Source organism: Silene latifolia, chromosome Y, assembly GCF_048544455.1.
Source record: "Silene latifolia isolate original U9 population chromosome Y, ASM4854445v1, whole genome shotgun sequence".
NCBI lineage: Eukaryota > Viridiplantae > Streptophyta > Magnoliopsida > Caryophyllales > Caryophyllaceae > Silene > Silene latifolia.
Window position 1 is genome coordinate 3,360,493 of NC_133538.1, and position 72,089 is coordinate 3,432,581.

At 36.6% G+C, this 72,089-nt stretch overlaps 1 protein-coding gene and 1 non-coding gene across 2 annotated transcripts; one reads left to right on the forward strand and one right to left on the reverse strand.

The window, feature by feature from the left end:
• Positions 1-10,018: 10,018 nt before the first annotated feature.
• LOC141635418 (small nucleolar RNA R71) lies at positions 10,019-10,125 on the reverse strand. The gene has a single exon (XR_012540110.1). It is a non-coding gene; the product is annotated as a small nucleolar RNA R71 (small nucleolar RNA).
• Positions 10,126-36,510: 26,385 nt separating this feature from the next.
• Positions 36,511-50,826, forward strand: LOC141633967 (protein FREE1-like). The gene is made up of 10 exons (XM_074446313.1): positions 36,511-37,439; positions 42,842-42,928; positions 43,061-43,192; positions 44,309-44,434; positions 45,030-45,095; positions 45,181-45,291; positions 45,692-45,784; positions 47,329-47,362; positions 50,477-50,547; positions 50,648-50,826. Exons 1-10 carry the CDS (start codon positions 36,660-36,662, stop codon positions 50,720-50,722), a joined length of 1,575 nt encoding a protein of 524 aa, XP_074302414.1. The 5' UTR covers positions 36,511-36,659; the 3' UTR covers positions 50,723-50,826.
• The last annotated feature ends 21,263 nt before the right edge of the window (positions 50,827-72,089 follow it).

Here is a 72,089-nt window from a genome sequence, read left to right on the forward strand (position 1 = left end):
ACCCGGACTTCACAGTGACGGTGGAGGACGTGACAGAGAAGGCTGATGAGTAGCTACTGGTCTACTCACTTCCCCAGTTTTCAGGCTGGTTTGGGGAAGTTCGTATTTTGTATGTATATTCTCGCTCTGTTATTTTCTTTTGTCTCCTTTTTCATTTATTGTTTTCATTCATTTATTGGTTGTATATTCCCGTTCCCCCGTATATATCTGCTGGTGTATGCTGGAGGACAACGAGGGCGTTGTCCGTTTTGGTTTGGGGAGGGTAATGCATCCTTTTGAGTCTGCATTTGCATTTGTTTAGCATTCACGTTTCTATTTTTACCTTGCATTGTGATTATTTATTTCATAAAATCCAAAAAAAAAAGTCGAAAATTCAAAAATTTAATAAAATATTCACGTCTATTATTGCATATAGTTTGAGTCTGAACGGTTGATTTCCGTGATGATATTGCACTTTAACTTGTCATTTTACTTGAGCCTTGCACTTTCATTGACGGTTATTAGTTGAGTCTTACGCATAATCTACGAGTTTTTGTTCAAATAAAGCTAACTGTTTAGACTTGACCTGATAAATTGGCAACCTACTTACAATTTCTGAGATTTAGAGCCTTATAACTGGTGACATTCATGACCGGTTTACATAGGAATTGAGAGTAGTACTCCTTGCAACATGTTCATCATTTTTGCACTTTTATGACATTCGATTTCTTGTCAAATGCATGCATTTGGGTTTGTGGTCGGTGGTACATGCAGGGAGGTGCTTGCAAATTTCCCTTTTCTTACATTTTTCACCCATTTGGCCCCACTTAGGCCAAATTTAGCCTTTTTGACCCATTAGCTACATCCAAAACTGAGCCTGCCTAGTCAAGCTAGTTTAGTATGTCTTTTGTGGTATGTCTTTTCGTCCGCGAGTTTGGCCCGTATATATTGATTGGAGTTGGTGGAAATAAATGGAGGAAGGATGAGAATAAAAAAAAAATGAAAAAAAGAGTGAATCACGTGTGATCAGGGAAGAAAAAGAAAAAAGATTGAAAAATTTGTTTGATTGGTATTGATTGTTTAATTAAGACGGTATTAAAAAAGGGAAGTTTGTGACTGTCTCACTCCTCTGTTCTTATTCATATATTTTTGACGAGATAGTGTATTTGGACGGTGAGTTGTGTGCCAAATGAAGGGCACTTGTGTTTATTTTTCAGTTATCTGAGATTCAGACGGTCTTATATAGTCCTGTTTAGGAACTAGCTTGACGCTTTTACCTCCATATTTCCATAATCTGTTTTGCCGTTTCTCACCTGAACCTCACTTTCCTATACTATTTGTAAGCCCTCGGCTGTGACGGACATTGTTGGTTGGAATTTGTGCATTAGTGCTCGAATCGTCTTTCATTTTTGTTGCATGCATGCTATGTAGGTCGCAGTTTAGGTGAGTAACTGTTTTTCTCTCTCTTTTACATATATAATTCACCCTCTGCTTCATGAGAGAAGAGTGACCACGTGAGAGTCCGATTTTGTTGGTCTTGCAAGGTCGATAGGCCAACTTTATTTTTGAACATCTTGTAACTCGTTTGCGTATTGACTGCTGTAGCTGTAACTGTTGATTTCTGTTTCATTAAATTGGTTCAAGTAGACAAGCTATAGCTAGCTCTGATTTTTCATTTCCGTTCCATTAGTTTGCATTTAGTTTACTCGAGGACGAGTAAAGGTTCGGTTTGGGGAGATTTGATACGTGCATTTTATATAGTCTTTTTTACCTATTTTTGCACGTATTTTTATATACTTTTGTACTGTTGTGTATTGCATTATGCCCCGAAATAGCTACTTTGGTTCGTTTTGTCTGTTTTGTAGGAATGAACCTGAAAGTAGTGGAATCGTACTCTTTTCGTCCTGTTTTACATGCATTTTGAGGAGACGGAAACTTTAGAGCGAGAGCACTGCATTGGGATGCGTGAAGGAATGGTCAACGTAGCAGTCGGCAACGAGTTGAAGCTGTTTTTGGAGGAAGAACCCTCGATCGAATGGTTTTATTGGTCGATCGAGTACTTTATTGTACTCAATCGAAATGTTGGATATCAGGTTTCCTCGATCGAGTAACATTTCTGCTCGATCGAGTGTTTTATAAGCTGAAGTCCTCGATCGAAAGGTTCTAGACTACTCGATCGAGAGGATTGGAAGTTTCACGGGCCTTAATTAACCCGTGTTGCTTATTTTAGTTTTGGACTTTGTTATTTTCTATTTAAGCGTGGAATAATTAGGTCATTAGCACTTCTTAATTACGTTTTACACTGCTTAACACTTGTATTACGCCACCTTCCCTTCTCTTAATCTTTCCCTTAAACTCTTCACTGTAAACTTTGCTTTTGGGACTATTTTGCTCGGATCTCGTTGTTCTTTACGACGGAATTCTCGTGATTGTAATCCTTCTCTTTTTCTAATCTTAATCTTGCTTTTATTTACTTTAATTCCTTTGTTCTCTATTTCTTAATTTCTGCCCTAATTTGTTTATGCGTTATTTTTATTGTTTCAACATGTTTATTATTAGTTATTTCATCAATATTAATATTGACAACATTAATACCACGAGGGAGTACGAGATATAGTTTTAATTTGGGAAGATAACATTTAACAGGCTACTCAATGGCATGTTAATTCCCTTCTGAGCCTCAATAGGGTACTATATTATTTCTTTTACGTATAGAATGTTGGTAAAAGTAAGTAAATCAATAGATTTTGATCAGTGACGGAGCCACAATTTTCCGTTAGGGGGTGGAAAATTTTAACACGGGCGAATGAGTAATTTCATAATCTAAATACAAGTTCATGACTTAACAGTTAACACCTTAATGGAAAAGTAGCGCAGCATGGATAATTGAAGCGAAGTTCCAAATTTACTGCAATATGACAAGGATGAAATTATGCTTGAGACGGTATATATGTTGCGATATGAGGAATTACGAAATAAGAATCACTTGCTCATGAATAATCATGATACCCTAATGTAATAATTTTTTTTTTGAGGGCACCCTAATGTAATAATTAAATACGAGGATAACTCTACATGAGAGTCCATATTCCATCATCAAACAATGATTAAGAGTTTAAGACGTAGTATATTATTGGTGTATTCTATCTTTTTAGATTTTTTTTCTTAGCGAAAAGATCATTTTAGAGTTTCGACTTATCCGTATTATTATACGTATGATAATCAACATATGTAATTAAAAATAGTTAAAATTAGAGTAAGTATTTTGTCAAACTATTGACAATAAATCGGAAAATGTAGCTAAAAACTAAAAACCGAACTGAAGCTGATATGCACAATAATAACCAAATAGTTTTATGTTAAAATATGGGATTAGTCATGATCTCGAGAAATATTTGAGATATGGATTATACACGTAAGATAAAGTATCAATTATACGTGGTAAATACAGTGTTAAGGACAACATTCTATGCTAAACTACACAAGTTGTAACGAAAATATGACTATTAATGACGTATTGGAAGGATAAACTACTTAAAATATGACTATTGATGACGTATTAGAAGGGTAAGCTACTTAAAAAGGATTATACATGTTATAAATTGAACTTTCAAGAAGAGGGTCATACGATGATGTCAAGAAGTGAGAAGTCCAAAAAAAGTTAGATTAATGCTTTTTGTTTTATCTATCCACTTGGGTATTACTTGATCCGTATTCAGCTTATGGCGGATATGCTGCCTATCTTTAATGAGAATTTGTGTTCTTTCTTTGTTTTCGGGTGGACATTTTAACAACACTTTCTTCAATTCTTCAATGAATATGGTGGATTTTTCTACTTAAAATTTAGAACTATAGGTCTGTATCTTCATGTTCTTTAACGTCTCAATGTTCAATCTCTAGCTCTCTACGGCTTAGAGAGTTACAGCAGAACACCACACGAACGAAGTAGAACATATTTAGATCATACAAACATTTTCAGTTACTACAGCATATACAATAGAACATTACAAATAGGCTCATGCATCGCACAGACATTAAATCTAGTATATATATATATAAGAGGCTCTTTTGCACTCTAAAGACTCCAAGTTTTTTAAAACACCATTATTATTTTAATTATTAAAATCCATAAAATCCATCTTTTCATAACTACCAAATACAAAATATATATCTACATTTAGAGATAGAATTCTACCATTAATTTTGCTATAAATACTCACAATTCATACACGTTTGATAAACTAAAACCCAATTGACATGCATTAACCTTCCCTTCATTTTCTATTGGCCTTTTAATCTCTCATATACATAATACATGCATAGATATTTATTTAGTTTTTATTCTATTTTATGATCTTTTGCTCACTATGTGCTTAATATAGACGTTGTGTTAGAACACTTTTGTTGATGATGACATGCCTATTTTAACCATGCTTTAAGATGTTCCATTTCAGGTAAGTCCAGCCTCCTAATCAAGAGATTATCAAATACTTATGGTCGAAACGTGTTGATGAAGCTACCCAAGAATTGTGTTGTAATAAGAGTCACTTATGTAAGGGTAAACGAGTATAGTACTAAGGCAACAGTAAGCAAGACTGTTGTTCAACAACGGTCTGCTTACTAAGGCAACAGTCAGCAAGACTGTTGCTTTAGCTCGTGTCACTTGAAGGAAGTCTTCAATTTCAAAAATATTCATATTTCCAAATACAAACTTCTATTTTTGAAATACTCATTTCTGATATTTGAATTTTATGAAAGTTTGTTTTTAAGAAAAAAATATTCCACTGGCATCTTTCAAAAAGTTTTATCTCAAAATGGCAATACATTTTATCATGGCTTTTGGAAAGAAGAACTTGTTTCTTTCCAAAATTGTTTCTCTGAAAATGTCTTCACTTGGTTGTCAACCTTGCCTTGACTGATATTCAAAGGCCTTTTAAAGATAATAACAAAGCTTCTTTTCTTCTTCAACCTTAGGAAGAATGCCCCATTTTATGTAAACTTGGCTAAGTAAAAAATATTTGTTTTCTATCATATGTCTTGACCTCTAAACCCTAGTTTGCTTCCCTATAAAAGGAGCACTCTTCTCCTTCATTTCTCAAGACTTTCCTGAGAATTTCAAAGTGTTTTGCAAAAAATTTCTTAAGATTTCAAAGCTTTTTACTTCCTTTGCAAAATATTTCTAAGTCTTCCAGTGACAACAGTCTTCACTACCATTGCCTTAAGTATTGTATTCTCTTACCTAGAACCGTTTGATCAATAAGTTGTCCTTATCAATTCTTTCATAGAATTAGTTTGAGGAAACTTGATCTTGTAAACATTCTAGTTAGAGTCTTGAGTTTCTAGATAGAGTAGTCTTAGAACTCATGTCGCAACCGGAGTAGGTTGTTGGTCCTTTTATTGTAAGTGCTTAAGTAGTCGGAGTAGATCACTTAACTTATTAATAAAAGAAGATTGGACGTAGGCCCTTAGAGTGTTGGCCGAACCAATTCAAAAACATCTGTTGATCTCTCGTTACTTTTATTTTCGCTGCATTTTTCTTACTTGTTTTTCACTCACGTTTTTATTTAACAACTGTTCCTGATACTGTTACTTTTGGTCAGTAGCCTTATCTCATATGTTAAGACAAACAAGTAATAGTCAGATCAACCGTTGCCTTACAATAATCATTCTTAACAACGTGATACACTCTTAATGAATCAATTTATTTGATGTATCCACTTGTTTTTCATATCATCAATCAACTTGCTTTAATTCAATAAAGATTAAGTTAAAATTTTAAAATAGGCACTAATTCACCCCCTCCCCCTCTTGGGTACTTAGAATCCTAAACTCTTCACGTTGGTTTTAATTGCTGATTATGTTTAACTTTCGATTTTACAGGAAGTAAACTATCAAAAAATTGGAAAATAGTAATGTTGTTCAGGAGGAAAGTCAAACTTAGCTAATCATTGGTTTGTTTCGAACAACAGTGGTTTCACAGGAGGAATATCAAACTTTTTTTAAGGACTAAAATTGTATTCATCATAGCATTATTCATCAATGGTTTGAGTCAAACTGTAACACCCCAATCTCCTGAATAATTGGGGTGTTACACAAACCCTTTTGTCTGTTTCTTATTTTTCATTCAATTCTTGGCATTTTAAAGATGTACTCCCTCTGTTTCAATGAATAGTTTACATTTGCTTGACTTTGTGAGGGGAAATAAGTCAAATGTAAACTATTAACTGGGACAGAGGGAGTAGTTTTCTATATTCTAGATGACATTGTAATTTACGAAACTATTTATTAGTTTCAATTCACCACTTTGTAATTTACGAAGTTATTTAGCAACCTAAAATAGCTAGGACTCTTTCACACTATATATGTTACCATAGTGGATTTTGTGTTGTGATGGATCCAAGAACAAGTGTGCATGCATTAATCAGGCTGTATTATTTACGTAACAACAAGCCGATTATAGTTTTATTGTGTAGTTTTTAGCAAGAAGTCTATAACTACTCATATAATGATAATGATGCAAATAATATTCCTACCATTATTGTACTCCCTATTCGATTCAGATACGTATTAGATATGATAAGCTACCATCGAACTATAAAAATTGTGCTCTCGATTCCAAGATATGAAAAAAGTAATGTAAATATTGACCCTTTACTTGATTCAAGTTTGGAGCTAATTTTATTAATGAGATGAATAAATAATGACAATAGCATAAATAATACGAAGTACATAATACACATGAAAAAAAATCGTTTGTATGTATGGGAGAAGTTGTACCTATATACAACGAAATAAATAGTCATCTTTTCATAAAGATAGAGTTTGTTTTAGCTTAGGAGAGTTTTTTGTACTTATATATATACTTATTTTATTGGAATTTTTTTTTTTCAGTTATGGAGATAACAAGATAATATTATAGAATCATTTTCCTCATAATAATTATCTAAAACAAAACAAGTATATGTTTCCTAATTAACTAAAATTTTGATTTACATTATCCTTCATATGATATGGAACGTACTTTTAGTGTCAAAAGTATATCGTATATATATAGGAAGAGGAAAAGGATTAGTTAGCCGATTAATCTCTAAATCTTTGAAAGCTGTTTTGGTAATAATTTACCGAGTTGTTAATATAATTAGTGGGTGATAATGATCGATCTATGGCCTAAGACGGGATTAATGCAACGAGTATAACGAACGAAAGAACGGCGAATTAAAACATTGACACGCAAAGTTTTGGTGACGCGGAAAATCCGATGTGGGAACAACCGCGGGGGGGAGTCGGAATCCCACCAATTTGGCACTATAATCGAGATGGAAATACGAAAGTAAGGAAATACAATGGTGATTTAGCTAGTATATTATTTATCGATGGAGAAGAGTCTTGTAGTCGATGTGTTGGAGGAGAATGAGATGTCCCTCAATTTGCCTTCGTCTGACTATTTATAGCCTTTGCCTTGCTAGGGTTTGGACTTTGTAACGTCCCCTACTTCTGCTCCTGAGATCTTGCTTCTGTTACCCCGAAAATAGGAGGGAGTTGTTGAATCAGTCAAAGGCTTTTGACGTAAGAAAACAAATACACTTTATGTTTGTTCTTATCTCCAATCCCATGGTTCTCATAATGCCATGTCATTGATCCATCCCACTTTGTTTCTTACAATGAATGCTTGCCACGTCAACGATAATAAAAGGTGATATTTTATCCCCAACAAAAGCCTCTTTTATAGTAGCTTAGTTTTGTTATCTTTAGAATACCTCATGTGAACAAATTCCAATCCATAGCTGATAAGTGCATATTTATATACTTTCATCCCCTATATTAGCTTCATTTTATTTGTTAATTAGCACTTATCATAGTGTCATAAGCTAATATTTGTTGTTCTAGTGTATTTGCTTGTCTTAACATGTTTTTTGTAGGAATCTAAGCATTTAGAGGCTTTTTCCTATCATTTTATACACTAAGTTCATTAAGCTAAACAAGATCAAGTGTTGGACTAAGCATGGAGCATTGGATTGGGTTTTGCATGGAGAAATTGATGGATTAATATGTATAATGCAAATGATGACAACAAATCAAAGTCAAAGCCCAATGTTCAAGTCCAAGTCAATGTGGAAATCATAAGATTCCAACAAGCTTAGGATGCTCATTTGGATGCTCATAGGAGGATTTATGAAGCATTAACCGGGTGCATTAAGGATCATTTATCGCAAACATTGGATTCCTCACGCAATTAAGTGAGGAATTAAGAGAAAATGCCCGGATAACCACGACCCCGATCGGGGCCGCAGTCATCTTGATTGCTTACGTTTCTTCTTCCTCTCCTATAAATAGGAGAGGTGTTCCGAGGTCTTAGCATCCAATTTTTACGTCTCATTTTAGTTCTTCATAGTCTTAAGCATTATATTTCTCTCATATAGTTTTCTCATTTTAGTTTACAATTTAGTTAAGCTTGTAGTTCTTCAAACATTTGGTTCTAAGATATTTCAAGCATTTGGTTTTTATTTGTTCTTCCATACAAGTTCTCTATTATTAAGGTATTTCTATTTCTAGTTTGCAATTTTACATTTCTATTCTAGTTACCACATAGTTCATAATCAAGTATTCCATTTTACATTAGCATTGTTCTTTTCTCATGTTATATCATCTAATTAATATAAATCTTATAACCATGTTTAATACTTCTTACAATATAGTTTGCAATTCACATTTTAACATGAGTAGCTAAATCTCTTAGTCTAAGGGTTAGGGGAGCCATGCATAAATTTAATATATAAACATGATAAAATAAGTTAATAATAATATTGTTCATATTGCTTCTATCACATGTTTGCATCGTCACGTTTAATCGTTGTTTAAGGCCTTATTCGAATGATTAAGTTTGTTCATTCATTCTATAAGTCGAGAGGCACGAAATTGAATTAGACTAAGCATGTATAGTAGGACGACCTAGTCATGGACGAGAGTTTCTCTAGGACCCGGTCTATGGTTGATGCTAATGCCGCAAGGTGGGTATCTTTAAACCTAAGCAATTGACAATGTTATTAGTACCGAATTTATCATAATCATATGTTTACCTTTGCATGTGTGACCTGAACCCCTTAGACTCTCTTTTAATATATAATTTACATCATTATTGTTATTAATCATCAAACAACCAAACCAAATCAAATCGTAATCGACCTAGATAAAAATCTACCCATAGCAATTCACAACGTAATTCCCGTTTCCTTGTGTTCGACCCCTATTGCTACATTAACTTGTTGTTTAGGATAATTATCTTTGCATAGGTACGCGATAAAACCTATCAAATTTTGGCGCCGTTGCCGGGGAAACGGTTTTCTTGCTTTTTGAATTGTCGATTTTTATCTTGTTTTTCTTTGTCTTGGGGAACACTTGTTCCTTGAGACCGTTACTTATCACTTCTCTAGAAATTGTTGTCTTATGCCCAGGTCCTCTCGAAGTGGAGAAATTGCTTTCACCGGATTCCGAGCCCGAGAAAACCTTTAGGAGAAGACGACGTTTTTGGAAGGAAGTGAAAGAAGCCACTTCTCCCATACAAGTTGAAAGTGCTATAAAGTCTTACTTAGACGATCTAGAGGTTCTTGAAGAGGAGGAGGTTTCTTGTTCATCAACTCCACCACCGTCACCATCTACTACCAACAAGATGGTGAGATTTTCCGATCACTCAAAGCCCACCGCGGCCATGCTTCCGGCCGGAATCACAACCACTCAAATCACCGCGCAGGAATTCGAGATCAAACCGGCTTTCATTAGCCTTGTGGAGAGGAAGAAATTTGGGGGAAGTCCTTTGGAGGATCCCAATTTGCATGTGCAAAACTTTTGTGACTATTGCTCCATGATCCGTCAAACGGGCGTCACTCAAGCCCAAATAAGGGAAATACTTTTCCCTTTCTCTTTGAAGGACAAGGCCAAGCTTTGGATCAATAACCTTGACCGCACCACCTTGGGAATCACCAATTAGGAGACATTGGCTCTTGCTTTTTATCAAAAGTTTTTTCCACCGGAGAAAACTCAAACTTTGAAGAGCCAAATCACCGGATTCCGTCAACAAGCTCTTGAGAGCTTATATGGGGCTTGGGAGAGGTACAAAGAGCTTCAAAGGCAATGCCCACATCATGGGCTAGATGATTGGTTTCTAGCAATAACATTCTACAATGGATGTTGTGCCGAGTCCCGAAGGATTCTTGATTCCGCCAATAATGGGCGGTTTGATCAAATTGACACCGATCTTGCTCATTCCACGATCGAATCTATGGCGATTCATGATGCCCAATATGTCAATTCCCGAGTTGTGCCATCTAAAGGTAAAGAATAATCCTCAAACAACTCTGTTTTGCTAGCTCAAATTGCTTTGCTCCAACAACAATTGGCGGAGAGAGATGCTAAAGATTCCATTCAACAACTCAATGCCGTGTCTTCAACAAGCCAAATCATTGTTTGTGATGGTTGCGGAGGTGCGGGTCATTATGCCACTCATTGCCGAGCCCCTATCGAAGAGGTAAATGCTTTTCAAGCTTTTAGACAAAGTTCATATCCACCGGGTACATTTTCCAACACTTATAACCCGAATTCAAAATTCCATCCGAACTTGTCTTACACAAGCAACAATGTGCTTAACCCTCAACCCCCACCACAACAAAATTCCTATGTTCCTCAACAACAAAAGTATATCCCTCCACCGGGTTATCAAAATCAACAAAGGCCCCCACAAAACAATTACCAACAAAATCCACCACAAAATGGCCAACAAAACAATCAAGGAAGTGGTAATCTTGAGGGCATGATAATCCAAATGCAAAGGGAACTATTGGCTCAACTCCAAAAGAATGATCAAGCTCATAGTGCCGCGGTCAAGATGTTGGAACAACAAGTGGCTCAACTAGCCGCTTCTAGCTCTCAAAGGAAGAATGGTCAACTACCTCCCCAAGGTGAGCAACCATATGAAACTGTTAATTCTATTACCTTGAGAAGTGGTTCAAGCTATGATGGGCCATCCATGACTTTGGATGATGAGGTGGTTGTTAAAAGGGCTAAGCTTGGGGGAAATGACAAAAAGAAGGCTAGTGAAGAGCTTATTGTTAAATATCGTGTGCCATTTCCACATCGATTGTTGATGCTAAAGAGGAAGAGCAAGCTTGATGCCAAAGATGTTGGGTCTCCTATGCCAAAAGAAAGTGATGAGGTGGTTGTTGAAGAAATCTCTCCTAATGCTAGGGAGAGTGATGTCGTTTCAAAGAAAGAGGATGCTCCTGATAAGGTTATTTTCAGTCGTTTGCCTTAATCAAAATAAATCCTATACTGCTACTAACAAAATAGTTAGTGGTAAGTTAGGGTCGAATCCACAGGGAGGCGGTGATTATCTAGTTTGTTGATATTTAAATCTGTCTTAAAGGTAACAATTTTATGGGGTTTGATTGAGTTTGATTTCTAAACAACTAATAGCAATTTAAATAAAGATGATAAACAATAATATTAAAGAGTCTAGGGAATTGGGTTCACTAGGTAGTCATCAAAGGGTAGGATTTAATTTATTGATTGAGCAATTTATATTGTCGAAAGTCATATGATCGGTCGATTCTAATATGTCTTTTTAGATCTAACTTAACATGCGATCGCTATCATTAAGTTGGTCTAATTCAATTATCGTTGCCTATACTAGTCTTAACCCGGTCGGTGATAATCCTAGTTTATGCAAGACTAATTAATCAATTCGATCGAGAATCAACTAATTAGAAGTAATACGATAATTGAACAACAATAGAAAGCAATTTAACAATCAATTCATAAGTAACCCCTTTTCTAACAACCTAGATCCCCTTTCACCCTAGATAAGAGATTTAGCTACGCATAATAGAAATAAAAACAACAATAACAATAATAAGAAACATGATTGTAAGCATAAAAGATGAACAATGAAATAAATGATTAATAATAAAGGAAAGATTAAGAACAATACCGTAAATAGCTAGATCCGGAAGTAAGAACAATAAATAAACTAAACTAAGTATTTGAGAGAGTTTTCTAAGGTATCTATATTAAACCTATGTAAAATAAAGCATAATATAACCTAGAGTACGAGTTTAGGTATTTATAGTAGTCATAACCGACTTAAAGAAATTTGCGGAATATTGCGGAAACTAGTGGTTCCTCGATCAAGCCAAGGTTGACTCGATCGAGGCACCAATTCCCAGATACCCCAACTCTAGACATTGCAAATTTTAGTGATTAGGTTGGTTTCTCGATCGAGTCGAGCGTGACTCGATCGAGCATGAAGTTCCTCGATCGAGCCAAGGTTGACTCGATCGAGGCACCAATTTCCTGCTTCACGCACTGAACTTCAAACGGCCGCTATTTCTTCGTTACTTGTCAGAAACAAGCGATTTTTGCGGCGTTGGAAAGCTAAGAAGATAAGCTTTCACCTCCAATTGGAATAACTTGAAAATCTGTTGTAGAACTCGAGATATGACTCTTCAAAGTAGGCACTTGTAATAAGAAGCTGTTTTCTTCGTGTTTTCTTCTTAACTTCTCTTCCTTCATTCTTATGGATTCTCGTGCCACGCTTCGTGTATCCCTTCATGCTCACTTCGCGATGCCCATTTCATTCCTTTGCTCCTCAAATGCATCATTCCTGCATTAAACATCAAAAGGCGGAAGTATCAACATTCTAACATAAAAGGCATATAAATGATATAAACTAGCACGAAAACCGTATCAAAAGTAATTAAGGGGAGGAATAAATATGTATATAATTATGACTCATCAAACTCCCCCAACCCATCTTTTTGCTTGTCCTCAAGCAAAGCAACACACAATACAAAAGGCAATCATACAAATGACGAATAAACAACTCAGAGCTAATGTTTAATGCACATACAAATCCCAAGCTACCCTTATCTGTAACAAAGTAATGATCAAAGTGTACCAATAAAACAAATTCAAAGGTACGGGAAATAGAAAACGTAGCTCAAGTTTCAAGTCACCATACTATAGACAAATGCCAAATACCTTTCGATCTTGCAAGACAAATTAGTCGGATTCTCGCGGATTCACTCATGCACTCATAAGTATGTAAGGGTGAGTTATGTGTGAAGATAGAAAGAAGTAGAAACACTCACTCGACTTATAAAACATGCATGCAATCTAATGTGATAGGGATTTCCCCAACTAATATGCAATCATCATATGTAGACAAAAGTACATGTATCAAGGACAATAAGGGTGGCAAATGGGTTAAAGGGATAGAAATGGTTTGTGCCAAAGCACATTATGGATAAGTGGAGCTAAGACGGTAGTCGCAACAGTAACCAAAACAAAAACCAAATCTTTGTTAATAAATACACCCAACTTAGAGAAATAATCTCAACTTTACAACACACGAGAGTGAATGATGTATTCTCCAAATATGTATTAGACTCTAACAACCATCCTTTTGATCCTTGACAAAACCAAATGAAGCAATCTCTTTTCTTTTTCTTTTCCCTTTTTCAATATTTTTCGATTTTTCCTTTCTTTTTTTTCTTTTATTTTTCTTTTTTTTTTCTTTTTCTTTCGCTTCATATTTTTCTTTTTCCAACACAAGGATACAACACAATCGCTAAAAGTATTTTGCTATACCCACATGACAACAATAAGTCCCAACCCAACCATAATAGCAAAATAAACGTGATAAACAAGCAACTGCGATTATCCCGAAAAGGTAGGCAAATTCTTGGATTGTAGCTCATAGGATGTACTTTAAGATTGGCTACAAGGGTTCAAATGGGCTAACAAAAGGTAATGTAAGGCTTATTTGAACGGTAAGAACCGCATTTCCACATGTACTTAGTCAAATGAAAGCAATAAAAGTATCAAGAAATCAATGTCACACTTATGCAATTTGATATTACACATTCCACAAGGAGAAACCACACTCAAGCCTAATTGACAATGAGACCAGTTTATTGATGTTCCTGGCCTAGGAAGCTCCATAGACCTCAGAATTTTAAGTAGTTTACCAACATAATTTTGTCAAATCTAATCAATATAAGGCATGTCAAATACGGCTAAGACTTGAATTATGAGCTTTGTTTTCATGGCTAATGAGTCAAAACAATGTACATGGACAATTATATAGGATTCAAATGCAAAAACAATGCAATTTAACATCATAGTTATTAAAATTCACCAAGACTCGGCCTAAAACAAAGGAAAAACATGTTTTCGTGTTTTATAAAATTTTTAATTTTTATGGATTTTTTATATAAATGCACACAACAATAAGTAAAGCACACAACATAAATAAAGACTCCTCCCCAAACCTAAATGTCACAAAGGTGCCCTCATTGTGACGCCTACAAAGATAGCAATCACACAAAAATCCAAAGAACCTAAAGGACACAACTAACAAAAGGAATGGAAAAGAAATATATAATACAATCAAAGAAGGTACAAGGGAAGAGAATACCGGGTAAGAGCAAAGAAATTCCCCCAAACCAGCTGCAAAAATAGGGGAAAATAATCAACCACGCAATTCCACATCAAGTCAGCTACGAAATAAACCCAAAACCATTGTGACTCGATCGAACCCCATGCCACTCGATCGAGCATGCACGTTCCTCGATCGAACCTTCTTGCCCTCGATCGAGGCACCTGTTGTCGTCCTCTTCCTTTCTTTATATATCGATTACCCGCAATTGGGCACAATCAAAACAGCTCAAAGCTCTTAATAGTCGATCATAAATCTGCGCATGTGCTACACAAAAGCATAAGTAGCACCAAGATATAACAGAAGCATATAAAATCAATGTTAAAGACCGTCTCAGCATATCAAATTTTTGATGATAATTATAGCAAAACCGCATCAAATTGTTCGTCCAACCAAAAGAGTATGGAGTATCAAAGCACAAAGTAGAAGTCATACGAGGTAATTTATCACTCACTACACCAAGGTAATCCTCGAAATTATCGTCAACAATTACCTCTTGGTCAGGAGGTCTACCACTCTTAATATCGGAATTGGTGGCAAAAGAATATATTACCTCTACCGTGTTAGGAGTATTCACTGACTCGTATACCTTCGCGTTCCCTTTGTTGATAGGCTCTATCCCATATATTTCAGCCTCTAAAGCATCCAGCTCAGCTTTCCAAATGGGAGATTCACCTGCACATGTCTCAAAACATATCAAAGCATCTAAAGGGTCCTTAGTAGGGGGCCCTTGTGCAGAGTATTCATCAATATCATCTTCAACATCAGAAACATCAAAATATGCATTCTGCACAGGTGTAATAAAATGAACCTCACTAGACTCAAAATTAGAATCAAATTCAACAACTGAAGGGGAAGTATCCAAAGAAAGAGTCAACATATCGTCACATGAGTCCCATTTAACTTCAAGATCTTCGAATCGCACATCCTCACTCTCCTGATCCCAAGACTCATCACAAAAGGGGTAATCTAAGGAGTCTGTCAAGTCTTCCTCATGTGACTCACTGTCTGTAAAATCGTCATAGAGGGGTTCTAGATTGTCGTCAAAGAAGGAGTTATCAACTGAGCATATGGTCTCATCCTCTATGTTTCCCTCAATATCTTTTTCATTCTTTAAAACGGTTTTTATGGTCTCACCCACACCCTCATCCATGTATGACTGAAATGAAAAAGTGGGCTTAATGCATTCAATAGCAAGCCATTTAAATAAAGAAAGGACATCTTCAATATTCTTACCACCAAAATCTCCCATACCTATGGAGTCAATGTAGGCTTGGGTTTGTCTATTCATACCTTTTATGATGGTAAGGCACATAGTAAGCCGTGGAATTTTGTCCTCATAATTATGAGAATGAATCCAATAATTCCATCTATGCATGTAATCATGGAAGTTTTCATTTTCACCCTGTAGAAACTCGATGGAAAACATTAGAACGGTCTCAAGGAACTGATGTTACCTGAGACAAAAGACAAACTAAACAAAAACAAACAGAAAAATTTTGCCTCCCCGGCAACGGCGCCAAATTTGATAAGGTTATTTTCAGTCGTTTGCCTTAATCAAAATAAATCCTATACTACTACTAACAAAATAGCTAGTGGTAAGTTAGGGTCGAATCCACGAGGAGGCGGTGATTATCTAGTTTGTTGATATTTAAATCATCTTAAAGGTAACAATTTTATGGGGTTTGATTGAGTTTGATTTCTAAACAACTAATAGCAATTTAAATAAAGATGATAAACAATAATATTAAAGAGTCTAGGGATTTGGGTTCACTAGGTAGTCATCAAAGGGTAGGATTTAATTTATTGATTGAGCAATTTATATTGTCGAAAGTCATATGATCGGTCGATTCTAATATGTCTTTTTAGATCTAACTTAACATGCGATCGCTATCATTAAGTTGGTCTAATTCAATTATCGTGGCCTATACTAGTCTTAACCCGGTCGGTGATAATCCTAGTTTATGCAAGACTAATTAATCAATTCTCGATCGAAGAATCAACTAATTAGAAGTAATACGATAATTAAACAACAATTAAAAGCAATTTAACAATCAATTCATAAGTAACCCCTTTTCTAACAACCTAGATCCCCTTTCACCCTAGATAAGAGATTTAGCTACGCATAATAGAAATAAGAACAACAATAACAATAATAAGAAACATGATTGCAAGCATAAAAGATGAACAATGAAATAAATGATTAATAATAAAGGAAAGATTAAGAACAATACCGTAAATAGCTAGATCCGGAAGTAAGAACAATAAATAAACTAAACTAAGTATTTGAGAGAGTTTTCTAAGGTATCTATATTAAACCTATGTAAAATAAAGCATAATATAACCTAGAGTACGAGTTTAAGTATTTATAGTAGTCATAACCGACTTAAGAAAATTTGCGGAATATTGCGGAAACTAGTGGTTCCTTGATCGAGCCAAGGTTGACTCGATCGAGGCACCAATTCCCAGATACCCCAACTCTCGACATTGCAAATTTTAGTGATTAGGTTGGTTCCTCGATCGAGTCGAGCGTGACTCGATCGAGCATGAAGTTCCTCGATCGAGCCAAGGTTGACTCGATCGAGGCACCAATTTCCTGCTTCGCGCACTGAACTTCAAACGGCCGCTATTTCTTCGTTACTTGTCAGAAACAAGCGATTTTTGCGGCGTTGGAAAGCTAAGAAGATAATCTTTCACCTCCAATTGGAATAACTTGAAAATCTGTTGTAGAACTCGAGATATGACTCTTCAAAGTAGGCACTTGTAATAAGAAGCTGTTTTCTTCGTGTTTTCTTCTTAACTTCTCTTCCTTCATTCTTATGGATTCTCGTGCCATGCTTCGTGTATCCCTTCATGCTCACTCCGCGATGCCCATTTCATTCCTTTGCTCCTCAAATGCATCATTCCTGCATTAAACATCAAAAGGCGGAAGTATCAACATTCTAACATAAAAGGCATATAAATGATATAAACTAGCACGAAAACCGTATCAAAAGTAATTAAGGGGAGGAATAAATATGTATATAATTATGACTCATCAGCTCCCAAGGAGAATGAGAAAGAGATAGTAAAAGATGTGGAGGATGCTCCTCCCAAGGAAGTTGTTCAAGTACCATTTCCCCATCGTCTAGCAAAGCACAAGGAGGAAGGTAAGTTTGCTAAATTTTTGGAAGTTTGTAAGAATTTGCAAGTCACCATCCCGTTTATGGAATTGCTTACCCAAGTCCCTTCTTACGCAAAGTTTATGAAGGAAATCCTCTCGAAGAAGCGATCCTTAAATGAGGTTGAGACCATTACTTTCACCGAAGAGTGAAGTGCACTCTTACAAAACAAGTCTCCCCCGAAACTTAAGGACCCCGGTAGCTATTCTATTTCTTGCACTATAGGCAAATATTGTGGGAAATAAGTCTGTATACTTCCCTTAAACTCGAAGGATTATAACGATTTAATAAAGATGATCAATGGTCATAAAATAAAATACATAAACAAGAGTAAAGGATTCAGAAATAACCTTTGGTCCTAGCAAATATGGCCTAAGAACAATATCAAAATTGATATTCGCCTATTAGTTGCACCCAAGACGATCTGAGATATGCCCTTTGATTATGCTAGAAATCAATCTAAAATTTTCTGTAAAATTTAATTGTCTTTGTGTTCTTGTGATGAGAAAGAGGAGGCAAGGTCAAGAAAAAGCATTTGGTTAGAAATAATTCTCTACCTTTCTCTTATATAGACCGAATAACCAAATTAATTAGGAAAGATATTACTCTCCTAATTTTCGGCCAATGTTGACCGAAATAAGGAATAAAATTTCCTTATTTTTGGTCTTTCCAAAAATATATAAAGTGTGTTAAATTGCCATCTAGTGAGGATCGAACCCATGACCTCTTGGCTTGTGTACCCTCACTATTACCACTATGACACATTCAACTTGTTGATATTAAATACAACTGATTATATTTAATTACGAATTAACAGATTAATTCGTCCAAACTAACCTTATATATATTTAATTAAATATAACTTATTATATTTAATTTACTTAATTGACAGATTAATTAAATGAACTTAATATTATTTAATTTTCATTAAATAATTATCTCATCAACACATTGACTAACTTTTTAGTCATTTTGGGCATCAATGTAATTATATTTCTATAACCACATTTCTCAAATACGTCCTATAGGTGTGACCTTTAGGGACCAAATTGATCACCATCATCTCGTATGATAATAACGTCAAACTTTCTAGCAAGCCAACCGTTATTAGGTAAACGTTAATCAACTGATTAAATATACGAAGTATACCCTTGTGAACCTGTAAGAGATTTACAAATGTTATCACACTAATTTGTGGAGGACACCAGCTCCAACAAACTCCCACTTGTCCTCACAAGTGTATGTGCGATAACCGATTCTCATATCCTATAAAATTTCTCCCACTCAATGTAAAACAATTTGCAAATGCGAATTCACAAAGGTCGTATTTTACAAGCGATCTGCATCAAGAGTGGTTTTCCCGACTAGAGAGTAACTTAACCGATAAACGAATCAACATTCGAGCATGGCCATGCATTTCGATTCAACTCCTCGAGTGGCCCTGAGAAATAACTATACCCGATAAGGGATGGATATTTTCCTCAACTCGAATCCTATGACGTAAAGCACGTATGAAATGACCCGAAAAAATCTACTTAGCCCGATTCACGGTAGACCGTGAGAAAGAAACCAAAGTCACCCAAAAACTGCCTTAATCTCAAGAGACAGTTGATAGTCAAAAGAATCGACTCTAGGAACACAATGGATGTCCTATCCACGACCTGGCACCGAATGTTATAAAACATTTAGGACTCCATTACGTTGTCACAAAAAGTTGTCCTACGAGGTATCGTCATAATCTCGTATCTGTGATCGATTAGTCAACCGTTTAACTTATGGCTCGTTGAACCCACCATCAATCGACTGCACAATATAATAGCCGGAGTTATCAGCTCACATTGGCGATTACAGACCAAAACAAATATAATGTAATTCAGTTCACTTTGTGGCGTTCAATGTTGTCAGTACAATCCACATGAAAAAACAAAATATTATATATAAAACGATAAAATTATAGTATATGAAAAAGATAACGTATCGAATTCATAATCAACTACTATAACTCAGGTACACGTTTAATTCTCATGGAGAAAACGTGCCCTCCTTGCTTATCATATTTCTATGGCTCAGTAGTAGAATCTGCTACAACTTCCTGTTTGGAACTATTCCAGCTGACCGCAGCACTATTAAGTGTAAGAACGAATCTAGAATGAGATTTCTAATCATCTCGGTCCGTTTGGAAGCTAGCCTCTGCGTAACCGATTGCGCATAGCTTAGTATCTCCTCCATAAGTCAATACCCAATCCTTAGTCCTCCGTAGGTACTTGAGGATGTTTTTAACAGCTATCCAAAGTGTTTCACCTGGAATCTTTTGGTACCGACTCGTCATACTCAATGCATATGCCATGTCCGGACGTGTGCATATCATGGCATACATGATTGATCCTATTGCGGATGCATAAGGAACATGACTCATGCGCTCAATCCCTTCAAAGGCGTCGTGGGTGATCGAGACTTGCTCAATCGCATCCCGCTTGTCATAGGAAGGTTCCTCTTCTTGGAGTTGGTCATGCTGAACCTCTCAAGAACCTTATCCAAATAAGACTCCTGACTAAGTGATAACGTCCGTGGTGATCTATCTCGGTAGATACGGATTCCCAAAATGCGCTGTGCCTCACCCAGATCTTTCATCTAGAAATGGTTCTTCAACCATTCTTTAACCAAAGATAGAAGAGGAATGTCATTCCCAATCAAGAGTATGTCATCGACATACAATATCAAGAATACAATCTTGCTCCCACTCGACTTGATATATAAGCATGGTTCCTCGACCGATCGAGTGAAGCCATACTCTTTTATCACTTGGTCGAAACGATGATTCCAACTTCGAGAAGCTTGCTTAAGTCCATAAATGGAACGCTTAAACTTGTATACTTTCTTAGGATGTTTAGGATCTATGAAACCTTCGGGTTGCACCATGTACAACTCTTTCTCCAAATAACCGTTTAAGAAGGCGGTTTTTACATCCATTTGCCAAATCTCATAATCATGAAATGCGGCAATCGCTAAGATTGTCCGAATGGAACGTAGCATGACTACAGGTGCAAAAATCTCATCATAATGCAATCCTTGCACTTAAGTGAAACCTTTTGCCACAAGTCGTGCCTTATAGATATCTGGTTGCGCGTCTACAGAACGCTTTATTTTGTAAAGCCATTTTGCAGACTTTGTAGAGGTTTTACCTTATTAGGTAAATCAACTAGATCCCATACGTTATTCTCATACATGGAGTCCATCTCGGATTGCATGGCTTCAAGCTATAACTTTGAGTCGGAATAGACCATAGCACCTTTATAGGTAGCGGGTTCATTACTTTCTAGAAGTAAAACATCATTCTCCTCGACCATACCAATGTATCTGTCCGGAGGATGAGAGTCTCTACCCGACCTCCTAGGTTCCCAGGAATATTAACCGTATCATCAGTTGGAGGTACAGCTTCCTCCATCTGTTCCTCGGTTGTTGGTTCTGGAATCTCCGACAGCTCGAAGGTTCTATTACTCGACTTGTTCTCGAGAAATTCTTTCTCTAAGAACGTCGCACTAACCGCAACAAAAACTCGATCTTCGGTTGGCGAATAGAAGTAATGACCAAATGTTCCTTTTGGATAACCTATAAAGTATGTCTTGACCGATCGCGGGCCGAGCTTATCCTCGTGTCTCCACTTGACATAAGCCTCGCAGCCCCAAACCCGAATAAAGGACAAGTTAGGTACCGTTCCTTCCACATTTCATATGGAGTCTTGTCGACAGACTTTAGACGGACTTCGGTTAAGTATAAGAGCAAAATGACAAAGAGCATAACCCCATAATGATTCGAGCACTCTTTGTGTGACTCATCATGGATCGAACCATATCAAGTAAGGTTCGATTTCTCCGTTCGCACACACCATTTAATTGAGGTGTTCCAGGTGGAGTTAACTGTAGAGCGATTCCACGATCTTTCAGGTGTTGATCAAACTCATTTGAAAGATATTCGCCACCCCGATCCGAACGGTGCTTTAATCTTTCTACCCAGTTGGTTTTGTACCCTATTCTGGTATTCCTTGAATTTCTCAAAGGACTCACTTTTATGCTTCATTAAGTAGACATATCCGTATCTACTCAAATCGTCCGTGAAAGTGATAAAATATTTATAGCCATCTCTAGCGGTAATTGACATAGGTCCACATACGTCCGTATGTATGAGTCCTAATAGGTCACTAGCGCGCATTCCAACACCTTTGAAGGAAATTCGAGTCATCTTGCCAATGAGACATGATTCACACGTGCCATATGCAGAAAATCCGAATGAGGGAATAGTCCCATTATCGACGAGTTTCTTTACGCGTTTCTCATTTATGTGTCCCATTCGACAATGCCATAGATAGGTTTGATCTTTGTCACCAACCTTTAATTTCTTATTATTCATGTGTAATACTTCCGTGGTTTGATCTAAGATATAAATTCCATTCATGGAAACTGCTTTGCCATAAATCATTTCATTAAAAGAGAAAATACAACTATTATCCTTTATTGAAAATGTAAAACCGTCTTTAGCAAGTACGGAAATAGAAATAATATTCTTAGATAAACTGGGTACATAGTAACAGTTATTTAAAGATAACTCAAAACCACTAGGGAGTTGGATTACATATGTTCCCTTCGAGGCGCGAACTCGTGCTCCATTCCCGACTCACGAGTCCACATCACCTTTTTCGAGAGGTATGATGTTCTTTAGGCCCTGCAAATGATTACACAGATGAGAACCACAACCATTATCTAGTACCCAAGTTCCGAAACTTGCATGGTTAATCTCAATCATATGAATATAAGATGACATACCAACAGAACGACGCGGCTGCCTTGATGTCCTCACGGTAGACGGGACAGTTCCTCCTCCAATGTCCGGTCTTGTGACAATGGTGGCACTCTATGTCACCGCCCTTGCTCTTTGTCTTGCCCTGTGAGCCACTAGTCTCACCAGGCGCACTCTTACCGTTTCCTGGCTTCTTAAACTTTGGCTTACCTACAGATAGGTCGCCATGAGCCTTGCCCTTACCTTTACCTTTGTTGTAAATTGTGAGAACATCCTGCTTCATACTCCCACTCAATTTCATATCCTTCTCGGTCTGTACGAGAAGGGAGTGTAGCTCATGAGGACTCTTTTTCAAGTCATTCATGTAGTAGTTCGCCCTGAAAAGGGCAAAACCATCGTGAAGAGAATGAAACATTCGGTCAATGACAAAGCTCTCACTGATTTTACAATTCAGTGCCTCCAGCTTCTCGACATTCTCAATCATGTGAAGAATGTGTGGGCTAACCGGTTGGCCCTTCTGGAGTTTCGCATCAAAGAAGCGACAGGTAGTTCATATGTGATGATTCTCGGTGCCTTTGAGGACTCATTAGTGAGCGTGGTGAAAATCTTGTTTGCACCTTGGGCAATGAAGCGTCTCTGCAAATTGGTTTCCATTGCAAAGATGAGTACGTTCTTTATCGCACCCGCTTCCATAACGAAATCACTATAAGCGAGTGATTCGTTGACTCTGCATTTGGGCCTGGTTGACCGGTGTTGGGCTCGATTAAATACCCGAGCTTACCGTCGCAATGGCAAGACATTCCGTAGTGCCGCCTCCCATTCCGCAAAATTGGACCCATCATTCTTCAGTCGAGTGGACTGATTCATTTGGTCCATAAACATTTTTAGCCAGGACGAACGATCTAGTGTGACACTAGGCATTGGGATTGTGTTATTTCCAGCCATTTGTTGTAACAGTATTATCGATAATAAATGTGTTCTACACTCGAAAGAAGAATAAAATAATAAGCATGCATCGTTTTTATTTTAAGTCTAATGAACTAATGTCATAACACGAAGACTCAAAGACATTTATACAATTGACCTCCTCAAGAATTATATAAATGACCCCAAGACTCAATTCTCTGCAAATTGATAAGCTAACCTTTTAGCTAATTCTACCGTTAGAATTCTTGGTCGATAAATTTCTGTAATATCTATCTTTAGTCCATCATAATCACGAGAAACTCTTCGGACTATGATGTTGAGGTAAACTAAGTCAACACAACTACTTACCCAACGTAGAAGGGGTCATATTAGGCCTACCGATGAAGAAGGGACTCATAGATGTTTGCCCTTATAAAGACTAATCTCAATTTCCGTTTTAGAGGAAGATCCCATCAACTATTTTTAATTCATTTTAAGTGAACTATAATCTAGCATGCGAGAATGATTTAAACTAAAGTGATGGCTTATAGATCGTGACATCTCGCATGTCCATGAAAACTAACATACAACTATATGAGTCAATTTTCATGCATTTTAGTAGTAGGTGGTTTGGTTTTAGGCGGAATATGATGCAATTACTAGCAAGTGAATGAAAAGCAATAAAATGAAAAACGAAAAAAAAAACAGTAAAAGTCCTAGTGTGGCCTATCCTATCAAAATGAACAATAAATACAAGTTTGGAATCCATCCTTGGACCCGAGAAGCTTGTCTTGATGTTCCATCTTGATCCATGTAGCGGGAGTGAGCTTGAATCTTCATCTTTAGTCTTCTTTGAAATTACAATAAATAAAATTACATAATTGACCTATTAATTACATTCTAATTTCAAAACCCAAAACTAAAATAAAGGAGATTCGAGATCTCATAATTACATAAAAATCATGTTTCCTTCATTACGAAAACATAATTGACTAAGGTCACACTAAGTATTACAAATTACAACCGATTGCAAAATTAAATACGTAAATAAAATTCATTCATTCGATTCATTCAAAATAATTAAAAGCATCAACTAAAATAAATTAAACATACATAATACAATACATTAATTATGTTGATTAATTTATCCAAACCACCTATTTAAATTAAATTAAGTGACAATTTCGCAATTTAATCACATTAATTTAATTTCAATCCATAATAAACTTGTAATATGAATTCTATCCGTCAAAATTTTAAACCGCTTTAAAATAACTCGGTATCTTTAAATTGTGAACCGATTCACAATAACTAATTGGCCAAAAATAAAAAAAAATAAAAACCAATTAAAATTGGTTACTTTGAAAAAATAAACAAATTTTTTTTTTTTTTTTAACACTACTACACGGTGATCATAAAAAAAAACAAATTTCCCCTTCCCCCTTTTTTTATTCGGCAATTAAGAAAAAAAAAACTTCCATAATTTTTTTCCCGGAAAAAAACTTTCCTTCTTTTCTTTTTTTTTCTGATTCGGTAATAGAGAAAAAAAATAACCTAAAAACGTTTTTTTTTTCACGGCATACCTAAAAAAATGAGCCGTCAAAATTATTTTCCTTTTGCGGCAAAAAGCCCTAATACAAAAATTGATGAAGAACAAAGTTTATAGTTGCTAATAGAACATGGTTTAGCAAATGAATTAACAATCATGATTAATCTTATATGCTAAAACTATATAGCAAAAACAAGTTCTTGTATCAATGACATGATGATACTATATTTATTTTAACTTAATCTGCATTAAATCAAAATCTACCAATTCTCATATGATAATTTTAACCGATTAAAACAATGATATGATCTAAAGAAATTGGATAAAAATCATCAAACAAAAGGAAAAACGAAAGAAGAAAAAAAAAAAACAGGCCGAAAGATAAAAAAACTCGGCCAAAAAAAAATTTTTTTTTTTTTTTTTAGCCGAAAAAAAAACGAAACCCTAATTTTTTCGAGAATAAGGTTATTGTTTACATACAATTTTTATGAAAATCATCAAAATCAAAAACGTGGCATAAAGCTCTAATACCACTTGTGGGAAATAAGTCTGTATACTTCCCTTAAACTAGAAGGATTATAACGATTTAATAAAGATGATCAATGGTCATAAAATAAGATACATAAACAAGAGTAAAGGATTCAGAAATAACCTTTGGTCCTAGCAAATATGGCCTAAGAACAATATCAAAATTGATATTCACCTATTAGTTGCACCCAAGACGATCTGAGATATGCCCTTTGATTATGCTAGAAATCAATCTAAAATTTTCTGTAAAATTTAATTGTCTTTGTGTTCTTGTGATGATAAAGAGGAGGCAAGGTCAAGAAAAAGCATTTGGTTAGAAATAATTCTCTACCTTTCTCTTATATAGACCGAATAACCAAATTAATTAGGAAAGATATTACTCTCCTAATTTTCGGCCAATGTTGACCGAAATAAGGAATAAAATTTCCTTATTTTTGGTCTTTTCAAAAATATATAAAGTGTGTTAAATTGTCATCTAGTGAGGATCGAACCCATGACCTCGTGGCTTGTGTACCCTCACTATTACCACTATGATACATTCAACTTGTTGATATTAAATACAACTGATTATATTTAATTACGAATTAACAGATTAATTCGTCCAAACTAACCTTATATATATTTAATTAAATATAACTTATTATATTTAATTTACGAATTGACAGTTAATTCGTTTGAACTTAATATTATTTAATTTTCATTAAATAATTATCTCATCAACACATTGACTAACTTTTTAGTCATTTTGGGCATCAATATAATTATATTTCTATAACCACATTTCTCAAATACGTCCTATAGGTGTGACCTTTAGAGACCAGTTGATCACCGTCATCTGTATGATAATAACGTCAAACTTTCTAGCAAGCCAACCGTTATTAGGTAAACGTTAATCAACTGATTAAATATACGAAGTATACCCTTGTGAACCTGTAAGAGATTTACAAATGTTATCACACTAATTTGTGGAGGACACCAGCTCCAACAAATATACCATTGATAAGGCCCTTTGCGACCTAGGTGCTAGTGTAAGTGTCATGCCCTATTCCCTTTGTGAAAAACTTAACATGGGTGCTTTAAAATGCATAAGTATTACATTGCAAATGGCGGACCGTTCTTTAAAGCGACCTTTAGGTGTCTTAGAAGATGTACCCGTCAAAGTTGGCAAGTTTTTCATACCCGTTGACTTTCTCATACTTGATATGGCCGAGGACTCACAAACCCCAATTATATTGGGTAGGCCATTCTTACGCACCGCGGGTGCGTTAATTGATGTGAAAAATGGGAGGTTGACGTTGGAAGTGGGTGATGACCGGGTTTCCTTTAGCAAAAACAACACCATTAGAAGCCCAATGTTACAAGAGTCTTGTTATTTATTTAGCACTGTGGACTCTTCTCTTGCCTCTACTATGCTTGGATCCTCACTAATGGATCCGTTAGAGGACGATATTGGTGTTGTTTGTTTTGTAGGAGACGATGCTAAAGGCACTAATGCTAGGAGTGCCAAGAGGAAAAGGAAATTTTATTTGAACAATTTCAAATGGTTGCGGAATGCAAAGATAGCTATGAAATGGAGCTCGATTGGTGGCAAGCTCAAGAACAAAACTTGAATCAAATAGCTTCTTACGTCGTGTGGGACGTTAAACCAGCGCTTCTTGGGAGGCAACCCAAGCTTTTTATTGCTTTTATTTCTTTTTGTTTTTAATTTTCTGCAATTTATTGTTTTTTGTAGATTAGTAATAAAATGTTCGACTTGATGATGTTTCTTTTTGTGATTTTTAGGTGAAAATGAAGGAAGAAGAATTAGAAGAAAATATAGCACGCTTCCCCATGCCACAACCCCGTTCGGGGACGTGGTTTTCGAGAAACGAGAAGGAATTAAAACAAACGCGGAAAAAGTCAAAAAGCCGAAGAGGAGGTCAACCCCGATCGGGGTTGGTGGCCCCGATCAGGGTCGTGGTTCTGTGATTTCCCGGCCTTCTTTGTATACGGGTGAAAAAAAAAAGGGTGATCAAATTCTTTCGATTATTTTCACACCCGATGGTATTTTCTCTTCTTTTCTCTTCCATATTTCTGCAAATTCTTCACCTTAATCACAAGGAAACATCTCCATCCCCCGAATTCATGCTAGCTTGGGGGAGATTAGCAAGTCGAGTAAGTTTTAATTGCTTTGCATTTTAGTTTAGATCTTGCATACCATTAAACACAACCTTTAGTCCTTCTTGTTTTGTGCTTTGAGCCATTTTTATGGTTTGAGTGGGTGATTTGGATAGTTGTCACATTGAGGACAATGTGATGTTTAGCTTGGGGGGAGATATTGCATTTGCATACAGAACAGTTTGCATGTAGTGTAGAAAATTTGAAAATTTTTTAGAGAAATTTTTGCTTTGTGCTTGCTTGTAGCCTACTTTCCTCTTTGCTTATCCTAATAATGGCTTATTGCTAATGATTTATTCTTTCATGTTGGGATATTAGCTACATGGAGATGTCTTGACATAGTAGGTGGGAGATGGAGAATGAACCGAATAGGCTTGATCTTGACTTGTGGCAAGCTACAAAATGGTAAGGTAGAACCTCCTTTAAGGCCATTTCATCTTTATTTGGTCTCACTTAGGTGAGTGTAGGTATCTCCTTATAATGTGTGTTACATCAAAACGCACAAGTATGGTTCTCATGTCATCTCTTGGTAAGCATGCATTCATTTGTTATAGCATTTTGGAGCCATTCACATGAATATAATTGCCTTCTTGACCCCTTCACAAACAATTTTCCCTAGCTACATTATAACTTGCCTACCTTGTTGAGCTAGTAGCTTGTTTGGTCGTATTTTGGTGCTCAATTGGGATTTGTTTCAAATTTTGAATATCATGTGAGCTTGGTCTTAATGCTCTTGAAAAAGAAGAGAAAAAAAATGAGAAGTTGAGAAAAGAAAAAGTTGAAAGAAAAAAAAATGAAAAAAATGAAGATGGAAAAAATGAATGAATGAGAAAAAGCATGAAAAAAAAGAAGTATGCATTGAAAAAGAAAAGAAAGAGAAGAAGAAGAAAAGATATGAGAAATTCTCAAGCATTATTCATCATATTTTGGAGAAATTTCTTACGGTTTGAACTGAAAAAATTGGGTTAGAATTGGGATTGAGCATCCTTGCATTTTGATAGTTGCTAGCTTGACATTAGCTTCACAATCCATAATTCATTTGTTCCCCCTTCTTACCCATTACATATTGCCTTCTTCCTACCCATTTGGCTTCTTTATCATGCTTGCATTTGATTGTTTTGGCTTGCTAGTTTTGATTGATTACCATATTAGATTGCGGGCACATTATTATAAGTCGAGGATAGTTGAGTGTTTATTCACAAAAAATGTCCTTTCACATATAAAAGAGTTTGAGTGCCCCGTGAGAGTCCATAAGTCAAAGGATCATGCAAGAGCTTAAAGGTTCATTCAAAGTTTTCTATGCTACGCCGTCATGTAAATCTCAACCATGCTTTGCTTTATTCCTTGCCCATGTTGCTTTGGGTTTCTAAATCATTATGCTTAGCTTGTTTGGATATTGCAATTGATGGGAATTGGTTTCTTGCTTGAAGACAAGCAAGGGTTTAGCTTGGGGGAGTTTGATAAGTGCATATTTTATATACTTTCATCCCCTATATTAGCTTCATTTTATTTGTTAATTAGCACTTATCATAGTGTCATAAGCTAATATTTTTTGTTCTAGTGTATTTGCTTGTCTTAACATGTTTTTGTAGGAATCTAAGCATTTAGAGGCTTTTTCCTATCATTTTATACACTAAGTTCATTAAGCTAAACAAGATCAAGTGTTGGACTAAGCATGGAGCATTGGATTGGGTTTTGCATGGAGAAATTGATGGATTAATATGTATAATGCAAATGATGACAACAAATCAAAGTCAAAGCCCAATGTTCAAGTCCAAGTCAAGGTGGAAATCATAAGATTCCAACAAGCTTAGGATGCTCATTTGGATGCTCATAGGAGGATTTATGCTCATAGGAAGATTTATGAAGCATTAACCGGGTGCATTAAGGATCATTTATCGCAAACATTGGATTCCTCACGCAATTAAGTGAGGAATTAAGAGAAAATGCCCGGATAACCACGACCCCGATCGGGGCCGCAGTCATCTTGATTGCTTACGTTTCTTCTTCCTCTCCTATAAATAGGAGAGGTGTTCCGAGGTCTTAGCATCCAATTTTTACGTCTCATTTTAGTTCTTCATAGCCTTAAGCATTATATTTCTCTCATATAGTTTTCTCATTTTAGTTTACAATTTAGTTAAGCTTGTAGTTCTTCAAACATTTGGTTCTAAGATATTTCAAGCATTTGGTTTTTATTTGTTCTTCCATACAAGTTCTCTATTATTAAGGTATTTCTATTTTTAGTTTGCAATTTTACATTTCTATTCTAGTTACCACATAGTTCATAATCAAGTATTCCATTTTACATTAGCATTGTTCTTTTCTCATGTTATATCATCTAATTAATATAAATCTTATAACCATGTTTAATACTTCTTACAATATAGTTTGCAATTCACATTTTAACATGAGTAGCTAAATCTCCTAGTCTAAGGGTTAGGGGAGCCATGCATAAATTTAATATATAAACATGATAAAATAAGTTAATAATACTATTGTTCATATTGCTTCTATCACATGTTTGCATCGTCACGTTTAATCATTGTTTAAGGCCTTATTCAAATGATTAAGTTTGTTCATTCATTCTATAAGTCGAGAGGCACGGAATTGAATTAGACTAAGCATGTATAGTAGGACGACCTAGTCATGGACGAGAGTTTCTCTAGGACCCGGTCTATGGTTGATGCTAATGCCGCAAGGTGGGTATCTTTAAACCTAAGCAATTGACAATGTTATTAGTACCGAATTTATCATAATCATATGTTTACCTTTGCATGTGTGACCCGAACCCCTTAGACTCTCTTTTATTATATAATTTACATCATTATTGTTATTAATCATCAAACAACCAAACCAAATCAAATCGTAATCGACCTAGATAAAAATCTACCCATAGCAATTCACGACGTAATTCCCGTTTCCTTGTGTTCGACCCCTATTGCTACATTAACTTGTTGTTTAGGGTAATTATCTTTGCATAGGTACGCGATAAAACCTATCAATAGCCAACTTTTATATATATAATAATAAAGAGATATACTTCGTATAGCACGTTGATGCATAGTAGGATTCAAGATTTCAAGTTGCTCCATAATTATTTTTTTAGTAGTTATCCAAAATACTATCATTCTTCTAATTAAATAGTAAACTAAATCAAAATTGTAAAAGATCATTATTCTTATAATTACTTACGACATTTGTTAGTGAGACATGAATGGTTTTGATATTTGAATAAAAGACAAATGTTGTTCTATTATGCGTAATGGTATTTTATATGGTCAAGCTCATAGTGTTGATGGACTATATGTTCTAAATTTAACTAAGCAGGTCTATAACATTAATGCCAAAAGATTAAAAACTAATGATTCTAATCCTACTTATCTTTGACAATGTCGTTTGGGTCATATAAATAAGAAACGCGTACAAAAACTTCATAAAGATGGACTTTTGGATTCATTTGAGAGATGTGGGTCTTGTTTATTTGGAAAAATGACAAAAACGCCTTTTATCAGTTGCAGTGAGAGGGCGGCTGACTTATTAGGCCTTATACATTCTGATATTTGTGGTCCAATGAGTCGTGCTACTAGAGGTGGATTTCAATATTTCATAACATTTACTGATGATTTCAGTAGATATGGTTATGTTTACTTGATGAAACCCAAGTCTGAATCCTTTGAAAAATTCAAAGAATTTCATAATTAGGTGCAGAATCAGCTTGGAAAGACAATTAAAGCTTTACGATCTGATCGTGGAGGAGAATACTTGAGGCAAGAGTTTGGTGATCATCTTAGAGGTTGTGGAATCATTTCACAACTAACTCCACCAGGAACACCACAATGGAATGGTGTGTCTGAGAGGAGGAATCAGACTTTGCTTGATATGGTTCGGTCTATGATGAGTCATGCTAGTCTTCCAATTTCATTTTGGGGTTATGCACTTGAAAATTCTACGTTCACACTTAACAATGTCAATCAAAGTCGGTAGAAAAGACACCATATCAGATATGGACTGGAAACGTTCCTAAGATGTCTTTCCTAAAGATTTGGGGATGCGAGGCTTTTGTAAGGAAGTTAATTCCTGAAAAACTTGGCACCAAATCCGACAAATGCTTCTTTGTAGGGTATCCTAAGGAGACTAAAGGGTACTATTTCTACAACCCATCTAAGGGCAAAGTGTTTGTAGCTCGATAGGGTGTCTTTTTGGAAAAAGAATTTATTTCCAAAAGGAACCAGTGAGAGTAGAATTGATCTCGAAAAAATTCGAGAGACACAGGAAATTCCTCCACCTAATGAGGAGGAACAATGTCTAGATTTACAAAGAGTTGTAGTTTCTACTCCTGTAGAACCCGCCCTATGTAGATCTGAAAGATCTAATTTTGGTAAGGATCCCGTAAGATATGGGTTCTTAGTGACTGAGCATCGTGATTTACTTTTGGTAGAGAATGATGAGCCAGGGTCATATAAAGAAGCAATGATGGGCTCTGACTCTGAAAAATGGCTTGAGGCCATGAAATCTGAAATGGAATTCATGTACCATAACCAAGTATGGACTTTGGTTGATCCACCCGATGGTGTTAAAATCATTGAGTGTAAATGGGTCTTCAAGAAAAAGGTTGACATGGATGGAAATGTGGATATATATAAGGCGCGACTGGTAGCTAAAGGTTTCAAGCAAATTCATGGTATTGACTATGATGAAACCTATTCTCCAGTAGCGATGCTTAAGTCCATTCAGATTCTCCTAGCAGTTGCTGCATTTCATGATTATGAAATTTGGCAAATGGATGTGAAAACAACTTTCCTTAATGGAAATCTGCAAGAGGATGTGTACATAACACAACCTGAAGGTTTCACAACACATGCTAGGAAGATTTGTAAGCTTCAACGATCCATTTATGGATTGAAGCAAGCATCTCGGAGTTAGAATCTTCGTTTTAATCAGGCAATCAAAGAGTTTGGTTTCCTTAGAAACGAAGAAGAACCATATGTGTACAAGAAGAATAGTGGAATGCAGTTGCATTTCTGGTTCTTTATGTCGATGACATTCTCCTTATGGAAAATGACATTCCAATGCTTCAGTCCGATAAAGACTGGCTTGGAAGTTGTTTTTCCATGAAAGATATGGGTGATGCAGCTTACATCTTAAGTATTAGGATCTATAGAGATAGACCTAACAGACTTATTGGTCTGAGTCAAAGCACTTATATAGACAAGGTGATTCAACGTTTCAATATGATTAATTCCAAGAAAGGTTTCTTGTCTATGTCTCATGTCATTACTCTTAGCAAGACTCAGTGTCCTTCGACACCTGATGAGCAAGAGCGCATGAGTAAGATTCCCTATGCTTCTGCCATATGTTCTATCATGTATGCCATGTTATACACTCGTCCTGATGTAGCTTGTGCATTGAGTATGACGAGTAGATACCAAAATAATCCCAGTGAAGGTCACTGGACACCTGCCAAGAATATCCTAAAGTATCTTAAGAGAACTAAGGATATGTTCTTGGTATTTGGTGGGGATGAATAGCTCGTTGTAAGTGCTTACACCAAATGCTAGTTTTCAGACTGATAGAGATGATTCTCGATCTCAATCTGGATATGTATTCTTGCTAAATGGTGGAGCTGTTAGTTGGAAGAGTTCCAAACAGGATACTGTGGCTGATTCTACAATAGAGGCTGAGTATATTGCTGCTTCAGAAGCAACAAAGGAAGCTGTTTGGATTAGGAAATTTGTTTGTGAACTTGGAGTGATTCCTAGCATTTATAGCCCCATAGATATTTAATGTGATAATAATGGTGCTATTGCACAAGCTAAGGAACCGAGGTCACATAAAAAATCCAAACATATAGAGAGAAGATATCACCTTATCAAGGAGATCATTGATAGAGGTGATGTTAAGATATGCAGAGTAACGACTGATGCAAATGATGCAGATCCCTTAACAAAGCCTCTCCCGCAGTTTAAGCATGAGAGTCATAGAGTTGCCATTGGTCTAAGATGCATTAGCGAGTGGTCTTAGTCCCATTATGAGATCTTTGTTTTAGTGGGAGTTTATTTGACATGTTTAATTGGTTATATGTGACATTTACTTTATTGATTCAATAAAATTATTATTTAATTTTATTCATTTCATTGTTTAATTGAATATTTGTTCCACAATAGTCAACATTGATTAAATAGATCACTAAGTACGTGACTTAGTTTTGGAACTTTATTTGGATGATGTTTTCTATTATAGTCTCTAATCGGGGCATTAAATTGGAACACTTGAATGCCTAAAATGATTAGTATATGAGCTGGTTGATGACTAAGTTCCTTAAGTCATAATATTAGGATATCAAACCAGGCATATGGGTACATGTTAGAGAACATGTATTAGACAGACCCTTTAAGAACTTTACTAAGGATTCGCTTAGTGTCAGTAAAGTTTCTTATCACTGGTTAGTAGTGAATATACAGTCTTTAGACCTGAGTTTTTCACTATTATGTACTTCCTCCATTCAACTCCACTCTACCATATTTCCTTTTTCATCCATTCAACTCTACTCTACCACTTTCCATAAAAAGCAAGTAAAATGACTCTTTTATCCTCATGGCAAACAATTATTTACACAAAATGGCACTAGTTGACCCACATAATTACCCACTTTATGGACAAATTAATCATCCATCCCATTTCCCATTGTACTTTTATTATTACTTTATTATTTTCTTAACATTTGTGCAAATTGTACTATGGTAGAGTGGAGTTGAATGGAGGAAGTACATGCTAACTAGTTTGTTTTGACATTGTCAAACGTCAGCCGTGACTGGTGACTATAACGGCAATGCTTGGACTTATTATGGATCATGTGATAGGATGTGGTTAAACAACATGGGATTTGTTCCTTCCTTACTGAAGAGAGTTTATTGTTTCTGGCCTCTCGAAGAGTGTGAATTGTAAAATGCGTGGCCACGCTCAGACGAGGTGATTGTCAGTCGTCTGCTTTAACAATTCAACTCAGAGATTCGAGAAAAATGATTGGGGCATATAAGGTTGACACTTTTCCTACCTTAGTCTTGATTGGAACAATAGTAGTAAAGAGACAGTTTTAATTGGACACAGTGCAAGTGGGAGACTGTTGGATTCATGTCCGAGTCCAATTAAGGTAACCCAGTTTATATTTTAGTTAACCGTAACGTTTTGCTAGAAGCCGCTTATGGACCGAGTGAGTTTAAGGACTCGTGTAGAATTAAACGGGCCCATTGGGTCATACACAAGATGAAAACGGTGTTTTCTTTTATAGTCGGACTGAAATATGGAAATAGTGCTCTAATTAGATTAGGTCCAGTTGCGATTAAAGTTAGAGTTTGATTAGGAAACCGGGTAATTACTCCCCTATATATAGAGATATATGGGAGTCAGTTTTATCTATCCTATTCTTATGTGAGAATAATAAAACCCTACCTTGTGTAGTAGCATACAAATCGCATCTCCTGTTCATTCGTGTGGATACTGGTGGAGGCACTACAATTGGAGTGTTCTTGGTTATTTGTAGCAGTTGGGTTATTCAGATCCGATCTTATTTTCTTATATTGTTGGATATTATTGCTCACGGATTTATTCCGCTGTGAGGTAATTCGATTACTCTTTTATTTATGTTTAATTCTGATTTCTAACATGCATATGGTCCTGGAGATTTGTCTATTAAAATCGTTTAAGGACCGACAAATCCTTTCAACATTTTATTCAAATATGCTGATTATATGTTGCCAAGGTTACCTACTATTTATCTTTCTATATCGGTAGGTAGATAAACCCGTAGGGAGTAATAGTTTTGTAACTTGGACATGAATATCACATAATAATGACTTAACCATCTAACTTAAAAACATTACACCTAATTTTTTTGTAACCACACTTGAAAACAAGACACTATTTAATTCTTCGTGCAACGCACGGACACGAAATCTAGTATATGATATGTGAGCTCTAAAATGGTGAGAATAGTAATGGTGAGAGTATTGGTAGAGGTGCATTGTCTAGCACGCTGTGTTTTTACTCTTTGGAACTAGAGGTGCTCATCAAGGTGCCGGGTCACGGGCCAGTGCGGGCCGGCTAAGTGTTTGGGGCACTAGACGGCACGGGTGAGGGACCGGCCGGGCGGGCCGTCTTGTGTTGGTTTTGTCCACCCAAGCACGACCCATATAGTATGTGCTGCGAGCGGGCGGGCTTATATTTTTTGATTTTTAGTGTTCTTGACCGGTGGGCCAAGGAAATGCGCACTAGCCCGCTCGAGGGAAGGAGCGAGCCGTCTTTGGTTCGGGCACTGAAATGGCCGGGCGGAGAAAGTCGGCCCACGAGACGATCTTTGGCGGCCGGATTGGCCCGCCATGTTGTCCACCTCTATTGGGAACGGATCTTTTTTAATATGGCCTAGGGTTTAGAGTAGGGAAAGTAATAGACTATTTTGGCCCTTATTTTGTACTGAATCATTAAACTACTTGAGAATTAATGAGACAACTTCAAATGAGGTTTTCTGAAACCATATTGTGCCACAACAGTAGGAGAGGTTCTTTTCTTTTAGTAATATAATTATGATTATGATAATGATAATGATAATGATGAAGGTGTACGATAATCAATTAGTCTCACTTTAGACGGATATATCTGTTTAAAGGGAAAGACGGGTCAAATATGCTTAAAATGATGACATTTTTGGGCCTACTATGCAACTTGTTGCTTGTCTATCCTTAAAATATGTGAATATTTGGTCCGTTTATAACTATAGACGGATATCTCCTGTCTATAATGAGAATTTGGGTAGATAATTTTGTATATCCGCAAGAATGTTTGAGTATAAAACTACTGTATACTTCGTATAAAAAAAAGTACGAAAGATTGGTTAGAGTTGGCGCGCGTCACTTGGTCGTCAACAAGCACCTCTCTCCTTTCTCGTAAACTTTATCCCCAATCCAACCTTCCTTATTCTTTCTCCTACCTTCTTTTTCCTTTCTTAATCATCCATCCACCATAATCATACCCCACCCCCTCTTCAATTCCACGCCTTTAACTCGATCTAATTTAGTTCAGATCCGTTCAACTCGATTCAATCATGCAACAACCAGGCGTAGGCGAAAACCCGTTCCCCTTCCCCAACACAAACAACAACAATTCATACTACCCTCATTACAATCATCATAATAATCCTCAACCCTCTTTCTTCCAAAACCCTAACCCTAGTTTCACCCCCAATTCAATCGATTTATTCCAATCCCATTACCCTGCTTCTTCCGCATCCGCTCCACCTCTCTCTTCTTCCTTCGCACCTCCAGATTACCCCAATTACCCCTCCTCATACCCTCAATTTCCCGATCATACCCTCCATAACCCTAATCCCCAATTTCACTACGATCACACTCCACCTCCGTATTATACTCCCGATCATGACCCGAACCCGAATCTAACCGTGCCTCATTTGGCACCTCAGTATTCCGCTTACGACGACCGTTGGGATCGTGAGCAGGAGTATGGGCATGGTTTTGATAATGGAGGCGGTGGTGGTGGGGGTGATGATGAGGGTGTTTATAGGTATGAAGGTGGGAAGGTGGAGCCGTATGGTGCACGTGGTACGGTGGGTTTTTCGAAGGTATCGACTAATCAAGTGATGTTTGATGATTATGGACGGCCGATTAGCGTTGCGAATGGTCGTGCTAATGGTAATGGTGATGGGAAGAGGGGTGTTAGGGAGTATGGAGGTGTGAAGGCGAATAAGGTGGTGAAGGCTGTACCAAAGGACGATACTGAGGAGGATTTTCGAGGCGGGATTCAGAAGTTTCGGGTTAAGTTGTTGGCTGAAGGGTATGGGCAGACTGATATGGATGTGCTTTGTCAGGTTTGTTTGTTGGTTTATTTTGCGTTGTTACCGGTTTTATTGTTCGTTGTGTGGTTTTTGTATTGCAATTGTATGTTATTGTATAGCATGCCGGAATTTCATTCAAGGTTAGTGAATAGTGGCATTTGTAAAACTCGAACGGAGTTAAAACAACTGCGAAAGGAAAGCTTCCATGTATCGGTGTTAAATTGGAATATTTTTTTTTTTTCCAAAATAGGAACAAACTATTTCTCGCTTGAAGGCGGTTTCAAACTATCTCCCTCATTTTGCAGCTCTAGTCGAGATAAATGGTCAGCAACAAGGTTTTCAGAGCCTTTCTTGTCTTGAATCTCCAAATCAAACTCCTGAATTAGGAATATCCATCTCAATAGTCGCTGCTTGGCGTCCTTCTTAACAAAAAGCTGCCTCAAAGCAGTATGATCGGTAAAAACAATCACCTTGGACCCGAGCAGATAGGACCTAAACTTCTCTAGTGCATATACTACAGCCAACATCTCCTTCTCAGTAGTAGCATAAGTCTCATCCAATGTTCGGCTGGCATAGTAAATAGCACTCAAAGCCTTGTCTTTCCTTTGGCCTAACACCGCGCCGACTACATAATCGCTGGCATCACACATTATCTCGAATGGTAGCTCCCAAATCTGGAGCTTGAATAATCGGTGCTGTGATCAAGGCGTGCTTTAACCTGTTAAAAGCAGAAAGACATTCATCAGAAAATTCAAAAGGGATATCTTTAATTAGCAATCGTGTAAGTGGTTTAGCTATTTTAGAAAAGTCCTTGATGAACCGACGATAAAAGCCAGCGTGACCAAGGAAACTTCTAACTTCTTTGACGTTAACAGGAGGTGGTAATTGCTCAATCACTTGCACTTTTGCTCTGTCAACCTCTATACCCTTATCAGAAACTAAGTGACCAAGGACAACTCCCTCGTTGACCATAAAATGGCACTTTTCCAAGTTCAACACCATATTAACCTCAATACATCTCTGCAAAATCTTATCAAGGTTAGACAAACAAGAAGAGAAATCAGACCCATAGACGCTGAAATCGTCCATAAAAACCTCCATGATAGACTCTATATACTCAGAAAATATCCCCATCATACACCTTTGAAAGGTAGCTGGGCATTACACAAACCAAATGGCATCCTGCGATATGCATAAACACCATAGGGGCAAGTAAAAGTCGTTTTCTCCTGATCATCCGGATGGATAGGGATCTGAAAGAACCCTAATAGAAAAACTTATGGGAAGCTAATCTCTCTAACATCATATCTAATACAATGAAATCAACAGGTATAAAGAATTTGCCTATCTTAACAGGGACATTCTCTAATACACCTAGAGGTCGCTTAACTCTTCGGTCAACCATTTGTAGGGTAACATTGGTAACTTTAAGATGCCCCATATTCAGTTTCTCGCAAACTGAATAGGGCATGACACTGACACTGGCACCCAAATCACATAAAGCTTTATCTATTACATGAGTGCCTATAGTACAGGGAATTGAAAAACTACCAGGATCCTTCAATTTTGGAGGAGACTTGCTTTGTAGGAGTGCACTACACTCTTCTGTAAAAGCAATGGTCTCTACCTCGTTAAAGCACCTCTTACGGGTCAAGATGTCCTTCATAAACTTAGCATAAGAGGGTACCTGGGTAATTAGTTCGGTAAAAGGTATGAAGATTTTTGACGACCTCCAAGAATTTACGGAATTATCGCTCAACTTTTGTGTTCTTTAGGCGCCCTGGGAAAGGAACCTTGATAACGATTGGCGAGTCAGCAATTTTACTCTTCCCTTTGTCAGAAATAGACGCCTTATCAGTAGTAGAAGGCGTTCCAATAGCAATAGATGACGGATCAGCAACTCCGTCTGGCGAAAAAGTCGATCAAGTCGATCGACCAACTAAATCAGTCGATCGACCACTTTTTTCAGTCGATTATCGACCACTTTTTTCAGTCGATCGACTATTTTCAGTCTCGCCAATTTTCTGTTCAGCAGTTCGATCGACCGCTTATTTCAGTCGATCGACTTTTTTCAGGTATCATAGCATCTTCGTCCGCTCCTTTTTCTTCCGCATCCACATCTACCTCCTCAATTATGACCTCCTCAACACTCTCAGGTCCATCATAGGTAAGACCGCTTCGAAGATGAATCGCATTAGCCGTGTCATGTGGCTTCCCAGGCTAAGACGGCAGTGTACCTAGTTGTCTACTTGAAGTGGATAGTTGGGCAATTTGATTGTCCAACATCGCCATCAACTGATTGATAAGTGCCTCTTGTTTTTGGGAGGCTGCCATCTGTTGATGAAGCATGGCCTTAATGTCAGATAGGTCATTGTTTGGATGTTGACCTCCTTGATTGTTCCTCTGATAACCACCTTGTGGTTGATTTCCCCGATTCTGAGGAATAGTATATGTCTGATTCGGACCATTTGGCGGTGGTGGAGCTGGGTTAAGAACATTCTGACTTCGATAGGAGAAATTAGGATGCTCTCTAGTCCTCTCATTGTAGAAATTGGAGTATGGTGTACCTTGTTTGAAAGACTGGAAGGCGTGAACCTGCTCCAAGGGACTCATGCACTCATGCACTCACACCATGTTTTGCAATACCACATTGCTCACAAGGTGTTTCCTGCTGGGTTATGGCACGAACTGTCTGCTGGTTTCCCAAAGACCGGGCTGTCTTATGTTCGGCAACCTGAGCAATTAATGTCTCTAATGTCTCTAACTGAGCTCTAACTGATAAACTTCCTCCTCTCGTACTACCTCTGGGGTTCCCATATTTAGCAGTATGTGTAGCTATTTGGTCAATTAGTTTCCAGGCATTATTATCATTTGTGTTCATTTGTGTTGTCCAGGAATCTCCCGTTCCCGTTAGCTGAGGAATCAAGTAGTACCCGATGGTCATCATATAGTCCATTGTAGAACTGGTTGCAGAGAAACTACTTCTCAAACCCATGGTGAGCCCATGGTGAGGAACTGAACGAACCAATCTCTTAAAGCGAATCCATGCCTCGTTCAGTTGGGCTTGTTTGAAGCTAGTAATTTGATTTCTCAAGGCATTCGTCTTCTGGGGCGGAAAATATCTCTTGTAGAAGGCAAATGCTAAACTGTTCCAGTCGGTGACCCCCTGATCTTCCATGTCTAAATCACGCAGCCACTCTCCAGCACCGTCTCGCAAAGAGAATGGGAAGAATGGGAAGAGCACCTCTTTTACTTTTACTTCTTGGTCCTGGGTCACCCTAGCAATCAAGGGTATGGAGTAGCAGTAAGTAACGAATCTCTCCATATGAGTAGCAGGGTCTTCCGTGGCTCCCCCTCCAAATAAACTTCTCTCTACCAAGTTAATGTAGGATGGCTTTATCTCGAAAGTCCCGTTATATGTTGTAGGGAGTTTGAATCCCTTAGGAATGGATGCAAGGGTAGGCTCTGAGTGACTTGCTAATGTAGGCATGATTGTAGCAGCTGCAGAAGTAGAAGTGTCTTCTTGAAAAGCCTGATTTTCTGCAATAAAACTGGCGTAAGCGGCTTCAAGCGTACTCAAGTCTTCTGCTTCGCGGACTTCCTTCCAAAAATCCCGTCTAGCTCGAAATGTCTTTTCTGGTTCAGAATCGTATGGTACGAGTTCGGACCTGTGGGCATAAACGAAACACTAAAGAAAGGAATGAGAACGGTCTCAAGGAACTAATGTCCGTCACCTGAGACAATACAAACTAAATAAGCAAACAGAGAAATGTTGCCTCCTCGGCAACGGCGCCAAAATTTGACAGGCTAAATCCCGCACCTATCAAAGATAAACCAACTGGCCTAAACTAATGCAGTAGAGGAAGTCGGGATCGTATCCACAGGGAGACAATTTATTCTATTTGCTAAATCTAATCTGTCTAAGTAACCGGAGTCGGGGTTTGTTTTGTTGATTTAACTAAACTAATATAGCAATAAGTAAAGGAGTGAAACGAAGAAATCGAGTATAAAAATATAAGGGAAAATAGCTAGGATCGTCGGTTCACTATGGTCTAATAACGGTAAAAGGTAGGGTCAAAGACTTGGTCTAATTACGGTCTGAAGAGCAGTGATAAGGTCCTCTCGGTCCGCTAATCACCTTATAAACTTTCTAATATGCTCTCGCCCTATTTAAAGTACTCTATTGTTCGTAGCAGATCTCACTATTTCCAATCACTCGATCTAGGTCGGAGTTTATCATATTAAAATAACTAGCTGCATGCATTCAACTAATTAAATAGGAATTAAATGCTACGATTATTCAGACGAATAATTATTCCAAATCTAAACCCTAATTAAAAACCGTCATTCAACCATAGATCTCCTAAATCCTAGCATTAATAAATTAGCTACTCATGATTGAACTAATAAAATTAACAAGAATAATAATAACTAAATTAAACATGATGAAAATATGAGAATAATAATTAAGCATATAAATGAAACAAGGACAAAGAAGAGAAATGAATAAGGAAAATAATAATTGAAGAAGGAAAGATTAATTGAAATTACCGAAAGAAAGAAAATTGATGACAAGTTCAGATCTGAATTCCAAGCATAAAGCAACGTATGAAGAGTGTTTAACAGTGTAAAAAGATGACCTAATAATGTTTCATCTATCCGTCTTAAATAATAAAAGTCCATACTTAAAACAAGAAAACAAGATGGGCCGAAATAATAAACTTAAAAATCTCGCCCAATGAACAGTAACAGTCGATCGACCAGAAAACCAGTCGATCGACTAAATTCTCCAGCAAAACTGGTCGATCGACCAGTTTAGGCAGTCGATCGACTTTTTCCAGCATACAGCAGCATCAGCCTCCTTTTCACGCACTTCCATGATGACCGTTTCCGAGCTCTAGCTTCACTAACGCCTCAACTTCCACTCCGGGGGCAGAATTTGGCTTGATTTCACTCCTCTTTGGGCCAACAACCTGCAAAATGCATAGTACGACCGAAGTAACCGAAAACAAGGGAGAATAGTAGCTTACGCTACCCAAAATAGCATAAAAATGCGTGCAAAAGAGTAAAGTAAACGTATGAAAAAGGCACGCATCAGCAACACTAGTTGTTCTTTGGAAGATTTCATATGGAAAATACAAAGACCAAAAAGGAATAAAAAGAATAAGTATTAGTACTCCTGATACGTTTAGTATGGAACCTTCCAAAGAATAGAAGGGAGTACGTTGTAATACCTTTTACATCTTTTAGTAGTCATTATTCTTTGCCTATTTATCCTCTTAGTAGTTGAACGATGTTATTTGTGCAAAACAAATCTTTTCGGTTGCATTTGTAAATTTAAGGCATCCCGCGGAGCACTATACCCATGATTTCATTTCTTTTGGATGTATCCATGTTGCTTTTATGAGTTTATGACTGCTTGATTTACATGGCAGATTGGTTTAGATGGGATTCAGATGCTTGATCCAGCTACAAGCAGGACACTGAGAATTTACCCTTTTGAAGCAGTGACCAGATGGGAGGTAAGACAGTTTCAAAAATATAGCTGATGCTTCAACCTGAACTTTGGTCTTTCTCTCTCTTTTAATTCCTGACCTGATCTTCATTACATATTACATTTCTACTTCAAGATTTTGGTTGCATTCCTTTTTTAGGTCTTGGATTCATGTATCTTTGCATTTTGGGCCAAGATGCCTGCGGACTTCGAAGCAAAACGCATAAGGCTGAAATCACGCGATTACACTACAACTACCATATTGGATACTGTTACAGCTGCAAGTGTGCAGGTTGGTGGCATTTTTATCAATATTATGTGGTCTTTTGCCTACTTTTGTTTTTAGCCTGCCGAAGACTTAATTATTTAATTTATAATCTTTGGTATTTTTACTTGAACATACTTGGTTTGATTCAACCCCTCTGCAAACCGAAATCTAATTTGAGACCTACGTTGTAAAAATAGTTTTGGGCATTTTTACTTTTATCATATATTGTTTGATTCAACCCTCTTGCAAATTGGAATGTAATTCGGAGATCTGCCTTGTAGAAATAGTTTTAGGTTAACCTAGAATTTACCCAAAATGGCCATATTTTGCCCGAGTTAAGTTACGTGAACTACATGTACGTGTAGGCTCTAATGTTGATTTTTTACCTGAAGAGATATGATCTATTGTGCTGATAGGAGGGATTCTGTGGATTATTTGCATGATTTATTTAGAGTATTAAGTTGTTACGTCTTATGTTGATGGTGATAAATGATAAGTAGCTTTAGAGTGTAGATACTTATTTATTCACCGCTCGTTGCTCTCACATGTAAGTCCGAGGTAGGTTACATAATCCAGACACCTTTGTGGAGTATAATATTGCGGATTTCGGAAATTTTACTTACTAATTAATGAGACAAGATTTGGCAATTGGTTCAGGGTAGAATATGTATCAGTGTACTTCCACTATATTATATTTTTCTTTCCATTTCATGATTCACGGTTTCCAAGCAGTTGCTTGGCCATGTTTTTTTCCCGCCTACATGTTACAATACTTCTTTTGCCTAAAATATTATGTCGTGAAAGATCTGTGAAAGATTTTTGAATACTGTATAAATATAATAAGTTATTAAATTTTCGATATATTTATGTTCGAAGTTTATAAGTTTGACCTCCAAAACTAAGATGGGAAGAAAAAAGAAATATCGAGTATATCCTTTTTTGGGTATTTGTCCTGATCTTGTACTTTCTATATAGAGGTTGTTAGCATATGGAGTGCGCTTTTAGCATCCCCTTAACCATACCCTTCTACCTGAATGGTAATGACGGATTTAATGAATAGCTGTACTGATTTTAATTTGCATTCTTCAAGGGAAACTATACTCATTTGCTGTGGTTACATTCCCTTGTTGGTGTGTGCAGCTTAAAGAGATTGCTGAAGGAAAAGTTCCTAACTCATCCAGGACTGCCGAGCAACTTGCTGAGAAAAAAAAGGGTTTTGATTGGATGAACTTGGTGAAACCCCCTATCGAGGAGAAAGAACACTGGGTAGACCTTTTCTCTTTTTCGATTGTGCTTATTAGTTATGATGATCTGGAAGCTGTTTTGTGCCAAGCTGGTATGTTGTAAGCTTTTCTTGTTAAGGCTGCAGACTTGTCTAATAGTAGCTCTCTTTTCATCTGGGATGGAAAGATGTATAGAATGTAATCATGAACTACGACTTGTTTTTTTTCCTTAACTGGAGTTCTCATCTTATTACCTATTCTGGCTGAAACATGAAGCAAGTTGATCAGAATAATAATTCATGTAGTTAATTACTTTATATAGTACCCTTTTTCTTGATCTTCGAAGAATTGTCTATCGAGTATTTATGACGACTATGAGGCCTGTAGTCCTTTTGCATGCTCGACTGCACTTCATTGTCCATGTCCAATAAAACCCCTGGATTATGAGACAAATACTCTGCCCTTGAAAACAGCTCAACGTCATTCTATTATTTTATGTGTAATTATTTTTCAATAGCTATTGGATGCAATTGGTGTCTAGACTTTTAGGTCCTTAAATAAACTGTCTGAAGCTTGACATCGAGTCAAGATGACGTGCTACTTGTAACATGAGCTCTACCTTGTATATTATATTGCAGGTACCTGATGAAGCAGTGAATAAATGTACATCCTGCGGATCAAACTTCAATGCTTTTGTTCGGAAGGTTTGTATTTTAAGCACTTGAAATAGCCATATTGCCAAATGTTAATTCATTTCGTTGTCTTGACCTTTGTTTCATGTTAACACAGCATCACTGCAGAAACTGTGGGGAGATCTTCTGTGATAAATGTACTCAAGGTCGAACTCCTCTTACACTGGATGAGGACGCAACACCAGTTCGAGTCTGTGATCGTTGCATGGTACATTATAATGTTTATTTTCTTTCATTGCTATCCAAGAATGACATGTGATTACTGATTGGGTTGATTGGATTTCTCCATCAGCATTATCTGAGGCTTTTGTTGTAACATATATATCCACTCACTTTAGCAGACAGTAGACATGAAGGAAATAAAATGTCTAATTAATCATTAACACAGTATGTTAGGGTTCATTTAGAATGTCTAATTAGTTATTAACGCAGTAGGTTAGGGTTCATTTAGAATTTTGTTTACCGACATTCCTTTTTTCTTTTCCTTTCCTTTTACCTTCTCTTTTTTTGCCCCGGTGGGGTGGGGGATCTACTTCCTACATTCAAGTAGCTTGCTTTTTTTTTTTTGGATACAGACAATTGTTTCTTGACCTGTTGATCTGTTATAGGCAGAAGTCACTCAGAGGCTGGATAATGCCAAGGAAGCTGTTAATAGAAGTGGAGCAATGCTCAGTCATGAAGATTTGGCAAAAAAGCTTAAGGTGACTTAAGCTTTACATTATTGATAGTATGAGCCTATGAGGCCATGTCTAATTGCTTGTTCTTGAAGTTTATCTTGTCAGAAAACCATATGTGGCTCTTGATTTTCCCGAGATTCAGTAACCATCTATGATATTCATTGCTTTCAGGAATTGCATTTTGTACCTCCTTAACATGAGAGCTACAATGCTCACTGTTATTTGTTGAGTTTTGGTTACCATTTCATTTAACCACTATATATTGTTGTAAAACAAAAAAGAACAATATTGTGTTGATTGATGAGACGAAAGAGGGGGTGGAGAGAGTTGGAATTGTGGAGGCATACTTTGGAGACTCGTGGGTTTAGGCTGAGTAGGAGTACGACCGAGTATTTGAGGTGTCAGTTCACTAACGTACTAACGTGGCGGGGTCGAGATCGACAGAGGTGGGGAGTCTTATTTTCGATGGGAATGTTGTTGAGGGGTCATTTCTTCAGATATCTAGGATCTATTATTCAAAAAGATGGGAAGTTAGACGGAGATGTGGCTCATAGAATTAAAGCGGGATGGTTGAAATGGAAGAGTGCTTCAGAGTTTTTATGCGATAAAGATATGACCTAAAGATTAAAGGAAAAATTTTATCGCACGACAATTAGGCATGCCTTACTTTACGGCTCCGAGTGTTTGGCCGTGAAACATTGTCACATTCAAAAGATGATTGTAGCGGAGATGCGTATGTTGCGGTGGATGTGCGGCCATACAAGGAAAGATCGATTAAGGAATGAGGTGATTAGGGAAAAGGTAAAAGTGGCGCCAATAGAGGACAAGATGATGGAAAATCGACTAAGATGGTTTGGCCATGTGAGAAGGAGACCTATGGATGCACCGGTTAGTTAGTTAGGATAGTTGGGAGGCTGGAGACTTGGAGAACATAAAAGGTTCATAGGGGTAGAGGGAGACCGAGACAGAAATGGCTGAGAGTGATAGAGCATGATATGAGATTTCTTGGGCTTGAGGAGAGAGTGGTGACGGAGAGGGCACAATGGAGGGAAATGATACATGTGGATTTTTAGTATTTGTTGTTATTTGACATATTTAGGGTTTTTATTTAATTTTTTTAAAAAAATTATTTGTTCTTCTCTCCTTTATTACACCTTTTTTACCAACAACTTTCTTATATATTTTTACTTCGTTCACTTTTAAGGTATTCCGGACCCTTAAATTTTACTTCGGTTTTCAAATCTTTATTCTCGATTTAAATTTTAAGTTTTTATACAAGACATCCGGACTTCGATTTTTAAAACCTATAAGTTTATCTTTTGTATTATGTTTCACTCTCCCTTTTGTTTTTCATTTTTTCTTTTCTATTTTGTTCGCATTTTGAGGTGTGCGTTCACCCATGCACGGTTCTAAAGGATGATTCATGTTAGCCGACCCCAAATCATTTTGGGATTAAGGCTCTGATGTTGTTGTAGGCTGCATTTACATCGACTTATTTCTAATTTGGTAGATAGTTTAAAGCATAATAGTAGCGATGTGGCTGACATTTGATAATTGAATTTGAGCAGGAGGAGATGAACAGAAATTCCAAGGCACCAACAGGTACTGACTACTGACCATGATCACATATCAGTTGGTGCAATTTTTTTTTATTTATCTTTAAAGGGACCCATAGCCCCGTAAGGGCAATTTTGATGACGGTAGACTTTCAATGTAGGTCCTGAGTACCACCACTCATGATTTTCTAGCTCCCATAGTACAAACTTTTGGATTCAATTGGTTACCTTTGAAGCTGTCATACTTGCGAGTCTAAATATTATATGGCACATGACAATTTGAGTTTTCTCATTACTCACTAATCACTATATAAGGCACGTGGATACAACTTACAAGACTGTTTCTGTCACACCATTTTTGGTGGTTTGATTACAACAAACCAAAACTTCATTTATAGCTGCCAAAATTTCTTAGTAAAGTGCTTGTCAATGTGCATTTACCATCACATAAAAACTTATATGGCAGTTTACATGTGAGACTAACCTATTAACCCTATAATTAGGGGGGAGGGGGTGGTTTGGAGGCAAGGTGGTTAGTGGGTGAGGTGTGGGAAGAGGAGAAAATCCAGAAAAGAACAAAAAAAAAGAGTGATTGAGTGAGGTGCTGTCCACTGGGTCCATGGGTAAGGGAATTTATGAGTTGTTTTGAGTACCTAGAAGTTAGATTCAGTGGCGGACCCAGGATTTATGTGATGGGGTGCACTTTTTAAGAGTGGATAAAACTAAACGACTACAACGCGCTGAGCAGTCAAACTGGAATAATACATACAACAAAATTTGAATGAATCATGCATAAAAAGTACAAATTCAAAGTTCCGTGGAAACAAATTGACCTAGATTTTAATTGACTTAAAATAATTTAAACTGTTCAATCACTTAAAGGAGAAAAAAATATCATATATTTCATCAAATTAAAGTTGATGACACTTTGTGTCTTTCTTGGTAGATTTTAACATGACTATACTTTCATCAATCTAGAATGAAACATAAGAGTATATATACTATAATGGGTTATTTAATAGAAATACTACAAACTATGAGGAGTCTTCTCAAAATACTCCAAACTTCATTTAATTTCAGAATAAAACAAACTATTTAACCCCTCTTCTCGTAATAGACTTGGGTAACCTACTACCTAATAATCAGGTCATCATTTAAAAAACCCTCATTAGTATCACCTTTTCCACCATTAACAACCAAACATCATCATAATCACCTTCTATGATTATCACCTTATTAGTATTCTTTCTTTTTTTTTTTTTTTTTTTTTTTGTTGTTGCTAAAATGTAAACTTTTGTATATATATGAAAAATATACAAATGATGTGGCAAACAATTAGACTTGCAATTGCAAGTCCAGCCATAAACACCAACGAAATGGAGAACATAAGAGTGAGATACATCAGCTCAAAAGTCATCTAACATCATCATCCTCATCTCGATTCAACATTTCAACAGTAGCCCGACATAATAGCATTCAAAAACAAAATGATGATCCATCATTGATTCAACGGGGCTTCTCCTCCAACAGCTCTACATATTCCGTCTTCCATTCATCTCCACTCAATCACCTCTGCTCAAAATTGATGATCCATCGCTGGTAACGAAGGCCAATCGGTCTTTTAATTAGAGGTTTACATGTTGTTTGCACCAAAATTTTAGTCAAACTCCCATCACCATTATCACCGGCATCATTACAAAACTCAAATTAGTATAACCTTCTTCACCGTTAGTTTAACATCATTAACCTAGCCACCACCATTACCACCGACATAAATCATCAACACCATTACCATTGGCCTTAACTGCGACATCCTCTGCTGCCAACCTTCTTTACCTTGAACCACTTGTGCGGGGTGAACTGAAGCGGTCAGATCTCGAAATTCCGCCGACATATTCACGGTTTAATTAAGGAGTAATTGTCGTTAGATTGGTGGACTTGGTTGTGGTTGCTGAAATTAGGGGTAGATCGGCCAAGGTGAGGGGAGTAGAGGCTAAAGTTGACGGAAGGTGGACTGGTCGGAGGCATTGATTGAGGGTTACTGGGTATTGGGTTTGAGATGGGGAAAATGAGGGTTACCAATTAATGGGTATGAGATTTGTGAGATATGAAAGTATGAAATATAGATTTCATTATTGATTTGAGTGACACTTATTTGAGATTATTGATTAACTTAAGGCGATAATTAATTAATGAAAATGAAAATGGTGGAAATTAATGTACAAAGGAGAAAGAAGGAAAGTTGCAGGCATGAGGAGGAAGATGAATAATAATTACTCAAAGAAGCAAAAGTGGGACCGTCAATGAACTTAACTTGTTACTCCAGGTAAAAAATTTGCAATTCTATTAGAAGATAATGGGTGTCATAGTTCGGTATTAATGTGAGTTAAATTATAGTTTGGAGTAATTTGAGAAGACCAGCAATAATTTAGAGTATGTCATTAAATAACCCTATAATTTATTTGAAATTTGTAAAATTGTATGAATATAGGGTTCTATGATTTTAAATTTTGCAATTAGGTTATATGTAATTCGGGATATAAGTTGATATAAAAGTAATTAACATTTAAAAAAATGCGCAACAGTGAATTAAAAATAATTATTAATAATTTAAATTCATTGAAAAGAACTTAAAACATACTACGTACAATGTATTACAAAAGTACAAGAAAAAAAAGTGAAAATTGATCAGCGCTACAAACAATATGGTGTCCTCATGGTCTCTTGGAGAGACTAAGACCATAAAAAAACGGTAGGCGGAAAAGGAGAGTTTGGGGGGTTTGAGCGCGTGACTTTCTTTTCCCAACAAGCAGTTTTTATCCACTGTGCAACACTTGGTACATTGAATTTAGGAGGCGCAATTTTTACAAGTACTTCAGCTTTCGTTATTTTAAAAAGAAAAAAAATCAAAAACTGAAGGTGCGCACGTGCAGTGCTGTGCGCACCCCAGGTCGGCTACTGCCTAGAACTACTATAATTGGATGACGAATATTATACTATGATTTGGATTTGGGCTCGTCTCATGTGTAAATTTATCTGATTACGGGGTTAAAAGGGTCGAGATTAAATGATTCATGACCCAAAAAATGGGTAGGATCTGGTTGGTTTTCGATAGGTCTACACAATTTGTATGAGATGGTCTTTCATGTAAAATTCTCAGGTTCAAGGTTTCAAGGGTCAGAGACGCGGAAGAGGGATGTTGAATGTCCCACTTGTACAGTGCATTTGCAGGTATGTGAATGAAAACCCATCTATGTTTTCGGTTACTATGATTGTGTCATTTAAGATTGCAGTGCCATAACTAAATCATGGTCTGACTTGATTGCAACAGGTTGAAGTTCCAAGCTCTGGTTCTGAGACCATTGAGTGCAGTGTTTGTCAACATCCCTTTCTTGTTAGTATTTAATGATTCGAGCCTCGCTGTAATTATGCTGTTGTGCAAGTCCGTATTGTTTATTTGATTGGGATTGGGGAATTTTTTTAGCATATGGGCATGGTCATCCATACAAAGTTTTTTTTTTTTTTTTTTTTTTTTGACAACAATAAACTTTATAGAAATTAAAAAAACAAATCCAAGGGTCCAACTAAAATACAAACGAAGGGGCATTAACAACCCCATAACCACTAGAAACCCAACTAACAAAACTAACAGAACACGTAGTCACAACGGAAGAAAAAAGAAGACTTTTCTTGAACGGCGGGTGGTAGTGAGTGTCAAAACTCGATCAAGTGAGCGCTCTTCCGCTTCATTGTCGTAATAGCAGTATGGCGGGTGTACCTGCAAAAGGAAGCTGAAATCATGGCAGAAGCTAGTGATGAATCTCTCAAAGTGGCAGAAATATGACCCTTTCGGCCTTTAGTGCGGCAGTGCACATTGCGTCCCTCGATGCTAACCGAGTAATCCCTGGCAGCAGCAAACTTAAAGGGGACCAACGAGGTCTTAGTTACATAGGGAGAAAGCGAATTAAGGCGAGTCTTTTTGTCAACCTGTAAAATAACCTCCTCCTGAACCAACCCAACACTGTCAGTCTGTTCAACATCAATAGGTTGAAAAAGAATCTCTGGTGGTGGAGAAAAGGTAGGAACTTCTGCTGTCCCATGAATATCCTCATGGAGAGTTCCCGTTTGGATAGTTTTAGAGGAGAGGATACGGACCCTCGAGAAAGACATGGATCTTGGGTGGTAAACACCCAAATTTTTGTCGTGTAGCAAATTATCGTAATCTTGAGTTGAGAGATGTAGTGCTTTATGAGGTCGCTTCTTGTTGGAGAAACGTAGATGAGGTGATTTTGAGCTAGTTGGGGAGAATAACTGACTGACCTCAGAATCAATCGAGGTTTCATCAAGTATACTACTACCTGCGGAAATCATTTGCGCCGCTGGTGAGGTAATGGGCACACAATCAGCAGACGACTTAGAACACATCTGTTGCTTCTTTTCTTCTTTTGCACTGCCAGAACCAACCTGTGACGATGCACAACTTACCGCATCAACCATCAGTTCCACCTTATCAACTTCTTTAGCTTCTTTAAAAAGGAGAGGAGAAACATCGTCTTGACTTTTGAGAGGAGACACCAAAATTTTTCCAGCCCGAACATCTGTTGCATTCAAAGAAGCAACACAAACACGCTTACCATTTGTGTTTAGTGCTAACGATTGACTAACATCTTCCCGTGCGTGAATAATATCCTTATTATGAGGTTCAACCAAGCGCGTCTCTTCCAAAGCAGCACGAGCCTCTGCGAACCTGTTCAGTTTTTTAAGGGCCACAGCCTTACGATAAAGAGCTTTAGCGTTGCGAGGGAAAAAATTTAAAACCAAAGAACAATAGATCAAAGCTTCCTCAAAACCTTGGAGCTTATTAGCACACGCTGCTAAATTTAAACACAAAGAAACAGCGAAAGAAACGATTATGTTTAAATCAGACTCCATTTTATCTTTAAGAGACAAACATAGTAAACGACACGCGGTGTCGTAACAGCAACCCGCCTGACCAAATTGATGCTGTCGAAAAAAGTATTACCTAAATCCTTAAGCGCTTTAATTTGAGAAAAAAGGGGAATCAACTTGTGTAGAAACCTTCAGAAAAACACTTTCCTCATCCGACAACTTTTCACCACTGTGAAATAAAACCAAGTAGGCAAGAAATTAAACGCAATCAAACAGAAAAACAACCCCAGAAGAAAGAAATCAAAAAGATGACTTAAAATTAATTAAAAGAAGAGAAAAGAGACCAGAAATCAGACCATAGATCGCATAAAAGAGAGCAAATAACACCTAACCAAAACGAGTAATGTTGGTGATTGAAGAACTCATGCGATCGTCTCGTTGCTACGCCGCCAGGAGAAACAAAGGGTAGAGTCCCAATCTAAAGCAGATATAGCCCCTCGCCGGCGACCAGGAGAGATTTGGAGGTGGCCGCCGGCGAGAGGAGGAAGTTTTGGACGGCGGCGGATTAGGGGGCGGCGGATTAGGGGTTGATTTGTTGAGGGATTTTCTAGGGTTTTCTAGAGAGGGATTTGCAGAGCTTGAATTTTATTTGACAGGTAGTTATAAAGTGTTTTTTTGTACAATATGCCTAGTTTGTTAAAGAAGAGAGGAAAGTTAAATACTATGAGTAATATTTGTAAATTATTGTTGGCAAATAAAAAAAAATGTGTTGTTTTATATATTCTCCTTTCGGATGGAATTTATTGAGGAAGTCCAACATTTCCACATCACATTTTAAACTAGTTTACATTTGAGCTATCAATTTATTTCAATGGTTTAGCTTAAATTCTAACTAGCTTGATCTCATGTTAATAAATTAAACTAATTTCTATTGGTTGTATTTTTGTGGTAGGGCCAACTAAGCTACTAGCTTAATGAAGCAAGTTGCTTAGTTTAAGCTATCCTACATGTACTTGTCCAATGATTTAGCCATTAGCTTGTAATTTCTTAAAATTGCAAGCAAATTCTTAAGCCAAACCATTGGACTTGCTTAATGATTCCGATTTTATGTAAGTTAAAGTTGAGTGTATTATTGTTGTTTTGCTGATGATAACTTGTTTTAACACCAAAGTTCAAAATTTCTCCGGCGCTGAGTTACCATTATTTTGAGGCAAAGTGACCAAATCCAAATAATTATCGAGAAAACACGTCTAACAAACCGTGTTTGTACAATTTCTACACGAGTTTGGAGCTGACAGTCATTTTCTTGAAATTCAGAAGAAAATATGACTAGATTGGTAAAAGTGGCAAATTTTCCATGTCCCAGTATTAGATACGGAGTAAGTGATAAGTAATACTTCGATATGAAATGCAAATATATACAATCGCAAAAAAAAAAAAAAAAAAAAAAAATTGTATATACTACAACACCACAACCAAAAGTTAACTTCTTTCATTTGGATACAAATAAGTTCACTGAAGTCCTTTACTTATTTAAGAAATGATCAAAACAATCTCTGATTTGAACGCAAGTTAATTCAAGATTTTAACGCAAAAGTTGTCTTAAGCCTTGGCTCACCCTCCGTGGACGAACCTTGCGGTTCATAAGTGATATTAGGTAGTATCCCGCACTTCACGCGACCTATTTTAAAATTTTTATTATTATAATTGAAGAAAAATAATATAATTTGTATATAACCTTTAATATTTTTACCTATAAATAAAAATAAATTAATTTTTTTTCTCAAATTTTATTTGTTTTAGGTTTAAGTTCAGTATTTTAAAATAAAATACATATAATTTTAATTAAAACTAATACTAAGTTATAGTTAATTACGCATGATCAACGTTTTACAAAAAAAAAAATTGTAACTGATCAAATTATCACATTAACTAAAATAAAATTTATTCGAATAATGCAACAATCAACATTAATGTATCAAATTATATCATTTCACGATACGTTATGTTCCAAATCAGTTAAAAGATTTATTCAAAATGATGTGAATATAATTTTATGCAATTTTTAATTTTGTATGTATAACGTTTGATATTTATGTATCAAACATATATGACCCAAACTAAACTTATTCAAATGTTTTGGTTGTGTCTTACATGTGCTATGTGTCAAACATATCTATCAGAAATTTGCACCTTTTGTTTTTTTTAACAACTATATATAACGATGTTTAAGAGTTTACCGTAAATAAAATAGGTTGAATTTTCTCAAATATCATTTTTATAAGATAACGTATAAAATATTTAAATAAAAGTAATATCTAGTTAGTCATAACTAATGTTTTGTTTTTGACGTATACATATTTAACTAAAGATATTAAAGAAAAATGTAATGTGTATTTTACTTTTTCATGTTGTTTATATAATAGGGTTTTTCTACATGATACCCTTGTACTTATTCGAATTCTATGTGATACCCCTCGCTTTTCAAAAATACCCGTGGTACCCCTAAACATGATAAAAACATCTTAAAATACCCAAAATGCTCTAATCCGCCTCTTTAGAGTGTTTAATTTATACATTTTTTTATTGATTTTGTGGCAATAATTTGTCATGTCATTAACATAAACATCGTCTACTCAATTGTAAACATATTTTCTTTACAAAATATAACATATTAAAACGTGATTTTTAGAAGATTGAGTATTTTTAAAACATTTTACTACATTTAGGGATACCACTTATATTTTCAAAAATATAGGGGCATCACGTAGAATGCGAAGAAACACGGGGTATCACGTAGAAAAACCATATATAATATTATACTCCCTCCAATTCACAATAAACCTCCCTATTTCCTTTTTCGGTTATTCACAATAACCTCCCTATTTCCTTTTTTGGTAAATGTTTGTGTGATCCAAATTTAATTGTGGTGGGGTAGTGTATTTGTGTGGTCCAAATTTAATTATATGGTGGGGATAGTGTGTTTCCTTAATTTTTGTGCCAAAATGAAATAAGAGGTATATTGTGAATTGGAGGGAGTATTACTTAATAATCATTACTTTTCTTTTAATTATTCAAACTCATTCGTGATCACTGTGTACATACATACTCGTTATCACAGTATTTAAAGCTCTCAAAATCTCATATGTATTCATTTTGTCGCAATATAATTTTTTCGTTCCCACACTATAAAAACTTATATCTTAGTAGTTTTTTTTTAAAGTTTTGTTTTTAATATATACAATGACTCTTTAAAATATATTTTTCTTAATAAAATTAATGGTCTAAGTTTTATAACTTTCTCAAAAGGTTTTTTTTACGTAAATGTAAAACATTGTAAGATGCTCACTTTAATCATCTCTACATATCAAATTATGTTAATAAATATAATGAATAGTATACTCGATTGAAAGCATTTTTCGCAATGAACGTTTTTATTTACAATTTAGAGTTTTTATCAAAATATTTTTTTAATAAATTTAGAATCAAATCAACATAATTATTTTATATAAATTTATAATAAAATTTATTAAATTATAATTAATATTTACTGAGATTTATGATGCATTTATTATGTTTATATTTAATGTTCAGCTGTAATTAATACTCGTATTTAATGATGGGTTGACACGTGGCTCATCCATAGCATTTCAACCCATATATATATATATATATATATATATATATATATATATATATATATATATATATATATATATATATATATATATATATATATATATATATATAAGACTAGGCATAAGCAAAGAGATTCATAACCTTTTTAGAGGTTTGTCTATAAAACCTTCCTATTGTTGAAAATGTGTTTTGAGGTTCATAGATGAGAATGGTGATGTGTCATGTGACAAATCTCTTTATAGGTTCATCTATTACTAATGCCCTTAGATTCAGCGATTGTTGGGTGAGCAGCATAATGTGAAAAGTTTTGATACCGTCGTAGAGTACCAAAGATAAATTTATAAGTCCAAACTACTACTATAGCTAGTGGCAGTCAGGGTCGAACCACAGAGAGGCGATGCAATTAATAGTTGTCCGATTTTAGTCTTAAAGTAACAAATGTGTGGGGGTTTGTTTTGAATTGTTCTGTAACTAAAGGGAAAAAACTAAATCAAAGTAAAGAAATGAGCTGTAGATGAAATCAAATATTAAAAGGGGTGCTAAGACGGTCGGTTCACTATAGTTTCGGCGGCAGTACCCTAGGTAAGTCTGAAACAATCACGTAAGACGGGAAAATAAGAGGTCCTCTCGGTCCACTCTTAACAGGTAGCATCTTTCGATCTAGCTACGGGTCCCTAATATCACTAATGCTGACTCTCGTCCTGAAAAGTGATTTACAGTCTAAATTAACTTATCTCTCAATCTTATTAATTTAGTCGTCTCAATTAAGTAGTCTCTCTCCCTCTCCTATCTTTCGATTTTATCGGGTCGGTCAATTCCTAAGCATTCAACTAGGCGCGTGCACTCGATTCGTCAAATATAGCAATTAAATTAATTAAAACGAAGTTAATCTCACGGGAGCCAGTCGATCGACCAGGTAGGCCAATCGACCGACCATGGCGCGATTTCAGCCTTCCTATTTTACGCCGCCTACACTACAGTTCCCCTACATCTTAGCACAATGGGTTTAGCTACTCATGATGAAAGTAATAACAGCAATAAAATTAACTAGTAAAGCAAACGAATTCATACTTAAATTAACTAAATAAATAACTAACATGAAACGATAATTCGGCTTTGGGAGATCTAAACTAGCAAGTATAACTACGGAGGAATTTTAAAGCAATAAACTAAACAAAGAACAGAAGAATACCGTAAGAAGAATTGCAGAGGAAAGAACCAAAGCTTAATGCGAAAGGTAAATTTTATTGACCGAAAACTAAACTAATGAATATTGAATTGTATGTTAAGAACTCAATGATAAAAACTAGATGATAGATGCTGAGTAGGAGTTACGTTATATAGAAACTATCACGTAACCTAATCCTCATAACCTAATTACAATGGGCTTCTAACTTCTCGTCTTTTAATTCCCGTCAGATTAGCGGTTTGGTCGATCGACGAATGGGACCGGTCGACCGACTGAATTGTACTGAACAGTAGCTTCTGTAAGTCGTGCTCTGGTCGATCGACTGAAAACACCAGTCTATCTAGTTGCTCCAAAAGTTTCGTAAATTCGTCTCTCGAGCCTCGACACGCGCACCAAGTTTGCTTCCCGAGTCTTTACTCCATGTCAAATGCAATGCTAAGTACTCGGGGCGGATTCGGCCTGATTTCCGCTGAATTCTTCACACTTCTGCAATATTACACAAAAACACAAAAGTAGACGGAAATAGGGAAAATAGTAGCTTAAACTACACAAATGAGCTCTGAAATGCGTGTAAAATAGGGTGTAAAACAATATATTTAGGACACGCATCAAACTTCCCCAAACCAAACTCTTGCCTGTCCCCAAGCAAGAACTAGACTCGATCCTAAAACCTAATGGAACGATTTCAATCTCAGAGCGAGATGCAAACTGCAAGGCCTAAACCAGTTTAATGCTACAAATCAACAATCAATTAGCAATATGAATCATGCAAACGAGTTATGAAGTCGTTAAAAACTGCTGAACCGTCAACTATAGAGACTTATCATCATGGACTCTCACGGGTCGCTCATATCACACATAAGCACAGGTGAATATATGTAAAAAGAAGTAATTTTGTAATGACACTCACCTAACTACGACCTATAAAAACATGCCTGCAATCTAATATGAAAATAATCTCTACAACCGTACATATGCATTCCAACCAAACAAATGACCATGACACATGCCGAGGTACATATGGATATGTAAGGCTATGGGCAGAAAAGGGATAAGATAAATTTGGATAAAAACAGAGTTAAAAGCCAAGCTAGTAACTAAGGGAACCAAATTATAACAACATCTAACTTCTTACTCAAGATCAATCGAAACGGTGCTAATGATTAGCACAAATCTCACAATCTCCATAATTAATCAGCTCCCCATAAAATACAAATATAACATGGGAGCGAAAATCGCCATTTAACAAGACCTTAAATTATGCAATTTTGATTTTTTTTCGAATTTTCTTTTCTTTCGCTACTGCAGCAAGCGGTCGACCGACTGAGTCTTCTTTATTTTTCGAATCATTTTTTTTTCTTTTCTTGTCTTGTCCTTTTCATCTTCCCAACATCATCTCAAAATGAGCATTAGCCACAAAAAACGAAATAACAATCCCGAGAACATAAACTACTAGCTTGACAAGGGCAGGCTAAATGTAGGATGTAGTAACGGGACAAAAAAGGCTATTTTTGGCAGTGTGGAGCTTATGGGCAAAATGAATAAGGGGCGACCTCTTCCACATGTGTCAACTAACCACGAACCCGAATGCATACAGGTATTAAGCAGATAAAGTTCATATTTATGCATATTGATATAACATGTCTCATAAGGAGTACTACTCACATTCCTAGATAAACTGGTCATGAATGACACCAGTTATAGGCTCTAAACCTCAGAATTATAAGTAGTTTGCCCTAAATCCAAGTCAAGTCTCAAGATTCAGCAAGAAATTTAACGAAAACTCGTAGACTATGCATATTGATTCTACTAATAACATGTCAATTAAGCAAGGCTCAGGCATAAACAGATGAAAATGCAATGTCATCATTGAAATACTACCGTTCCGACTCAACCTATATGCTAAAATAAACGTGTAATTTTTTTGAATTTTTGAAATTTTTCAATTTTTTTTTTCAATTTTTGAATTTTCTGTATATATATAGGAAAATAAACAACAAATGCAAAATGAAGTGCAATAAACGTGAAACAGAAATGCAATAAAACATATGAATGCAACGCAAAACCTTTCCCCAAACCAAATCACACAATGTCCCCATTGTGCAAAATCATGTAATGAAATAAAAGGTAAACGGGAATTTACGATAAAATTAACTAAATAAGACATGAAAAGGAACTCGGAAACTCACAAGACTTTAAGCGCAGCAAAAGGAAACATCCCCAAACCAGCGTGAGTTAGGAGGTTTCAGTAGCCAGCAGTGCTACCGTAGGTACCTGAAAAGAGAAAAGTACCGCGCGTAATTCCGAGAAAACAATGTTGAAGCGGTAATTATGTGTAAAATAAGGAAACAGAAGAAAACAGAAATGAATCGGAGAATAAAGTGGAGAAAAGACTCCCTCAACTCCGCATAACGACCAAACACAGCAGGGGAATGGTCGTGAATAGGTACAGCAGCGAGAGATGGTCGATCGACCATACCACCCAGTCGATCGACCAGGGTGACAGGAACAGGAACATAAGCTCCTGTAACTGTAGCGGCCAGTCGATCGACTGATATACCTGCTGGTAGTTTCCAATTTCTTCGATTTAGCTCAATAAATCGAGCTAATAAGGTCTATGAACCTGCAAGTGCACATAATAACGCGCCAAAATTGCGCAAAACCCAAAGTAACAGTCTAAAGTCTTTAAAATCCTAAGCAAACTTATTAAAGCGAAGTCTCGCGCAAACCAAAACAATAAAAAAAAGTTCAACAAAAACAATGAAACGTCTTTAGAAAAGTCTTAGTCAACTAATAGTTGATCAAGAATGGCCACGGAATGGCCCACTTGCTCGGCTTCTGGCTACAAGAAGTAGCCTCTACAGTGCTCATCTCCTTAGCTGCACTCCTATCAATTCCAATATCCGCAGAACTTAACGGATCAACGTCTCTAACATCTTCCCAATCAATGATCTCGTCTGGCTCGTCAAAATCCAAATCGGACTCCGTCACCTTGACTGGCTCCTCATCAGTGCCATAGCTAAGACATCCTAGACCGCCTCTTTGAACGATTGGCTCCTTCGCAGTTGGAGCAACGAACGGCTCTTCCTTCCCCAAACCATTTCCTGCAATATCTAAAACAGAAGAATCTTCCTCCAATTTTCTCCCAATCAAGGGCGGAAGTGTTATAACAGGTGTAGGCATAGGGGCAGACATGCCAGAAAGCATAAAATAAGATTTCTTCTCAGAAATCGTATTACAAGTGACTGACCACATATGATCTTTCTTCTTAGCTGTCTGGACAAAAACAATGGACTGTTTCCCTACTTTAAAGGTCAATGTCCCTGAGCCAACATCTATAATCGCACCAAAAGGTGTGCGAAAACGGTCTACCCAAAATGATAGGAATGTGAGCATCCTCGGGTATATCTAGTACAACGAAATCAACTGGGAAAAAGAACTTTCCTATTTGCACAGGAATATCCTCTAAGACTCCTATAGGCTGGACCGCAGATCGATCAGCCATCTGTACTGTCATGTTAGTGACTGCAAACCTAGTCAATTTCAATTTCTTGGCAAGACTTAAAGGCATAACGCTAATACTGGCTCCTAAATCACATAATGCCTTCTCAATAGAAAAGGTGCCAATATTGCATGGGACTGAAAAACTACCTGGGTCTGCTAGCTTATGAGGTGCAGTGTGAGTCAAATAAGAACATGACTCCTCAGTTAGTGCGACAGATTGCAAAGTATCAAGTGACTTCTTTTTAGACAAAAGCTGCTTCATAAATTTCGTGTAAGCAGGCACTTGATTAACTAATTCAAGGAAATGAACTTACACATTTAAACTACGAATAACATTTTCAAATTTGTTAAACGATACCTGTTCCTTTGCCGGCACCAATCTCTCTGGATAAGGGGCTGTAAGAAGCAACTTAGCCCTCTTCTCTAGGTCTCTCATACCGGCATCAGTGGACTTAGGCCGAAACTCCACTACCTTGTCCTTGTTATAGCTTGAACCTTCTTCAGACCGTCTCAATAAAGAACCATTAATCGTCATTAGGTCGTACTTTGGAATCGGAACAGACCCATCAGCATTTGGATCTTGCCTCAATATTTTCGGAGTTGTCGTACCCCGAAACAAGTGGTCCCTCAAGTTATCTGGCATTGGAGGACGAAAAGGTTCACGATCAAGAAGATCCTCGGTCGATCGACCATGTTGGTCGGTCGATCGATCGACTTCCTCGAACCGTGGCCGTCTTGTTGCGCGGCCGGTCGGTCGATCGACCGGTATGTTAGTCGATCGATGATATACCGCGATCGTCTTTTTCTTGCTACTGTTCACTCCGCCCTTTTTCTTGCTTGGTTCCGCCTCATCTTTTTCAGTGACATCTTCGACCATAGCGGGCCCATCAAGTGTAGATCCACTCCTCAAAGTGATCGCATTTAAGGTCTCTTTCTGATCCGGCTGCGATGGTAATTTTTCGGGAACTCGAGTTGCACTCTTGCTAGCCAGTTGAGCGATCTGAGACTCCAACATTTTCATCCCGGCCTCTCTAGCTTGAGACTCCTTTAGCAACAAATTTTTCAACTCCGTAAAATCGGAGTTTTGGAACTATTCTTCTTTGTGGGACATACGGAGGCTTTTGGTATGGCTGCTGCTGCTTATGAGGGGGCACATAGTTCTGCTGCTGTGGAGGTGGAGTCGGATTTTGGACATTTTGGCTACTCCACCTCAAGTTTGGATGGACATTCGGCTCGAAATAAGTGTTTGTCTGCCTATTATGTTGAAAAGCAAAGACAAGCCTCATAGGGACTCGCCTATGCGAAATTTGCAACATGTCCTTCTCCTCCACATCTCTTGCGACGAAAGGACCATCGACACGACATTCACTTGATAGATCCCTCCTTTTGAAGCTCCTCCCAACTCGTACTTATCAAATCGGGCCGTGAGAGCTTCTAATGCAGCTACAGAAGGGGATTCAGCGGCTCTCCTTTGATTACCTCGGGAATTTCCATGCTCGGCTCTATGGGTGGCCATGTCTTTAATAATCTTCCACCCTTAGTCTCTCCAACATTCTCCTGAAACCTCGCCATTAGTGCAGGCATCCGGAGATAGCCCTCGATCATCATAAAGCCCATTGTAGAATTGATTACATAGGCTCCATTGCTTACTCGAACCCATGGTGCGGAATAGATCGCACCGATTTCTTGAAACGGACCCATGCCTCATGAAAGTCCTCATCGGGGCTCATTTAAAGCTCGTGATCTAAGCTCTAATTGCATTGGTCTTCGATGCAGAGAAATACTTCTTATAAAATGCTAGGGCCAGAGAATTCCGGTCGGTTATCCCATTAGCACTCGATCCAGTCTCGGTACCACTCCCTAACAAAGATCACGGAGTGAGAATATGAACATCGTCTCCTTTACCTGGTCCTGGGTCACACTGGCTTTGGTGGGGGTATGGAACAACGAGAGTCAATGAATATCTCCATATGTTTAGTGCATCTTCATTTGCGGCTCCCCAAATTGGTTTCTCTCAACCAAGTTGATGTAAGACGGTTTCGGTTCGAATTTTCTATCCGTTCCTGGTAATGCGAATCCCTTATAGAGATTCTCAGCTTTCCGCTCTGAGTGACTGGCTATACTTGCTTCTTCAGCCATATCTGGAGACGTGACGGTCTCTGCTGAAAAAGTAGAAACAGGAGAAGAAGGTGGATCCTCCTCAAATAGCTCGTTCTCGTAGTAACTGGACAGAGTACTCAGCTCTTCCTCTGTCGGCAATACTCTAGATGATCGTCTCAACTCACGCAAAGTCCTTTCGATCTCAGGATCTAGTGGTCTCAATTCACCACCCTGTGACCTGCGCATAAGAAGAAACTACAAGTAGAATATGAGAGAAGTTTAAGGAACAGATGTCTCTTAAACTAAGAAAAAGACTAAAATAAAAACAACTAAAAATTAAACAATTGCCACCCCGGCAACGGCGCCAAAATTTGATACCGTCGTAGAGTACCAAAGATAAATTTATAAGTCCAAACTACTACTATAGCTAGTGGCAGTCAGGGTCGAACCACAGAGAGGCGATGTAATTAATAGTTGTCCGATTTTAGTCTTAAAGTAACAAATGTGTGGGGGTTGGTTTTGAATTGTTCTGTAACTAAAGGGCAAAAACTAAATCAAAGTAAAGAAATGAGCAGTAGATGAAATCAAATATTAAAAGGGGTGCTAAGACGGTCGGTTCACTATAGTTTCGGCGGCAGTACCCTAGGTAAGTCTGAAACAATCACGTAAGACGGGAAAATAAGAGGTCCTCTCGGTCCACTCTTAACAGGTAGCATCTTTCGATCTAGCTACGGGTCCCTAATATCACTAATGCTGACTCTCGTCCTGAAAAGTGATTTACAGTCTAAATTAACTTATCTCTCGATCTTATTAATTTAGTCATCTCAATTAAGTAGTCTGTCTCCCTCTCCTATCTTTCAATTTTATCGGGTAGGTCAATTCCTAAGTATTCAACTAGGCGCGTGCACTCGATTCGTCAAATATAGAAATTAAATTAATTAAAACGAAGTTAATCTCACGGGAGCCAGTCGATCGACCGAGGCCAGGCGGTCGGCCCGACCATGGCGCGATTTCAGCCTTCCTATTTTACGCCGCCTACACTACAGTTCCCCTACATCTTAGCACGATGGGTTTAGCTACTCATGATGTAAGTAATAACAGTATAAAATTAACTAGTAAAACAAACAAATTCATACTTAAATTAACTAAATAAATAACTAACATGAAACGATAATTCGGCTTTGGGAGATCTAAACTAGCAAGTATAACTACGGAGGAATTTTAAAGCAATAAACTAAACAAAGAACAGAAGAATACCGTAAGAAGAATTGCAGAGGAAAGAACCAAAGCTTAATGCGAAAGGTAAATTTTATTGACGAAAACTAAACTAAACTAATGAATATTGAATTGTATGTTAAGAACTCAATGATAAAAACTAGATGATAGATGCTGAGGAGGAGTTACGTTATATAGAAACTATCACGTAACCTAATCCTCATAACCTAATTACAATGGGCTTCTAACTTCTCGTCTTTTAATTCCCGTCAGATTAGCGGTTTGGTCGATCGACGAATGGGACCGGTCGACCGATCGAATCATCTTGAACGAAGAGTTCGTAAGTCGTGCTCGTCGATCGATCGAAAACACCGATCTATCGCTTCATCGTAGTTTCTCCAAAAGCTTCGTAAATTCGTCTCTCGAGCCTCGATACGCGCACCAAGTTTGCTTCCAGAGTCTTTACTCCATGTCAAATGCAATGCTAAGTACTCGTGGGCGGATTCGGCTTGATTTCCGCTGAATTCTTCATATTTCTGCAGTATTACACAAAAACACAAAAGTAGACGGAAATAGGGAAAATAGTAGCTTAAACTACACAAATGAGCTCTGAAATGCGTGTAAAATAGGGTGTAAAACAACATATTTAGGACACGCATCAAGTTTTACGGACCAAAGTTAAAACTAGATTGACCAATTAAACTACTAATTCATTATGCTTGTTTACTACTCGGTATGTAGTAGATTCCTAAAGTAGATCACAAATTCTTATTTCAGACCGTACTATCCGTCTGAAACAATAAGACGGATCAAACTAGCCCATTTTACAACAAATTGACCCGTGAACCATACAGGTAGGGATGGCAGTGGATGCATGACCCTACCCATTACCGCTGGATCGGACCCTGATAGAGCGGATTTGGATCTCATTTTTATGGATCCAATAGATATTGGCCGGACATGGATCTAGAAAAACTTTCGTGGATATGGATATGGATTTGGTCTCTAAGATCCAGACCCTACCCAGATCCATATTTTTTATTTTATTTTTGGATTTTTAGATATATAAGAATAATTAACTGTGACACCCCCATACTCCAAGTGCCTTACCAGGACCACTTAAGAAATAAGAACGTCACCATCTCGGTTTCCCGAAGCAATGATAATCAAAAGACAATAAGGAAACATACTTAAATTGTAATAAAGTTTAAAGTGATTACATGCCAACTCCAAAACTGATAAAAATGAAATACAAGGTTCTCAAAACTGTCTACTATCAAAACTATAAAAAATGTCTGACGCAGCGGAAGACTTCTAAACTGCAACGTGGTGACTCATCCCAGCTATCCCATATGCATCGTCTCATACCTGCTCAATAACTGCTCACCACCCCCGAATGGATCACCACAGTTTTTAAAACAATTAACGGGGTCAGTACTGATTACATAAAAATAAATGCCACAAAGAAACTATATCACAACAGCTCAAACCAATCTCCAGTCTCCATCTCCAATCTCCACACTAAAGTGTGTAGCCCTGCCAGAGTACCCATCGCAACAAGTACTCCACGCCGCCAGTAGGGGACCGCAGCTGTACCCACCAAATCCCCACTCATCTCCATTGAGTGATAAACCCAAGTTCATTAATGTGCACATCCCCTCTGTGGCGGGTTCCACAGAGGGCTAATTAAAGGCGTGAGGCCACTCCCGCAAGTGACTCCACTCAACCAGGGACGCGCCCCGAAGATCACAGACAGTTACACAATCAATCAACAATATACTATCAACAACACCAAAACCAATCCAACATTATAATTATTCAACAATCACAACAACAATCACCAACAACTTATACGATCAAGCAGCTAAGTCAAATCTCTCCTCAACGAATCCTCCTCCTATACATACATACATACATACATATAATCACAACCATATTCACATAAATCACCCAAAACCCCCAAATCACCCAATTAGGGTTTAACTAACTTTAACAAAACATTATAAAACTTATATAAAAAGCTTACCCTCGACACAAGGATCACAACGGCGTAAAGAATAACGCAATCCGACACTCCTAGGCTTGAGATTTGTTAATAATGCGATGACAATCAAGCAACGTAACTCCTCTTCTTCTCAATTATGTTTTAGAATAGTTAAAAGAGATTAAGAAAAGTGACGGACATCCTTTTATACTAATCCCGCATCATTAATAAAACCCATCAAACTCAGCCCGTAAAACTCACTTACTCGATCGAGTAAGTCACTTACTTGATCGAGTGACCCTTACTCGATCGAGTACCAAGTTTACTCGATCGAGTACCCTACAAGCAGTCTACTGTTTTGCGTCAAAAACTACTTACTCGGCAGAGTAAGCCCCACTCGATAGAGTACCCTTAGACACATAAAACCGTAGTATTACATTAACGTTTATAGAACTCAGGTTTTCTTATCTTTTATTCAATTCACTTATGCCAGTTTTCTTATTTCATAGTCATTAACGAATTTAAAACCTAATTTAAATATTCGAGAAACAAGAAATAACTTTTCACCGTAAAAATAATAATTTACGCGGGTAATTTGTTACTTTATCATGATAAATATCGACATATTTTATATCCATAATTCTATTAAACATTCTAATGCGTTTTATGTAATTTTAATAGTGAAAATACATTTAGAAGAAGAGAAAATTAACGAAAAAAAATTTGAAAAAGATAAGACCCATTTAAGACCCATATCCTACCCAGATCCTGTGGATCTGGATATGGGTCTGAAAATTTTGGACCCTGTAGATATGGGTCGGATATGAATCCAACATATATAATATGGATATGGATATGGATATGGATCCTATAGGACCCTACCCATTGCCATCCCTACATACAGGTGAGCTGGACAAAGCATTAAATGGGATGTCTCTATCAGCCGTTTTGCTATTATTATAATATTAACATAATACTTAAGCATTAAATGTATATCCTTACTTTCCTACCAATACAATTTGCATGCCTCATACTCAGCACATTTTCCTTCTTTTCATCATTCATTTCCATCTTTATGATCCATTTTCCTTCTTTATTATGACGATCTTATTTTTCATTTAGTTTCTTATTTACTTCTTATATACCAATACAATTTGCATGCCTCTTAATTTCTTATTTATATATTTATGCCTCTTTAATATTTACACTTTGCAACATGTTCACCAAAATTTTCAATATGCTAGCACTTCAATTGACTAATTAATCATTTCAATTTACTACTCCCTCCGTTCCGGTGGAATGTTTACACTTGCTTTTTACACTAATATCAAGGCAAGGGGCAAAAATACACAACTACCCTAGCTTTTTGCACTGTTCCTAGTGTGTTTTCTACTCAACCCTTTTCCGTGAATTTGGAGACCACTGCTTGGTCTTCCTCCTCTCTCTATCTCTGCTCTCTGCTCTATGCTTTTTCTAACAAAATCCTCTATGCAAAATCAATGAATCAATTAACCTACATAATCAAATAATTGACTTCTTAATTTACACATGTACTCCTCTTCATTTTTCAAGTCTTTCATCTACCTCAACACACCTACAGACCGAGTCAATGACTCGCACGAGTAGCTTCGACTCGTGACTCGACCCGTCCGAGTCAGCCTCGCCGCGTAGGTAGTCATGCGCGATGAGCTTCTGAAGACACGTTTAGGAAGGTACGAGGACGGTTTAGGCGGGAATCGGATTCAGGCGACGCCATTTTTGCCGGCGATAAGGTCGCCGGAGATGTGATATGGTGGATTGTTATTGGAGATTTATGATGATGTTGATGGTGATTTGATGATCATTTCGTTTTGGTGAGTTTTATTAGTAGGTGGTGTGGGCTTGGTGGTGTGTCGGGTGTTTGGGTTAACGTGGTGACGGTCCTAGGTGGTGTGGGCTTGGTAGTGTGTCGGGTGTTTGGGTTAACATGGTGATGGTTGTAGATGATGTGGGCTTGGTGGTGTGTCGGGTGGTTTGGGTCCTTTGAGATGAAAGATGAGGGTAAATTGGACATTTGGCACACCCAACTTTCCTAAAATAGAAAGTGTAAACATATCACTTGTACCCCCCGATTAGGAAAGTGTAAACATTTCACCGGAACGGAGGGAGTAATATGTTAAAGGGTTTGTAAGTTACACTCAATAAAAAATGGTCACAAGCAGTTGCAAAATGGTCACAGAAACATTTAATTTTTTAAACAGCAAAAGTAACTAAATCAGTTTACTTATATGTTACCATTTCATATAACTTAAATTCTGTAATAAAATGGTAACATATTACAGATTTTCAATACTGAATTATATAAATTATGCACAAGTGGTTACAAATTATCCAAAAATCATTGTCAATCATGCATAACCTACAAACATAGTTAATATACTGAAATGTTGACTTATTTATGCAATATGTTACCATTTGTTTCAATAATCTATATATTTGCATCAACAATGATCACATTTCATTTACAACACTAATGATCACATATTACACAAACACGACAACAAGTTATCCAAAATCATTATAAATTATGTAGAACTATTAAATAGATAGAGTAGTGTTGAAATTGCATTGGGAGTGTAAACAAATATCAATTTTTTAATCTCAAATGTCAACTCACCCTCTGCATACTATCACCTTAATCAACAAGGATCCTCTCCATTTCTTTTCTCTCCATTTCCTCTCACAAACTCATTTAATAATATTATCTTCTCTATACTCTATTAACCCTTTATTTTTATGCATAAATCGTAAATCTTTCGATGTTGACCAGATACAATCCGGACCGTTGATAGGTAATTGTCTCTCCATTTCTTTTTAGGAAATGGAGAGGATCTTGACTCCACCTTAATAGTGTCCTACCCTCTTTATGTCACATACCCTATATTTTTGTCAGTTTGTTTATATGGGTCTTGTTATACCATATCCATGCAATACAGTACCTATTCGACCCGTCTTAACCTTAAGACGGACACCCTCTGTCTTAAGCAAGACTTATTGAAAGTAGATAGGTGGAAATTTACTACTTCGTATTTTTTAAGGTACTCTCTAATACCATCATATTGAGTAATCTACTATATATAAAAGTAAAGTTTTTTGAAGAAATATAATTGGCTGGTTAATTTCAGGATATTTGCAATAGTGGTAGGGCCTACTTGAGAGAAACAAATTAATTAGGAGAACAATGGCATACATGATTGAGGAATTAGAAGTTCACAAGAACTTCCAATGCCTACATGATGTAGGAATTTGCTTACCTACTCCCCCCTTGGTCATTGGAAGTTCCCATGGAATTTAATTCCTACATGAGCAACCAAACACTTTTGCCAAATTCATCCGAATTGGATGCAGGAACTTAATTCCTATGAAATTGTAGTTCATAGGAAAATTAAGTTCCTTGATCAACCAAACGACTCCTTATTTGTCGGTTTTCAAATTCGACATTTATATATTTGCGTATGCTATAAGTTTATTGTAAAGTATATAATTTTGTAAATAATATACTTCCTCCATTCCATTGAATTCTATACATTTGCTTTGTGGGTACTATTCATAAATGAGGAGAGTTTTCGATACAACTTGTAATATATAGCATAAAAGATAGTCATGTGAAATACAATTAATACCCGTACTTTAGGAATAAATAATTATTCTAATAAACATTATTAATAGAATATGATTACTCGATAACAATATCGATAAAGATGAGTATATATAATAATAGAATAGAATTACTCGATAACGTCATAGATATCGCGAAAGACAAAGAAGAGAGAGAAACGACTAAAGAGAGATGTTTTTTTTTTACGAGAAAGGGTTTGGAAACCCACGTGTGTTTTAAAACATTTAAGCCATATATATATATATATATATATATATATATATATATATATATATATATATATATATATATATATATATATATATATATAGACAAGATCCGGTGAGTCCACCTATATATTTGAGTCCATGAGTCCATAAAACAATATCACGCACTATACAAAATAATATCACGATTTTTTTTTTTTCAATTTTTTTTTTTTCGAAATTTTTTTTTTTCAATTTTTTTTTTTTTTAATTTTTTTTTTCTATTTTTTTTAAGCTGTGATATTGTTTAGTATAACGTGTGATATTGTATTACAAAATAATATTACGATTTTTTTTTTCAATTTTTTTTTTTCGAAAAATTTTTTTTTTTTTTTTTTTTTTTTTTTTTTTAATTTTAATGTATGCTGTGATATTGTTTAGTATAACGTGTGATATTGTATTACAAAACAATATCACGATTTTTTTTTCGAATTTTTTTTTTCAAAAACTTTTTTTTTTTCATTGTGATTATATATATATATATATATATATATATATATATATATATATATATATATATATATATATATATATATATGGCATGACTCGGCCGAGCGGTGGGTACTCGACTGAGTGAGGGATACTTGGCCGATTAACCTAACAGTCGACCGAGTGTCCGTTTGGGCGTACGAAGCAGTGGCTACTGGTTGTGAACACTCGACCGAGTAAAGGGAGTACTCGACCGAGTGTTGCATACTCGACCGAGTTTGTTTTATGTGACCGAATCTTATGACCAATTATAATACGTTATGTTAAGTTTGTTACTTTGTATTTGGTAAACGCTTGGTTAAGTACCTGGGGAAGACAAGTACAATATCATAAAGGATTGCAAAGAATAAAGACTGAAAGATGATTTATTTCACATATTCTGCCTCCTATTTGTTTTGGCTGCTATTTTGTACGTGGTTAAGATATGTTAACTAAATTTTTATATATATTAGCCTCATGTGTTAGCTTTCGTATGCACTGGTTTTATGCCCATATGAGTTACGGATTAAGAGAAATAAATATTTTAGTGAGCAGTGGTCAAAATGTTCCTGCACAGTGCTAATTTCGACCAACCAATTTGTAAAATTTGCCATTTTATATGTATATACGATTTTTGAGTAATTCCAACTCTCATAATTATTAGACTCATATACGTTCCCAAATTGATAAACCTCACTTGATATGAATGTGTCATTAATTAATTATGATTTTTACAAGTTAACCTTGAAACGCGACAAATTGCTAATAACATTCTGTTTGGACCCATCGTGTTGGGAAAATCCTTATAAATTGATTATTTGTGCTTTGGACCTAATTCCAACTCTTCCACTTCCGTGACTCTCTGTATTTTCTAAAAAGTATAAAAATTCATGTATTCGTTAAATTTTTATTTATTGGCGATTCTGGAACTTACATCTTGCTTTATAGTGCTTGTGAATGTGTGTTTGATGACAAATTTCAAGTAAAGGTTACCTTATGAATTCCGAAGTCTTAGTTTCTATGTTTTGGCAATATGTTTAGGTGACATGAGATGTAGCTTAACTTGTAAGCCAATGTCGAATAAGTGATCACATTGAAAGATTGTGGGTGTCGTGTCTTATATGCCACTTATTACATGACGATGTCTGCAAATAGCATGAACATGAATGATAGCTAGTTTGATTAAGTGGATTGATTTGTTGCACATATTATAGATAGTAACAAGTGTGATTACGTGCAAGTAAATTGCGGTTACCTGAGCTTACGAGTCTGATTGAGTATGATATGTTACATGGTGGTTGATTGTATTATCAGCATGAATATGGGATATAACATGACATAGGTTGAATGAATCATTGTAGGATGAGGTAATTCGTATAATAGCCCATGAATAATGTACGATGAGTTAATGATGTTAGTAATTATCATGTAAATTGGAGTAGACAAACAAATAAGAAGCTAATATGTTGAAACGGAAGTATTAAGTGATTTATTTGTATAAGATTAGTCTACCATGTCTAGTGATATGACAATATATGGTTGACGGTGCAAATAGATGGCTTATGTGATGACGTGAACAGCTGAATGATAGTTAATTGATGGTAATATATTGGTGTTAAAGTGTGCACTTTTTTTTAAAAAAAAAAATTTTTATGATCCACATGAGTTGACATGGAACATGTTATTAATCACGATGTAAATGATGATTGTCCTAGTATGCACTGTGCTTGTAAACAAGTGTGTAGTAATGATTCGAACATGTGTGGGTACCGAGTTTGAGCATGATGTGGAATTATGGGTTATACATGTATAATTTATTCATGTCATATTTTAATTTATTTGCCAAGTAATACTAATGTGGATACAAATTTTAGCTTAATA

Bases quoted from the DNA above. Each gene is read 5' to 3' on its own strand.
- LOC141633967 (XM_074446313.1), top strand. From the start codon at position 36,660: ATGCAACAACCAGGCGTAGGCGAAAACCCGTTCCCCTTCCCCAACACA. The intron at 44,435-45,029 runs GTAGACCTTTTC...ATTATATTGCAG, and splicing joins TCGAGGAGAAAGAACACTGG to GTACCTGATGAAGCAGTGAA. The intron at 45,096-45,180 runs GTTTGTATTTTA...ATGTTAACACAG, and splicing joins TCAATGCTTTTGTTCGGAAG to CATCACTGCAGAAACTGTGG.